General features: G+C 43.9%; 3 protein-coding genes across 3 annotated transcripts in view; 1 reads left to right on the plus strand and 2 right to left on the minus strand.

Annotated features, from left to right (window-relative positions):
• GALNT8 (polypeptide N-acetylgalactosaminyltransferase 8) overlaps positions 1-2,628 on the minus strand; it is a 26,282-nt gene extending 23,654 nt beyond the window's left edge. The window contains exon 1 of the mRNA XM_070947289.1: positions 2,415-2,628. Within this exon, the coding sequence (XP_070803390.1) occupies positions 2,415-2,628 (214 nt within the window). The remainder of the gene's footprint in view (positions 1-2,414) is intronic.
• Positions 2,629-16,356: 13,728 nt separating this feature from the next.
• Positions 16,357-38,445, minus strand: NDUFA9 (NADH:ubiquinone oxidoreductase subunit A9). The gene is made up of 11 exons (XM_070946694.1): positions 38,355-38,445; positions 34,420-34,584; positions 31,185-31,282; positions 30,319-30,410; positions 29,332-29,473; positions 28,070-28,172; positions 26,349-26,416; positions 25,220-25,296; positions 20,287-20,382; positions 18,748-18,814; positions 16,357-17,293 (listed from the first exon to the last, which is right to left on the minus strand). The coding sequence occupies exons 1-11, from the start codon at positions 38,407-38,409 to the stop codon at positions 17,120-17,122; spliced, it is 1,137 nt and encodes a 378-aa protein (XP_070802795.1). The 5' UTR covers positions 38,410-38,445; the 3' UTR covers positions 16,357-17,119.
• A 5,986-nt stretch (positions 38,446-44,431) lies between these two features.
• AKAP3 (A-kinase anchoring protein 3) lies at positions 44,432-55,755 on the plus strand. The gene is made up of 5 exons (XM_070947673.1): positions 44,432-44,447; positions 46,393-46,436; positions 47,304-47,411; positions 52,316-54,397; positions 55,600-55,755. The coding sequence occupies exons 1-5, from the start codon at positions 44,432-44,434 to the stop codon at positions 55,753-55,755; spliced, it is 2,406 nt and encodes an 801-aa protein (XP_070803774.1).
• The last annotated feature ends 5,550 nt before the right edge of the window (positions 55,756-61,305 follow it).

Here is a 61,305-nt window from a genome sequence, read left to right on the forward strand (position 1 = left end):
CCTCTCCTCCCCTGCTCTCCTCTCCTTCCTTGCTTTCCCCTACCTCCCTTCCCGTTCTCCCCTCCCCAGCTCTCTCTTCCCCTCTCCTGCTCTCTCCTGCTCTCTCCTCTCTCCTGCTTTCTCCTCTCCTCCCCTCCCCTCCCCTCTCCTTTACCCTCCTCTCCTCTGCCCTCCTGTGGTCTCCTCCACCCTCCCGTCCCCTGCTTCCTCCCACTTCCCTCCCTTCCTCTCCTCTCTTCTCTTTCCTCCCTCTCCTCTCCCCTCCTCTTTTATTTATTTTATTTTATTTTATTTATTTTGTTGAGTACATATTAGATAATATATATAAGTAGAAGCATGAATTGAATACACAAAATGAACACAATTAAAGGGAACATTAGGACAGGGACTGTAGGCACGCTGGTGCTCTTATGCACGCCCCTTACAGATCTCTTAGGAATGGGGTGAGGTCGATAGGAGACAGTTTTAGGATAAAGTTTTGGGGGTTTTGGGATGAGACCACAGAGTCAGGTAGAGCATTCCAGGCATTGGCCACTCTGTTGCTGAAGTCGTATTTTCTGCAATCGAGTTTGGAGCGGTTCACTTTAAGTTTGCATCTATTGTGTGCTCCTGTATTGTTGTGGTTGAAGCTGAAGTAGACACTGACAGGTAGGACATTGTAGCAGATGATTTTATGAGCTAATTTTCTTCCCTCTCCTCTCCCCAAACTTCCCCTCGGCTCCCCTTCCCTCCCTCTTTTCCTTCCTCTCTTGCACAAGAGGTCTGGTAACATCTTAGCTTCCCATGTTTATAAAAACATCTTAAAATATTCAGCAAAATCAGGAGAGGGAATTGATCCCAGCAGTTACTGGGTGCGTGAGCTACCTTCGGCTTTGTTCTCAGTTGCTATTCGGAGAATCCTTCTACTTCTCTTCTCTTGCCTTGCCTTCCTCTGCTTTTCATAAGCTCCTTGAAGAAACAGTTTTACTTAGCATTATAGGAGTATTTCGTAAATGACATGCACCCAGCATCCCTGAAAATTTAATAGCTGACGATATTTCTACTTGATAACTTGCATTAAGAAGCATTTGGTACTGGAAAAAGGAAGAAACCCCTCTGGAAGAAGAAATAATAAGGAAGATTTTGACGTGTGAAGAAATGGACAGGATGACACTAGAACTCAAAAACAAGAATGAGACAGAATACTATAAAATCTGGAATAATCTGGTATTATTGGTTGGAAAGGAGAAAAGGAGTTGAAACAAAAAAGATTTAGGGTTTGTAGAATGAATACTGGGTAGTATTAATAAATGTATATAGTAAACAAATAGTAAACAGATAGTAAATGAAGATAAGGGATATGTATATAAGAACAAAGTAGCAATGTATGTTAAATAGTAATTATATTTATTGTTATGGAAAGAATATGTATAGATATGTTAAGACCAGGATGGTCACACTGTGGCCAATGTTTTTAATGTTTATTCAATAAAAAACTTTTTAATAAAAAAAAAAAGAGGAGCATTTGGTACATGGCATGCAGCAATGTTTAGTTACAGTTCTAAATTGTTGGACTTCAAAGCTAGAGTTCACATTCATGATTGAAACTGCAAAAATTGCAGTGATGAAATATAACACTTGTCAAATAATTGTTTAAACCCCACAATATGACCAATAGTAATAGCGGTTTGAATGGAGAGCCAGAGGCTAGCTATGTAATCTACTTCATAATTATTTATTTATCAAATTTATTGGCCGTCCATCGTACTGCAGGGCAATTTATATATTAGTTATATAACTAATATTAGGCAAAATTGTTTCTTTCTCACCTGTTTTGTTTTGAATTACTTCTCCCGGAAAAGGCCAGAAAACAATACTCAAGGAAAATGACAAGTTTTGAAATTCAGAACAATGAAATCCGATACAATACAGGTAGTCCTTATGGCCACAATTGAGCCCTCACTTAGCACAATTGTTGCTAAGTGAGACATTTATTGAGTTCATTTTATGACCTTTCTTGCCACGTTAAGTGAATTATTTCAGGTGGCACGTTAGGAACCTGGCTGTTAAGTGAATCTGGCCTTCCCCGATGACTTCACTTGCCAGAAGGTCACAAAAGAAGATCACGTGACCTCAGGACGCTGCGATTGTCATAAATATCAAGCATCCGAATTTTATTCATGTGACCGCGGCCACAAGTGTTTAAAAACGGTCATAAACCACTTTCTCCCCGTGCCCGTTGTAACTTTGGATTGTCACAAAATGAACCGTTGTAAGTTAGAGGACCACCTGCAATACGCTCCGAGAGGTTTCTACGGCATTGTTATAATAAAGATAGAATAACAGAGTTGGAAGGGACCTTTGGAGGTCTTCTAGTCCAACCTCCTGCTTAGACAGGAAAGCCTCACTAGAAAATGGCGCCTTTCCTTACTTACATAGATTGAGGAACAGGGCCTCGATTTTTTCAAGATGTCCGACGAAGTCGTTCTCCTTCGCGGAATCCAAAGCTCGTTGCTCTCGATGTCCGCCGGGTTCCCTCCTTAGGCTCTGCATTTCGTGTTTCACGTGCATCACAAACAAGATATTCACAGCAAAGAACAGGATAAACAACGTAGGAAGGAAACCTGGCCACTTCCGTCCTAGCACCATTGCGGAAGCTCTATAATTCCCACCGAGGTATCTTCTCCAGATGATCAGGAAAAGAAGAGATTCCACCACCACCACCACTCTGGACAGGAAGAAGATTTTCCTGGATATCTAAGAAGCCTGTCGTGACAGTTTATAGTCCGTAGAAGCAGAGGGCGGGGCTGAGCTGGTGTCCCTTACATTTGTGTGCCTTCTCACACAAAAGTACAGGCAACAAAACTTCCCAGCCCATTATTTGGCTTGATCTGTTGAATTTCTATAATCACCTCCTTCACCTGCCTGTCTCCGGGAGGCTCCGACACAATTCAATTGCAAAAACAAACGAACAATTAACAACCAGGTGGTGAAAAGTTACAAACATAGAACAAGGGTTCGGGGAAAATCTCACACACCGTGTAACCATTTCGCGGGCTTCAGGTCTCTGTGGGATTCCCAGAGCCGGAGCAATTTTACATAGCTTGCAGAAGGAACGCACACTGCGTGTTTTATGTCCGTCCTCGGATTTTTCATAATTCCGAAGTGAATGTCACAAATGCACATGTTTGCAAAGTGGGCTCTTCTGAATTTTAAGCTGACTGGAGTTGTTCAGTTCCAACCCACCATTCAGCCTTGGAAAAGGCATTCCTTCATTCTCTTATTCTCAACACAGGACTGAAATGACCAAGACCTTCTTACAGTAGTGGCCAAAATTGTGGAAATCTTTTGGGAAAAGTGTACTTTCTAAAAAGTATTCACTTAACAACCATGTTACTCACTTAACAGCTGATTCACTTCACTAAATGGGACAAAATCCACTTAACAACCATCTTGTTTAGCAACTGAAACGCTGAGGTTGTAAATCAAGGACTACACATACAGTAGTGGCCAAAATTGGGGAAACCTTTTAGGAAAAGTGTATTTTCTAAAACTAGCTAATAACACCACTTTTTTTGGGAGTAGTACCATAAAATTATATATCAACGGATATATTTGTAAAATATACTCCCTTTCTATGTGTATTTTAATTGGTCTCTGACCGCAATAAAAAGCTTACTTACTATATCAATGGAAAGATAATTTAATCAAGAATGTAATACAATCACTTTTATGAAGGGTTTGCTATTAGAATAGCAGTTACAGTATAAAGAAGAAAAAGTGAAACACGTAGGAAAAACGAGATATACAAAAATGATCCCCATGTCAGTTAATACTTCGTTGGGTAACCTTTAGCATGAATGACGGCCTTACAACGTCTTCCCATGGAGTGAACCAAGTCTTTTAGTTCTGCAGTTGTTCTAATGTGAAACCAAGATTGAATGATGGCTTCTATTAACTGGGTTTTATTGCTGGGTCGCTTCTGACTAAGAAGTTTCTTTAGTCAGCTCCATAGATTTTTAATTGGGTGAAGGTCTGGGCTATTCCCAGGCCATTCCAGCAGTGGAATAGGATTATCTTGAAACTCCAAAAAAAAAGTGGTGTTATTAGCTATCAAATCTCAAAAATACGCTTTTCCCAAAAGGTTTCCACAATTTTGGCCACTACTGTAGATCTTGGGTCATATCAAGCTGGATGGTAACATCACCTAGCTAAGTTTCCTTCTCTGAAATTCAGGTGGACGTGCTGCCTCATTCATCTTCTCTGCTAAATATGGGATGTTTCTCCAGGACTAAAACTAGAACCATCTACTTCACGTTCTATTCAGAATAACAGAGTTGCTCAGGCAGGAGATCTTATATAATTCTGGACGAATGGCTGTCCAATCTCTTCTTGAAAGCCTTCAGTGATGGAGCATTGACAACTTCTGAAGGCAAGCCATTCTGCTGATTTACTGTTCTCACTGTCAGGAAATTTGTCCTTAAGTTCTAGGTTAGATCTCTCTTTGATACAGTAGTGGCCACAATTGTTGGGAAAAAGTGTATTTTTGAGTTTTGATGGCGAATAACACCACTTTTTTTTTGGTTTTGGGGTCTCTGCAGCGCTCGTGCGGGGCAGCAGGGGGCTTCTGTGTGAGCTGCTCGTGTACGGACGGGGGGTGGGGTCATGCAGGGGGCCACACACGCATGTGCAGGGGGTGGGGCATATATGGGGGGCATGTGCACATTGCATTTTGGGGGTACGGGCATGCTTTGGGCACTCAGTCCAGAAAAGGTTAACCATTACTGCCAGGGGTGGGTTCTAAATTTTTTTTACTACCGGTTCTTTGGGTGTGGCTTATTTTGTAGGCGTGGCTTAGTGTGTGTGGGGGTAATGTGACTGGGTGGGCATGGCAAACTTTTTTTTTTTTATTTTATTTTTAAAAGCATTTTTTCTACAACCTTAAGAGGTTGCAGAAAAAAGTGCTTTGAAAAGCCTCTGCCGATCAGGCAACTCAGCTGGGATCGTCAGAGGCTTTTCAAAGCATTTTTTTTTACCACCTCTTCGGCTGAAGAGGTTGTAGAAAAAATGCTTTGAAAAGCCTCTGACAATCCCAGCTGAGCTGTGGGATCATCAGCGGCTTTTTTTTTTTTTTTTACTTTTATAAAAGCATTTTTTGGGCCGAAGAGGTTGTAGAAAAAATGCTTTTAAAAGTTAAAAAGAAAAAAAAGCCTCTGATGATGTGGGCGGGGTAAGCGAGCGGCGACTGGGCCGGGGACCAGTTAGGGGGCGTGGCCAGCCAATGTTATTACCAATTCTTGGAACTACTACAAATTTTTACTACCGGTTCTTGCGAACCGGTGTGAACCGGGAGCAACCCACCACTGATCACTGCTCTATGCCATGTCAGACAAAGGTTATTTAATATCTTCTTAAAAACCTCCACTGTCAGGAAATTTCTCCTTAGTTCTAGGTTGCTTCTCTCCTTGATTAGTTTCCACCCATTAACTCCTTATCGCGTCTTCAGGTGCTTTAAAGAATAGATTGACCCCCACTCTTTTTTGTGGCAGCCACTCAAACATGGGAAGACTGCTGTCATGTCACTCCTAGATGATGGACACTTCAGCAACCCCCATTCCAAGGGGATCAGGAGTATAATCTGGGAGAGAAGAAAAGATGGGAACACAAGAAGGCAGTATTTTCCCCCTTCCCTTTGTAGAGAAGCTCCAAAGAAACTCCAAGAGAAATTAACAATAACTGACTTCAGGACTTAAGAGGAGCCTGGCAAGAGATGCCAGATGTTGCAAACAGTTTGGAAGAAGGGGGAGCGGGACAGTTCAAAGTAAAGTGGTCAAGGAAGTAGGAAAAGAGTCATGGCCATACTCAGAACAGATAAATCATACAGGTGGAGTAGGAACAAAGAGATTCAGTAACACACCTAGTTTTTTGGGGGAGAGGGGGAATGGTGGTATGTGACACACCCAGTTCTGGAGGTAATTGAGATGGTAGATTCGAGGTTAATCATAATTATAGGAATTAAGGTATAACAGGAAGAACAAGGAAGGAACAGGAAGAGGAATTAAGATGCAAGAGGAAGTGGAAAACAATACTAGAAATAGTATTGATAAAAATGTAAGAAATTCATACTTACGTTAGCACCAGGTTTTGTGTGTATATGTAGATAGATAGATAGATAGATAGATAGATAGATAGATAGATATAGATAGATAGATAGATATTGTGTTTCTCCGAAAATAAGACCCTGTTTTATATTTTTTTAATGCCGAAATAAGCGCTTGGCCTTATTTTCGGGGAGGCCTTATTATTTTGGGGCACGTTGAGCAAGACTCTTGCCATCTTACTTGATTTCCAGTTCTGTCTCCCTAACAGAGGAATTAAATATTTTTGGGGAGGGCTTATTTTCAGGGGGGGGGGTTATTTTAGCGCATGTGCTCAAAAGCCCGATTGGGCTTATTATCAGATGATGTCTTATTTTCAGGGAAATAGGGTAGATAGACAGACAGACAGACAGACAGACAGACAGACAGACGGATATGGATGTATAGATAGATGATAGATAGATAGATAGATGGATGGATGGATGGATGGATGGATGGATAGATAGATAGATAGATAGAATAATAGATAGATAGAATGATGGGTGGGTGGGTGGGTGGGTAGGATGGATGGATGGATGGATAGATAGATGATAGACAGATGATAGATAGATGAATGATAGATGATAGATGATAGAAGATAGATAGATGTAGATGTAAATGTAGATATATAGATATACGGTAGATATATAGATATAGATACAGATACAGATATAGATACAGATACAGATACAGAAGAGGTTGTAAAAAAATGCTTTTAAAAGGCTCTGCCGATCAGGCAACTCAGCTGGGATCGTCAGAGTCTTTTAAAAGCATTTTTTCTACAACCTCTTTGGCCGAAGAGGTTGTAGAAAAAATGCTTTCAAAAGCCTCTGATGATCACAGCTGAGCCACGCGATCATCAGAGGCTTTTTTTTTAACTTTTAAAAGCATTTTTTCGGCCAAAGAGGTTGTAGAAAAATGTTTTTTTTTTTAAAAAAAAGCCTCTGATCATTGAAAAGCTCAGCTGGGCATGGGGGGGGGGGCGCGGGCAGGGATTTTTGCTACTGGTTCTCCGAACCACTCGCTGCCATCGCTACCGGATTTCACCCTTGCACTCTACACTCTACTCTACTCTACTCTACTCTACTCTACTCTACTCTACTCTACTCTACTCTACTCTACTCTAGGCTTAGCCTTTTTACTGCATCTCCACGTTGCTCTTTGAGGTTCTCCTTAAGGTGACCTGGCCCCTACCCAGGAAGGATGACGCCCGATATGCAGGACAAATTGTGATAGTTTAACCAGGCATTTTGCAGATCAAAGCAATCGCATTTGCTCAGAACTGGAAGCCAACTGGGACGTATCCAAGGGAACGGCTGGGGTGACTTCTGACTGATGCTATTACCTGGGACATATTTGAGCACCGGGAAGTCCTTGGAAACATGTCCTTTGTGAGTCATCTTTGCCGCATGTGAGCTTCATACGGCCCCACCTGGCCAGCATCACTCTACAGGGAGACGATGCCTGACTAGATCCAAGTGGTAATAATGCCTCCGTGAGAGGTGAATGCTAATGGACATTGAACCATGGTTGTCTGCTCCTTGAATGAGGACTTTACTTTACTTTACTTTTATTTGATTTATATACCGCCCTACTCCCGAAGGACTCAGGGCGGTGAACAGCCAACAATAAAATACATACATACAAAATTTAAAAAGCAGAAATAAAATCGAATTAAATTGTTTGGCCCAGACAGATTAAAAAAACCCCAATCAATTTAAAACAAATTAAACTTTGAATATTAAAAATATTTAAAAATATTTAAAAATTATTTAAAAAGAGGGAGAAAGTTAGGCCAGGCCTGCCTGGTGGAATAAAAAGGTCTTAAGAGCGCAGCGGAAGGGGCGCAGATCTGGAATCCTCCGTATCTCCGGGGGGAGCTCGTTCCAGATAGTAGGTGCCCCCACAGAGAAGGCTCTCCCCCTGGGGGCTGCCAGTCGACAATGTTTGGCTGATGGCACCTGGAGGAGCCCCTCTCTATGAAAGCATACCGGCTGGTGGGAGGTTATTGGTGGTAGTAGGCGGTCCCGCAAGTACCCAGGTCCTGAGCCATGGAGCACTTTAAAGGTGGTGACCAAAACCTTGAAGCGCACCCGGAAGACCACTGGGAGCCAGTGCAGCTCGCGCAGGAGGGGTGTTACATGGGAACGCCATGTCGCTCCCATTACCACCCGTGCGGCTGCACTCTGCGCCAGTTGAAGCCTCCAGGTGCTCCTCAAGGGGAGCCCCATGTAGAGAGCGTTACAATAGTCCAGGCAGGAGGTCACGAGGGCATGAGTGACCGTGCGTACGGAGTCCCGATCCAGAAAGGGAGGCAACTGGCGGATCAGGCGAACCTGATGAAAAATCCTCCATTTGGGTTGCTTTGTTAGATGATCCATTTGTTTTGTCTGTAGAGATACTCAATTCTCCAGATCAGTGGTGAAATCCTCCGTGGGTTACTACCAGTTTGCTGACCGCTGCGCATGCCTGTGCAGTTCATGCCAAACGCATGCTATGCGCGCGCGCATCCACAATGCGCCCCAAACATGCGCTTCACGCAGAAAAAGGAGCCATTTGAAGGTAAGTAGAACAGTGAGGGAACAGCTGTGCCGCGCGATTTAGATTCGCTAGAAAGCAGGATTTCCTGTTTTCTAGCGAATATAAATCGTGCGGCACAGCTGATCCTCGGAAATACCGGTTCGGTATTTTTTTTTACTATCGGTTCACCCGAACTGGTGCGAACCGGTAGCATTTCACTCCTGCTGATGATCATGGTTGTCCCAAAGGTGGGTTTTTTTTTTCTTCCAAAAAACAACTGGCCTTTCTTATTTTTTTCACCCTTTCTTTCTCTGAAAACGTTTCGCTAAGTTAGAACTGTAGAAGCTTCTTGGATGAGAAGAGAAACGTTTTCAAAGACAGAAAAACAAACAAACCAAAAAGCAACTGGATTTTCTTGTTTTTTCTTTGGAAGACATTTTGCTTCTCATCCAAGAAACTTCTTTAGCTCTGACAGGATATATCCTATCAGAGGATAAACCGTCCAGGTCATACACATATAAAGCAGGAGATAGCCAAAATGACAGTCCAGGGATAATCCAGTAACAAAGTCTTCTTACCAGTCGTCCTAGTCATTCACAATAAATAGTTCTTCTGGATTTGCAAACAGTAGCATACAGAGATATCAGAGAGCAAGAACAGCAAAGAGAACAAACCATGTTTCTAGCTCCCTCTTAAGGACATTGGCTACAGAGCTAACCAATCAGGATACAGTATGATGCAATACAGCAGTCTTAAAGCTATTATTGAAGGTTTATATATTGCCAACCCAACAAGTGATTTCTTAACTTTCGGGCCAAAATTTATATATATTTTTAAATGTTTTTTAATATTTGTATTCTATGTTTATCTTGGCTGTACACCACCCTGAGTCCTCAGGGAGAAGGGCGGTATATAAATTGGAAATTAAATTAAATTAAAGTTAGGTAATAGTCATGTCCTAACAGTGGGGAATGGAAGGATTTATACTCCTTGTAGACAGCTGCTCATTTGCATCCTTTTAGAGGGTCTTTGAAGCCACTTGGAGGTTTATCTGTGTCCTCAGGGTCACCTGAGTGGTGCAAATGGTTCCTGTAGTCTGCAATTTTTTCCTCTGGGAATCCATTCCTACTCCCACACCATTCCAAGGGTGTTCATCCCAATTTGTACAGCTAAAAGTCTGTCGAGATTCTCAGTCATCCAGGTCATGGTTTTCCCAAAGGTGCTTTTTTCAGGAGGCAATTGGACTTCCTTGTTTATTTATTTATTTATTTTTTCCTTTTGAAGACTGTCAGGGGTGAAGAAAGCTTCTTGGAGGAGAAGCGAACCGTCTTCAAAAGACAAAAACAACCAAGTCCAGTTGCCTCCTGAAAAAAAAAAGCAGCTTTGGGATAGAACCGAGACCAATCAATGGAATAGCTTGCCTCCGATAGCTGTGAGTGCTCCATCATGGAAGGTTTTGAAGAAAAAAGGAGCCTTGATAGCACAGTGGTCTAAGCACCCTGTTATTAACACAGCTGCCTGCAATTACTGCAGGTTCGAATCTCTCCAAGGCTCAAGGTTGACTCAGCCTTCCATCCTTTCTAAGGTAGGTGAAATGAGGACCCAGTTTGTGGGGGCAATAAGCTGACTTTGTATAAATATACAAAAGTATGAAGGCTATTGCTTAACGCCTTGTAAGCCGCCCTGAGTCTCCGGAGAAGGGCGGCATATAAATCAAATTTTTTTAAAAAAAGGTTTTGAAGACTGAATAACCACGTGGGAAGCGCCTGACTTTTGATCACGTGACCAGCGAGGATGCTGCAACGGTTATTAAGTGTGAAAAATGGTCATGAGTGCTGTTGTAAGTTACAACAGTCATTCAACAAATAGATGTGGGTTGAAGACAACCTGTAAAATACCAACGAGCCAAGCATTTACGCTCGAGCGGCTTAAAAACACATGCAGGTAAATCCTCAACTTTCAACAGTTCGTTTAGTGACCATTCAAAGCAGTGGTCCCCTATTGAAGCTCTTATGCTTGGCCCAGTTGCAGCCCAATCGCTGATATTTCAGCGATTGGATGACATTGAAAGACAACAGAGTCTGGCGCTTGGTGCGGGGAGTATGTTCTCCGTTTTCTCTCGGTATTACTCCCCGAATGCACCCCCCCTCCCAAATATCTCTCTACACTATCCTTTGTTAAATACAGGTTGGCCTTTCTAAAGGCACGTTTTAAGGTATAGAAATTTAAACAAACAAACAAATAAATAAATAAATAAATAAATGTGATCCCCTTGAATGTCCTAGATAGCAAGTGCTCGTGTGTGTGTGTGTGTGTGTGTGTGTGTGTGTGTGTGTGTGTGTGAAATCCACCCACTGTTCATGTGACGGCCGATCTCCGGAATCGTTGGCTCACATCGTATTTACATGCCCCCATTATCGGGAGGTAAGATCAGATCTTATCTCTCCCGTTTGCCAAAGATTTCCTGGATTATCTGAAAATCTCAGTCTTCGCTTCCTACTCCAAGATACGGATTCTAAGATTACACTAAAAGTAGCAAAAATTTTTTTGCTGCAGTCTTGGGATGTAAGAGCCGGGGGAAGGGATGGGCTGGACCCATTGACTGAGGTCAGCTTTACTGATCGTCAGCGGTTGAGTTAGCTGGTGGTTGTATAAAGTGCCGATGTGTGGATTTTATGTAAATTGCAATATAGTATTTTCTACCTACGTACAATTTTAATCGACTGTAGTCCATATAGATTGGAGCTAAAAATTTAAAACACATGAACTGTGAGTTTGACGGAATGGTTCCCACCACTGATCTTGTTGTCGTATTCCACTTCAGTCTGGCCGTGTGCCAGCTATGTGTCTTGGATGTTTTGGTTTTTCGGTCTATGACCGCAATAAAGTATGCTGCTGCAGTGGTCAAATACAAATGTTTGTTACTACCGGTTTTGTGCCCATCCCTTGATGAGCATGGTGTGGCTTGGTAGGCATGGCAGGGGAAGGATACTGCAATATCCCCATTCCCTCCCCACTCGTGGGGGAAGGATATGCAAAATCTCCATTCCCACCCCAGGACATCCTGGCTGATGTGTCCGTTCAGCAGATGTTGTTTACCACAATCCCAACACCTCCTCACCAGCTTTACTCAGTGTCAAAGGAGGGGGGGAAACACATGTTACCCAGGAGTGCTATTCAGCAGGTTCTGGAGAACCTGTAGCAGAAATTTTGAGTAGTTAGGAGAACCGGCAAATACTACCTCTGGCTGGCCCCAGAGTGGGGTGGGAACGGAGATTTTGCAATATCCTTCCCCCAGGAGTGGGAAGGGAATGGGGATTTTGCAGCATCCTTCCCCTGCCACGCCCACAGAACTGGTAGTAAAAAAATTTGAATTCCACGCTACATCCTACAAATCAGGCTTGAGAGGAGCAGGTTAAAACAGTACAAGCGGTACAGTACTCGACCTACGACCGCCATTGAGCCCAACAGTTCTGTGGTTCAGCGAGACACTCGTTAAGTGAATTGTGCCCCATCTTACGACCTTTTCCTGCCCCAGTTGTGAATCACTGTGGTCGTTGAGTTAGTGCCAGACTTTGTTAAAAGAAATGATGATCTAAAATGGGTGCGAGCCCTAAAATCAAAGGTAGACAAATGCGTTTCAGATGGCATAGAATTTTCTTGGCTTAGATGTTATTAGCTAGTTTTAGAAAATACACTTTTCCTAAAAGATTTCCACAATTTTGGCCACTACTGTACGTGTAGTCCTTGACTTACAACTTCAACGTTTCAATTGCTAAACAAGACGGTTGTTAAGTGCATTTTGTCCCATTTTAGCGAAGTGAATCCCCTCAGTTGTTAAGTGAGTAACATGGTTATTAAGTGAGTAACATGGTTGTTAAGTGAATCTGGTTTCCCCATTGACTTGGCTTGTCAGAAGATCACTAAAGTGAATCACATGACCCCGGGACATTGCAACCGTCATAAATATGAACCAGTTGCCAAGTGTCTGAATTTTTTTAAAAAATAAATTTTGTCAATTTTCTATTAATTACATTTCTCAGTGCTTAATAAACATTGTGTTGTCTGGGTATTTAATTTGCTTAGCAATTCTGATTATATTCTTAATTTCAACCCATTTATCCATCCGCTGAAGCTTTAAGAACGGTTTGCAATCGGGGACTTTCGCAACTAATGTTTATTTTTACGCTCTGCGTCTGTCTAACAGGCTTTGGCAGTTACAATTCCCCATCCCGAGCACCGAGCATTACCTACCCTGCTGCCTCGTAAAACTTAAATTTTTAAGACCAAGCCTGGGAAGATTAAGAGATGACTGAACGTTTCTGTAAAATACATATTGATGTAATCAACTCTGACTTTCCCCTCTTGGAGGGAAAGACGGGTCAAAGGGCACATAAGGAGCAGAGCCCGGAGAAATAATGCAGGTTATAGGGAATCGTACATCCTGTTCTAAAATGTTCGAGACCAGCAAACGAATAGCCAAGCCAAGCAGAAATCAACAAGTCAAAAGAGAAGCACCAGGAAATCAACAAGAGGCCAACCCCACAATCGTTCCAAAGTTGGGTGAATCTAGGACAAAACTAGGCCACAGATTAGACCACGGTTAAGCAGGATAATCCAAAGATTCAGCTATACAGTAGTGGCCAAAATTGTGGAAACCTTTTGGGAAACGTCTACTTTCTAAAACTGGCCAATAACGCCACTTTTTTTGGGGAGTAGTGTTAGGATATGGTTTGAGCCTAACAAGTTGTCCAGGCAATGTATGTGTTTTGTGACTTTAATATGAATATGTATTGTGTGACTTTAAAGTTTTACTGCTGATTCATTGTAATGCTGAGTCATGCTGTAATTAGATAATCACTACTTGTAAACGTATTTAAGAAAGGTACTGTAAAGTATTCAGTTGATGATATGCTACCATAGTGTGTAGAGCTGCTATCATTGTGCCATCATCGTTGGATGGATCTGCTACCATCGTGGTTTGTGAACCAGAGTGAGTTTGTTATTCTAACCAACTACTGTTTGTGTGGTAAGAAGATTTTTCTATCACTGGACTGATTTAACTGGCAAAGACTTGGATTGATTTAAAGACTATGAGATTGTTTTTTCACTATAAACTTTTGACAAACCAGTTTGCACATCTCTTATTCATTGCTCTCAGCAACGTTTCTCTGTGCTCTACACTCTGCTGGTTGGTAACACAACAACAATATCCTTAACAAGTAGTACCATAAAATTATATATCAATGGAAAGATAATATAATCAAGAATGTAATGCAATAACTTTTATGAAGGATTTGCTATTAGAATAGCAGTTACAGTAGAAAGAAGAAAAGTGAAACACATAGGAAAAACAAGATATACAAAAAATGTTCACCGTAGAAAAAATGAGATATACAAAAATGATCACCATGTCAGTGAATACTTAGTTGGGTAACCTTTAGCATGAATGACGGCCTTACAACGTCTTCCCATGGAGTGAACCAAGTCTTTGAGTTCTGCAGCTCTTATAATGTGAAACCAAGATTGAATGATTGCTTCTATTAACTGGGTTTAATTGCTGGCTCGCTTCTGACTAACAAGTTTCTTTAGTCGGCTCCATAGATTTTCAATTGGGTGAAGGTCTGGGCTATTCCCAGGCCATTCCAGCAGTGGAATAGGATTATTTTGCATCTCCAAAGAAGTGTGGTGTTATTAGTCATCAAACCTCACAAATACACTTTTCCCAAAAGGTTTCCACAATTTTGGCCACTACTGTAGGTAGTCCTCGACTTGCAACAGTTCATTTAGTGACCATTCAAAGTTACAACCGCACTGAAAAAAGTAAACTTATGACCATTTTTCACACTTGCGTCCATTGCAGCCATCTCCGTGATCGTGGGATCAAAATTCAGACGCTTGGTAACCGGCTCATCTTTATGACAGCTGCAGTGTCCTGGGGTCTGACGAGCAAAGTCAATGGGGAAGCCAGATTCGCTTAACGATCGTGTTACTTAGTTAATAACAAAGAGCTGAGGTGGTGCAGTGGTTAGAGTGCAGCACTGCAGGCTACTTCAGCTGACTGTTAGTTGCAGTTCGGCAGTTCAAATCTCACCGGCTCAAGGTTGACTCAGCCTTCCATCCTTCCGAGGTAGGTAAAATGAGGACCCAGATTGTTGGGGGCGATAGGCTGACTCTGTAAACCACTTATAGAGAGGGCTGTAAAAGCACTATGAAGTGGTATATAAGTGCTATTGCTATTAGTGCCTGCAGTGATTCCCTTAACAACTCTGGCAAGAAAGGTCATAAGATGGGGCAAAACTCGCTTAACCAATGTCTCACTTAGCAATAGAAATGCTGGGCTCAATTGTGGTTGTAAGTCCAGGACTACCTGTGTAGTAGTAGTAGTAGTAGTAGTAGTAGTAGTAGTAGTAATAATAATAATAATAATAATAATAATAATAATAATAATAATAATAATAATAATAATAATATTGCAATACCTGGTGATGCACGGATTGAAGATAAGCAGCAAGAAAAAATCACAAAGTACCGGGACTTACAAATTGAAGTTGAGCGACTGTGGAAAAAGAAATCGTATGTTGTCCCGATTGTAATTGGAGCCCTCGGAGCAATACCCAAAGGGCTACACCGCTATTTAGAAATTCTAAATTTGCCGGACTTGAACATTTTGACTCTACAAAAAACCACCTTACTTGGATCAGCTTACATTCTCCGACGATACCTTAACAGTTCCTAGGTCCTTGGTTAGGACTCGAGCTGCTGAGCTATTAACCAGCCTCAAAGGCTGTGAATCTCACTAAAGATTAACCAATAAATAATAATAATAATAATAATAATAATAATAATAATAATAATAATAATAATAATAATAATAATAATAATATAACTACCTATCTGCCTGTAGCAAAGAACTGGTGGGATCATAAGCCTGAAAAAGTGGTCGAAAACGAGCATGCAAAACTACTGTGGGACTTCCGAATACAGACTGACAAAGTTTTGGAACACAATACCCCAGATATCACGATTGTGGAGAAGAAAAAAGTGTGGATCGTCGACATTGCCATACCTGGTGACAGCAGAATCGACGAGAAACGACTTGAAAAAGTCAGCAGATATCAAGACTTGAGAATCGAACTGCAGAGACTCTGGCATATACCAGTGCAAGTGGTTCCAGTGGTACTCGGCACACTGGGTGCTGTGCCGAAAGAGACCTAGGCAAGCACTTAAAAACAATTGGCGCTGACAAGATCAGCATTGGTCAGCTACAGAAGGCCACCTTACTGGGATCTGCTCGCATAATCCGCCGATACATCACTCAGTCCTAAACGCTTGGGAAGTGTTGGACTAGTGATTTGAGATACGAAATCCAGCATGGTTATCTCATTTGCTGTGTATATTGTCATTTTTGTGTAAATAATAATAATAATAATAAATTGTCCCGATTGTAATTGGAGCCCTTGGAGCAATACCCAAAGGGCTACCCCGCTATTTAGAAATTCTAAATTTGCCGGACTTGAACATTTTGACTCTACAAAAAACCACCTTACTCGGAACAGCTTACATCCTCCGACGATACCTTAACAGTTCCTAGGTCCTTGGTTAGGACTCGAGCTGCTGAGCTATTAACCAGCCTCAAAGGCTGTGAATCTCACTAAAGATTAACCAATAAATGATAATGATAATAATAATAATAATAATAATAATAATAATAATAATACCATGTCCAAGAATTTTATAAGATACATCAGCAAATTAAAGCTTCCTGCAATAACACCAGCGGAACTGCAAAAAACTGCGCTACTCGGAACATTGTACATCTTAAGAAGGTACTTGGTTGATACCTAGGACGCTGGTATCAACCATTAGCACCGGTCAGTGGTATTTGTGATCCATTTTTGAATGTTCAGTTGACTGAGTTTCATGTTTAATGAATAAAACAGAATAATAATAGTCAGAAGCTGGCCACCGGGTTTTCGATTTCATAATACGAGTTGAGCTTTTCCAGTTGGGTCACTGGTGCTGTTTTCCATGCCTGGTTACAAGCAGCGCTTTTAACAGCATCACAATTTAAGGTTTTAACCATCTTGCTGGTGTTTCACCTTATTTAGTAATATTTTCTAAGGTCCTTTAGAGTTACTACACCCCCCACCCCCCAGATCTTTCTATTATCCCTGTTCTCTACTTGAGAGGGGAGATCTGGTGTCGGAGCTACTCAGCTGCTGAGCTACTTCAGTTGTAACGTAACTTCTTCCCTGGACTATATTTGGTTAGGCCAAGAACCCGCTGGCAAATATTCAAACAACTACCATACATGAAAGTTAACAATCGCGATGGCCTCTCGTGATCGTAAAACAAAGCAAGGATGATAGGAAAATAACGTGGATGTGATTTATCTAAGATTTTAACGTGCTTTGTACAGAAGTCTTCAAATCAATGAAGCCAACGTAATTTCAGCCCGGAAGTCTTGAGACACTCTGATGTTACATATGAGTAACTGGGGTGGCCGGTTTTGCATCTTCAAGTTCAGCATCCACCCAGAAGGATTGGCGATGACGCCGTAGAACTTCTATAGCCTTCATCTCTAGCGGAGTTGGGTTGATGCCCAAGTCTTCCAAGCCAGGGAGATCAGGAAACTTCTTATCAGAGATGTGAAACTTGAAACAGGTAAGAAAAAACAATCTACAGTTATTTCGTTTTCATTTTTTCATTTTATTAGATTTATATACCGCCCTACTCCCAAAGGACTCAGGGAGGTGAACAGCCAGAAAAATAAAACACACAAACTACAAAATTTAAAAGACAATATAAAAAACCCATTAAATAATTTGGCCCAAAACAATTTAAAACACCCCTAATGTTTTAAAACCAATTTTAAAAGTTACAATTAAAAGGGAAGTTAGGCCAGGCCAGCGTGTTGAAATAAATAGGTCTTGAGGGCACGGCGGAAGGTGCGTAAATCCGGGATGCGTTTAAGTTATGCGTTTAAACTCTGCAATGATTAGGTAAGGTGATCGTAGCAACCAAGGTAGATTAAGGGAGGGGAAAAGGCCATTTGCTTAAAATGTCTCATGCTTACGGTATTTAAAAAAGTCCCCCCCCCCAAATCTGCTATTGAAAAGATTCCATATTCATTAGAAAATTGGTCATTTTTGTTCTTTAGCGCGTGAAGCAATGTGGTGTTTTTTTTTTTACATTTAAAAGAGTATGATGGGAAGAAAAATGTACTGGTTTCTGACTCATCTATTATTCAATTGCTTTTTGTATAAGGGGGCGAGAGATAAGTACCTTAGAATAGAATAAGAAGGGACCTTGGAGGTCTTCTAGTCCAACCCCCTGCTTAGGCAGGAAACCCTATAACACTTCAGACAAATGGTTATCCAACCTCTTCTTAAAAACTTCCAGTGTTGGAGCATTTACAACTTCTGGAGGCAAGTTGTTCCACTGATTCATTGTTCTAACTGTCAGGAAATTTCTCCTTTAGTTCTAGGTTGCTTCTCTCCTTGATTAGTTTCCACCCGTTGCTTCTTGTTCTACCCTCAGATCCTTTGGAGCATAGGATCACTCCCTCTTCTTTGTGGCAGCCGCTGACAGGTCCTCAATGGAAGGCAGGTTGGTAGCCATTGTTTTTTCTGCAGTTCTAATTATCCTCTGAAGTCTGTGTCTGTCTTGTTGGGTTGCAGAACCAAACCAGACAGTTATACAGGTGCAGATAAGATCCATGGCCTTTTTAAAACTTAGGATTTCTATGAATTTCCCAAGACAAGAATGATAGGGCAAGTTCCTTTATCTTGAGATTTTCAATTGCTTTTGTTCCTTGTTCCTTTTCTTAGAAGTATTTCCTACACTATTTCAAAATGAGGGTTATTTATTGCAATGCAGACCCAGGGAATTGCCACATCCTGATGAAGGACATACCATAATAACCTTGTGTAAATGTTGTTAAGATCAATATCTCTTTTCTGGCCCTTAAAAAAAACCCACAAACACCTGCCCAGGTTATCGTGCTCTGTGTTTTGATACGACATACTTTGCTGTACTCATTATTGTGTTATCTGTTTATCAACAAGAAGAAAAATGAAACTGAAAAAGTATGAATGATGGCACTCACCCGATCAACTTTGTCTCTTGTTATCGACGGCTCAAATGGATTCATCTCAAAAAATCTCGCAATCAAACTGCAATTAAGAGGAAGAGCAACATCAAAATAAATTCAAGTTCTTTATTTGAATGCTTGGACTATTTAAATTGGAAAATCTTTGGTTTGCACTTCAGGGTTTCAATATATCAAATTTCTCTGCTGACTGAAGAGAACACAGCTCTTTGTAGCTAAACACTGCAACATTGCAACCTAAATACAGGTAGTCCTCAATTTATGACCACAATTGAGCCCAGAATGGACTGGCCTGCGGTGCCTCTGCCAAAGAAAATGGCGCTCGGGAGGGTTGTGTGTGGCCTCCAGAGCTCCGTTTTCGCTGGCAGAGGGTTGCAGGAGGCTGTTGCAGCTGAAAAACGGAGCTCGGAAGCCCGTTTTCGCTGGCAGAGCGCTTGGGCCATCACCTGCGCCCCAACACGAGTGACGCTGAGCGTCACAGCCTCTTTTGAGTTCTATGGCTTTATGTATCAGGTCAAAGTCACCCGACCCTTAACCGGAAAGGATAGCGACTCACGAGGCAACTGACATCGACAAATTGTAGCTTATGCGTCGAGTACCAAACAAACGAGTACCGGGACAAAATTTTCTCATCAAAATTCATCGAGTACCAAATTCAACGAGTTTCAAAGCAGCCAAATACAAAGGTACCACTGTACTGTAATGTCTTAAAAAAAGTCGCCACAGAGCAACTGCAACCTGTAGCAAGATATGTGGTAGGAGGAGAAGGTGTCTTAATGCTGTACCCCCACCCCGCCAATTCTTTTTTCCCCTGTTCTCATGACGCTTTGGGTCTACTGCAAGCCGAACTAGAATTCTTTCTTTCCTTCTTTCCTTCTTTCCTTCTTTCCTTCTTTCTTTCTTTCTTTCTTTCTTTCTTTCTTTCTTTCTTTCTTTCTTTCTTTCTTTCTTTCTCCTCTTTCTTTTTCTTTCCTTTCTTTCTCTTTTTGTTCTCTCTCTCTCTTTTACACACACACACGTGATTCAACATCCTTAAGGTTCAGCCCAGGGGTGAAATGCTCCCGGTTCGGACCGGATCGCCTGATCCGGTAGCGATGGAGGCAGGTGGTTCGGAGAACTGGTAGCAAAAATCCCTGCCCCCTCCCCCAATTGCTCAGCTGAGCCGCGCAATCATCAGAGGCTTTTTTTTTATATTTTTAAAAGCAGTTTTTCTACAACCTCTTTGGCAGAAAAAAATGCTTTTAAAAGTAAAAAAAAAAAAAAAGCCTCTGATGATCGCGTGGCTCAGCTGGGATCATCAGAGGCTTTAAAAGCAATTTTTTTACAATTTCTTCAGCCGAAGAGGTTGTAGAAAAAAGGGTTTTAAAACTAAAAAAAAAAAAAAAAAAAAAAAAAAAAGTTGGCCACGCCCACTCAGTCATATTACCCACCACCACCAAGCCACGCCCACAGAACCGGTAGTAACAAATTTTACATTTCACTACTGGTTCAGCCTATGAAGAAACCCACCGCCGACCAAATAACTATCGGACTTACTGGTAGATGGGACTAGGCAGGGGGTACAAGAAGAAGGGTCTGTGCATGACCGAGTACAGGTACTTGACCATGTCATACAAGAGGTATCTGTGAGGGCTGCAAGAGAAAAAAAGAAGAATAATTTATAATAGACATGAGATGAGAAATAGGCTGTATAAAAATGAGTTAAGAACATTTGAACGGTACAAGTAATCCTCCAGTTACAACGGTTCATTTAGTGACCGTTCAAAGTTACAACGGCACTGAAAATATGACTTGGGACCATTTTTTCATTTACGGCTGTTCCAGTTATCAAGTCACGTGATCCAAATTCAGAGGCTTGGCACCTGACTTACATTTATGGCGGTTGCCACGTCACACGATCACCATTGGCGACTTCCTGACAAGCAAAGTCAATGGGGGGGGGAGCCAGGTTCACTTAACAACCGTGTGACTAACTTAACAGCGGCAGGGATTCATTTAGCAACGGTGGCACGAACGGGCGTAAAATGGAGCAAAGTTCGCTTAACTTTTGTTTTCGGTTTCAGCTGAGTTTTCACTCAGCAACATAAATTTTGGGGCTCAATTGTGGTCGTAAGTTGAGGACTGCCTGTGTTTTGCATCTAAACTGGGATGTTATGATTGATGAATATAAAGACAGCTACTTTTCTTTGCCTCCCAGCTACAAAAGTACCAATCTTGTGTCTGTGGAGGTTGTCATCTTATCCAGGTCAAATGTGCTTTTTTCAAGTAGCATCTCCTCCTCCTTCTTCTCCTCCTCCTCCTCCTCCTCCCTCCTCCTCCTCCCTCCTCTTTCTCCTCCTTCCCCTTCTCTTCTTTTCTTCCTTCTCCTCTTCTTCCTCCTTCGTCTTCTTCCTCCTCCTCCTCCTCTGGAAAACTGTCCAGTTGCCTTTTGAAAAAGCACCTTTGAGACTATTAATGGGTAGAAGATAGAATAGATAGAATTTTTTATTGGCCAAGTGTGATTGGACCCCCACGGAATTTGTCTTTGGTGCATATGCTCCACACGCACATTAACAAAAGAAAATAACAACCTGCTATCCGAAAGGTGCTTTTTTTTTCTTTTTTACAAAAGGCAACTGGATTTTCTTGGGCTGATTTTTTTTTTTTTGCCTTGAATACATTTCACTCCTCGTCCAAGAAGCTTCTTCAGTTCATGAAGAAGCAAACCAACTTTTTGGAAGGCTCGGGGTCCCTCCAGTCGAGATAAACAACGGGGGAGAGCCAAAGCAACAGCCAAAGCTGACCTTGTAAGACTTGAATACAGCAAGTCAAAATTAACCCTTTTATTTCTATTTTATTTAAAATAACTTTTTAAGGTCACGGCAATGATTAAGTGCACGAGAGTGGAATGTGGAAGAACTGGGCCTGCATTTTAAAGCTTTTTTCCCAGTATGAAAGCTATGCGATTTTTCAAGTCAACAGCCAATTTATCGGACCTCTGAATCTCTGTCAATCAAAATGTCAAACTGTGTAAAAGGTAAACCAATAAAAAAGGAGGAGCCCGTTTTGTCTTGCCCGACTATCGCTACCTTGCCAGCAGATCGGGATGAGATGCTCACTGTGTCTATTTCCAACCAGGGTGGATTTGATTTAAATGCGATGGGAATTTTTTTTCAAATTTTTTCAATGGGAGAAAAGTGGACGAGGTAATTAATGTCTCTGGACCAAAAGAATGTTCTAACCCAGGAGTCAGCAACCCGCTGCTCTGGAGCCGCATGTGGCTCTTTCATTCCTTTGCTGCGGCTCCTTGTCACCAGTCGGCTCCACAATTGATAGGGCTGTGATGGCGAACCTATGGCACAGGTGGCACGTGGAGCCATATCTGAGGGCACATGAGTGTTGCCCTAGCTCAGCTCCAGCACACGTGTGCCCGCTGGCCAGCTTCCCAGGCCCACCGGAAGTTGGGAAATAGGCTGCTTCCGGCCTCCGGAGGGCCTCCGGGGGGGGGGGGGGTTGAGGAAGGCCGTTTTTGCCCTCCCCAGGCTCCTAGAAAGCCTCTTAAGCCTGGGGGGAGTGAAAAATGGGCCCACTGTGCCATCGCGTGCCAAAAGTGGGGGGAGTGCGGAGGGAGTACGTGCATGTGCGTGGGAGGGCGGGGCACAGGTGGGCATTGAATTATGGTTGTGGGCACGCATGCGCACGATTCCCCCACTCTCCCTCCGCTTTTGGCACGTGACAGCAAAAAGGTTAGCCATCACTGTGATAGGGCTTTCAGTTAGGACAGGTAGAGGAAAAAGGATGCCACGCTAGGAGGAGACTCTATGGTGGGGGGAACCAGACTTACGGTCAGCATGGGAAAAAGGTTGTTATGCTAGGAAGAGACTCTATGGTGGGGGAACCAGACTTCCAGTCGGTAGAGGAAAAAGGACGCCAAGCTAGGAGAAAACTCTTATGGTGGGGGAACCGGACTTCCGGTCAGTCCCAGAATTGAGTGGGGAGCTTCCGGTTAGGACCTTTGTGGCTCTTTTGAGTGTTTAAGGTTGCCGACCCCTGTTCTAACCATTCTTAAATAAATAAAAATAGGTTGGACAAATAGAGAAAAGCAAAATTACCAAAAAAAACCCCAAAACAAGATATACAAGGTAGAAATTTCTTGATCTACAATCGTAAGTTGGAAAAAAAATTCTTGAAATTGTGGCAGGTCAGAAATTGATTATAATATTGTAGGAGACTTGGGCTAGCGTGGTAGTAAAAAATCAGGAGTGTGAAAGCATCTATCCCAACAATGAACTATTATCTGATGCAATCAGACTTTCCAAATCACAATTAGTATCAGTTCCAAGGTATTCTTCATTAAAGGTGGAGGAGCCTGAGTGGCGCAGCAGACTAATGCTACTGTTAAAAGGTAGTATTTAGCTTCCAGCTGCCTGCAATTACTGCGAGTTCGAATCTCACCAGGCTCAAGGTTGACTCAGCCTTCCATCCTTTCTAAGGTAGGTAAAATGAGGACCCGGTTTGTGGGGGCAATAAGCTGACTTTGTATAAAATATACAAAAGTATGAAGGCTATTGCTTAATGCCTTGTAAGACGCCCTGAGTCTCTGGAGAAGGGCGGCATATAAATCATATATATATATATATATATATATATATATATATATATATATATGTATGTATGTATGTATGTATGTATGTATGCATGCATGTATGTATATGTATATGTATATGTATATATAAAAGGTGCTAATCGTTCCCGACTCTAGGGGGCGGTGCTCATCTCCGTTTCAAAGCCGAAGAGCCAGCGCTGTCCGAAGACGTCTCCGTGGTCATGTGGCCGGCATGACTAAATGCCAAAGGCGCACGGAACGCTGTTACCTTCCCACCAAAGGTGGTCCCTATTTTTTCTACTTGCATTTTTTACGTGCTTTCGAACTGCTAGGTTGGCAGAAGCTGGGACAAGTCACGGGAGCTCACCCCATTATGCGGCACTAAGGATTCGAACTGCTGAACTGCCGACCTTTCGATTGACAAGCTCAGCGTCTTAGCCACTGAGCCACCGCGTCCCTCTTTTCTTCATTACCTTTGAACTAATACTAATTTCATTAAGAAATTCAGTCTTAATGCAGGTTGCCTCTGTGAGCCCTCTTTCAAACCGAAGGGCACAGATGACCTTGAGGGCAAACCGATCAACCTCCAAGTGGCCTCAATGACTCTCAGAAAGAGTGCTAACAGACCAGAGGACTGCGAGAAATGTACCTCCTTCCATCCTCCACCATTTGGTCAGAACCGAAGAAGCTTCTTGGGTGAGAAGCGAAAGGTCTTCAAGGAAAAACAAAGGAAGTCCAGTGGCTTCTTGAAAAAGCACCTTTGAGTCATTCTGTCCTGATTTTACGGTTGGTTTTAAAATTTGATATGGATTTTAATTGAAAAGTTTTAAATTACGGGCCAAATTTATTTAATTATTTTAAATCTATCTATTTTTAACTTTTGTGTATAAATGTTTTTTATCTTGGCTGCTCACCGCCCTGAGCCCGAAAGGAGAAGGGCGGTATAGAAATCTGAAAAGTAAAATAAAATAAATAAAATAAATTCTAAAGGCGGCTAGAGAGGAGGCGGGAGCAAACTCAGCAGTCAGCTTTGCTGATTGGCCACGCCACCCCAAGTGGTCAACCATGCTCTCACATGGGTATCATGGGTACAGCATCCCAACTGGAATGTATTTACCTTAGATGAACCATGACTGCTTGAGACAACGCCCACACTGAAGGTCCTTTCCTGAATGAAAAGGGGAAATTTGCCCTCCCCAGGCTCCAGAGGCTTTCCTCAAGCCTCCAGGAGGGCGAAAACAGCCTCCCCAGGCTCCAGAGAGCCTTCCCAAACTTCCGGTAGGCCTGTTTTTTGCTCTCCCTGAGCCTCTGTGCGCGCTCTGCACTTACCTGCATCCAAAATGGGGCCGCGTGGGGACTCCTGGGAGGGATGGGGGGGAGCAGCCAGGAGTGGGATTTGGGGGGGTTCTCTGAACTGCACAAAATCTTAGCTAGAGGTTCTCCTGAACCCCTGCAAACTCCCAGCAGCCCCACCCCTGGTAATAGTGGACATAGGGCACAAATTCTCTGTGTGATGTTTTGATGGTTTTTGTTTTTTTTTAAAAAGAAGAACCTGGTGGCTCTGCAGACTGATAGCATTGTGATTAACACCAGCTGTCTGCAATTACTGTAAGTTCGAATCTCACCAGGCTCAAGGTCGACTCAGCCTTCCATCCTTTCTAAGGTAGGCTAAATAAGGATCCAGTTTGTGGGGGCAATAAGCTGACTTTGTATAAAATATACAAAAGTATGAAGGCTATTGCTTAACGCATTGTAAGCCGCCCTGAATCTCCGGAGAACGGTGGCATATAAATCAAAATTAAAAAAAAAAAAAGAACAAATACTTTAAAGACAGAAAATATATTATACTTATTTAGATGAGAGAAGTAAAAATAGGATACATACCCAACCAATGCATATGTTTTTCCTTTAGAATCAGGGTCCTTGATAGCATTAATGATTGCCCGGGCTACATCAACCACCTAACCGATAATATTCAACAGGGAAAAAAAAATATTGATGTGGTTAATTACAATTTATTGAAGTTAAGCAAACTATGCAGGTAGTCCTCGACTTACAGCCACAATTGAGCCCAGCATTTCTGCTGTTAAGTGAGTTGCACCCCGTTGGTGACTTTTTTCGCCACAGTTGTTAAGTGAATGACTGCAGCTGTTAAGTGACTCACACTTCCGTTAAGACAGGAGTCTACAACCTTAAGCACTCAAAGAGCCATTTGGACCCGTTTCCCACAGAAAAGAAAACACCGGGAGCCACAAAACCCTTCCTGTGCCTGACTATTTCTTGAGCGGCCACAAAACTAGCATATGTAGTTGAATTAAACGTTCTGTTTTCTTCTGAAATGTCGGCGGGTGTCACACATTGACGGTTCTGACACATATATATATTTTTTTAATTTGATTTATATGCCGCCCTTCTCCGGAGACTCAGGGCGGCTTACAATGCGTTAAGCAATAGCCTTCATCCTTTTGTATATTTATACAAAGTCAGCTTATTGCCCCCACAACTGGGTCCTCAATTTAACTACCTTAGAAAGGATGGAAGGCTGAGTCAACCATGAGCCTGGCAAGATTCGAATTTACTTTAATTGCAGACAGCTGGTGTTAAATTACAGTGCTTTAGTCTGCAGACCTATCCAGGCTCTGTATTTTGAGTGACAGGGAGCCGCAGCAGAGGGATGAAAGAGCCACATGCGGCTCCAGAGCCGCAGGTTGCTGACCCCTGCATTAAGCGATTGTGGTTTCCCCTCCTGACTTTGCTTGTCGGAAGCTCAGCTGGGAAGGTCACAAAAAGGGAATCACGTGACTTCAGGACACTGCGACCGTCATAAATACATGCCAGCTGTCAGGCGTCCAAATTTTGATTATGTGACTGTGGGGATGCTGCCAACGGTTGTATGTGTGAAAAAATTGTCATCAGTCCCGTTTGTTTCAGTGCCGTTGTAACTTTGGTCACTAAACAAACGGCTGTAATTCAAGGACTACCCAGACGTGAAATATATTTAATCGGTACTTACATAAACAGGCTGCTTCACAGTTTTCTTGCCAAAGCCAATCATAGGCACTCCGCCAAAACGTCGCATCTCTATATGAAGACAGGTAAGTCTGTGGTTTAAGATTTGGCAACAAAGCAAATCCTTCAAAATCCAAACCCAGCTGCTGTGGCCTAGAGGTGGAGCTCTTGCCCTCACAATCAGGAGGTTGTGAGTTCGATCCTAGGTAGAGGCCGATGTAGGGTCTCCAGCTTGGGCAGGGGGTTGGACTAGATGACCTGCAAGGTCCCTTCCAACTCTGTTAATCTAAATCTAAAGATACCGTGAGGCTCAATTGGGCTAAAATGATTCCCTGAACTAACACCCCACCCCCGCAAAAAAAACCCTTTATTCAGTCTATATATAGCTTGGTTTGGCTATAATTCATATGAAAGTGTGTCATTTGAAATCACAAGTTAAAACCGTGATGGCGAACCTATGGCACCGCATGCCAGAGGTGGCATGCTTAGCTATATCAGTGGGCACGCGAGTCCCACCGGAAGTTGGCAAATGGGCCGTTTTCGCCCTCCCCAGACTCCTAGAGAGGCTCTGGAGGCTGAGGACAGCAAACTATGGGCCTTCCGGTCCCCCCGGAAGTTGGCAAACGGGCCGTTTCTGGCCTCCGGGGTGGGCGGGGAAAAGCCGTTTTTGCCCTCCCTTGACTCCTAGGAAGGCTCTGGAGCCAGGTGAGAGAGAAAAACAGGCCTACCGGGCCATCGTGTGCCAGGAGCGGGGGAGAGCATGGGGGGGGTCGCACGTGCATGCGTGGTGGCAGGGTGCACAGAATTATGGGTGAGGGCACACACGCGCACGAAGCGCCCCCTCCTGGCACGCGATGGCAAAAAAGGTTAGCCATCACTGAGTTAAAACATGATCAAGCAATGTAGTAGTTTTTTAATATTTCCTTTCTAATACTAGGATTTTAAGCGCTCCTAAATTTATGCCCAGGAGGAAGAGCAAGATTAAGCAGCTCGACTTAAGCTGACTCTTATCAATCTCAGTAAGTGTTAGCCTCTACAGGAAGTCCTTGACTTATGACCAAAATTGAGGCCTGAATTTCAGTTGCTAAGCGAGACATTTTTTAAAGGTGAGTTTTGCCCCATTTTAGGTCTTTTCTTCCAACAGTTGTTACCTGAATCACTGCAGTTGTTACGTTAGTCATTAAGTGAATCTGGCTTCCCCATTGACTTTGCTTGCCAGAAGGTCTCAAAAGGGGATCAAGTGACACCGGGACACTGCAACCGGGTATTTATTTATCCCAACCCTGTATTAGACAGGGAGGCTGTGTAGTACCAGAGGGAGCCCCCTTGTGGAGTACTATGAAGCCGTTACCATGGCAACTCCACTGTGCTGTACAGTAGAAGCCATTTTAAGGCACAACAGGCTGTTGTTATCTTAACAGAACTTGAATCCAAAATGCACACTATCACTGTCAAAAGTACTGTGATTTGACACTATAGATATAATTCATTCCTTTCCTTTTCATTTCAGCGACCCAGGCATTCCAGAGTTATGCTGGAACACACACACACACACACACACACACCAAGGGGTGTTAGGGGTGTCTTACCCCCACAGTATTTTTTTCCAGAGAGTAAGTCATCTGTGTACCAAGTTTGGTTGAAATTGCTCAAGGCATTCCAGAGTTATGCTGGAACATACACACATATACAGCCATTTTTATATAGAGAGATAAATATACTTACCTGCGTAAGAGTTTAAAAACCTATCTTCTCTCCCGTATATATCAGAAGGCTTCATAATGATGGCATCTGGAAATTCCTCCCTGACAACTTTTTCTCCTTCTGCCTATGATCAAAGCCATTGAAAGATTGTCACACTTCTCATACAGATGCAAGTGAGATGCAATTTCAACAGCCAAATCTTACCAAGAGCTCGTCCCAATTACATTTGATCATTTCAATATCCTGGCCACGATACGAAGCTGAACGTAGGTCAGCAATGAGGACAATCTTTAAGGGAAAACTGGCATCTGGTTTAGCCAAAGTCTGGCAAGCCATCAAAAATAAAAATGATTAAAATGAAAATGATAGAAGATGGATTTTTTTTCCCCCAGACATGGACTTGTCTGAAAGGATGTGCAAACATACCTGACCAAACCAAGTTTGGAAAATTGTAAGTGGAGAATTCTGTTAATTACAGTAGTGGTCAAAATTGTCGAAACCTTTTGGGAAAAGTGTATTTTCTAAAACTAGCTAATAACTCCACTTTTTTTGGGAAGTAGAACTATGAAATTATATATCAATGGAAAGATCATTTAATCAAGAATATAATGCAATAACATTTATGAAGGGTTTGCTATTAGAATAGCAGTTACAGTATAAAGAAGAAAAGTAAAAAACGTAGAAAAAATGAGATATACAAAAATTATCTCACCATAGAAAAAACGAGATATACAAAAATTTATCACCATAGAAAAAACGAGATTTACAAAAATTATCATCATGTCAGTTCATACTTAGTTGGGTAACCTTTAGCATGAATGAAGGCCTTACAACGTCTTCCCATGGAGTGAACCAAGGCTTTTAGTTCTGCAGCTGTTCTAATGTGAAACCAAGATGGAATGATGGCTTCTATTAACTGGGTTTTATTGCTGGGTCGCTTCTGACTAACAAGTATCTTTAGTCGGCTCCATAGATTTTCAATTGGGTGAAGGTCTGGGCTATTCCCAGGCCATTCCAGCAGTGGAATAGGATTATCTTGAAACTCCAAAAAAAAAGGGGTGTTATTAGCCATCAAACCTCAAAAATACACTTTTCCCAAAAGGTTTCCAAAATTTTGGTCATTACTATAATCCATGAAGACTTAATGAAGAGCAGTAGCTTTCAAAGAGGTTGGATAAATTCATGGAGGACAGGGTTATGGTTTTCCCCACAACCCTTGAAATATAATTACAAAGCAGGAGGACTTAAAAATAAAAAAATAGCAACATCGCTAAACAACTTACTTTAGTCCTAAGGTATTTTGAAGGACTTTTACTGTCTGAGTTTAAGTGAGAAAAGTGAATAAATTTTTCTACTCCGGCCTCTTTTGAGAGGCGAGCAATATCTCTCGGAATGGAAACGAACACGTCTTCATACTTGAAGTTTCTAAAACAGGACCGAAAGCAAGAATTAGTATCACTCATATTCGTGGAAAAAAATTATTTTTTTTCACATCATAATCAGGATACTGTTGCACACAGAACTTAGAGAACATTTATTTATGCCTATTATGGGTAGTCCTCCACTTACCACAGTTCATTTAGTGACCGAAGATACAGCAATGCTAAAAAAAGTGACTTATGGCCAGAGGTGGGATTCAGCCGGTTCTGTCCGAACTGGTAGTGGCGATTGCAGGAGGCTCCGCCCACCCGCCCAACATAATGCGCGAGCGAACAGCATGTACAGAAGGCCTTGCGCATACGCAGAGGAGGTGGGTGCTCTCAGATTTGTGAATCGGTAGGGAAGGTAAGTGAATCCCACCTCTACTTACGGCCGTTTTTCACTCTTACGACTGTTGCAGCATTCACATGGTCATGTGATCAAAAGTCAGACGCTTGGCAACTGGGGCATATTTATGACGGTTGTGGTGTCCCAGGGTTGTGTGATCACTTTTCTGTGACCTTCTGACAAGCAAAGTCAATGGGGAAGCCAGATTCGCTTAACAACTGTGCTACTAATTTAGGTTCTAAAATGGAGCAAAATCTATTTAACAGCTTTCTCCCTTAGCAACAGAAATTTGAGGCTCAATTGTGGTCGTAGGTCGAGGACTACCTGCATTAGATTTATTTCTCTCCTTTATTTTGTCCAACTCGTGGCAGTGGGCGTAAGCTCCTGCCTGTTTTCCCCCACAACAACCCTGTGGGGTTGAACTGAGGGAGGATACCACTCTGGTACCTCTCTGGTACTATGACGGTCAATCCTCAATTTATTTCAGCAGGGGGAAAATTTACCTTGTTTCCCAATCTTTTCCAACGAGGTTGATTACCACATGGCTGTTTTCGAGAGCTCTTCGGGTAGAATCTCTGTCGCGCGAGTCCCATTCCTGGTAACCACAAAAAACACAAACTAAGTTAAATGATGTCCACAAAACTTTCACAAAGTATGCCCAGTAGTTCGTGGCCCATGTAACAGCAATAGCACCTAGACTTATATACCGCTTCATAGTACTTTCCAGCTCTAAGCCATTTACAGAGTCGGCATATTGCCCCTCAACAATCTGGGTCCTCGTTTTACCGACTTCGGAAGGATGGAAGGCTGAGTCAACCTTGAGCTGGTGAGAATCAAACTGTTGGCAGTTGGCAGAATTAACCTGCAATACTGCACTCTAACCACTGCGCCACCACAGCTCTTAACATGTTTGTCTAACAAGATCATACAGGTAGTCCTCAACTTGAAATAGTTTTATTTACTGACCATTCAAAGTTACATTATTGAAGTGACTTATGACCGTTTTTCACACTTATGACCGTTGCAGCATCCACGTGGTCATGTGAACAAAATTTGGATGCTTAGCAACTGCCAGACTTACTTAACAACCTTGTTGCTATCTTAACAACTGCAGCGATTCACTTAGCAGCTGTGGTAAGAAAGGTCGTAAAATGGGGGGCAAAGCTCACTTAACAAATGTCTCGCTTAGCAACGGAAATTTTCAGCTCAATTGCGGTCGCAGGTCGAGGACTACCTGTATTACGCTCTTCCCAGCACGAACCAAGTTGTGAGTTAAAAGAATCACAGGAAAGGCGAAGTGCGAGCTAAAATATTTCCACTTGGGGTTTTTTTTGCCTTTGTAAGGATTTGAGGTAAACTCGCACCATACCAGAAAAATCAGCTGTCCCAAGTCACCCATCGGCCGAAGGTACAGGAGATCGTACTCATCACAGCGATACGGGATGACGACTTGTGAACCGATACGGCCTAGAATAAGAAATAAGTTTATCTGGAATGCTGTAATTACAGGATGTTAAACATTAGCATTAAGCCATAAACAGTTTTTACACGTCAGTTTGCAAAAGTGGCGATCATCCAGGCATTAAGACCTTCTGGGTTTCTAGAAGCCTTGTGCCCCACGGTCTAGAGCAGCGGCCCCCAACTTTTTGGGTACCAGGAACCGGTTCCATGGACAGAGGTTTTTCTGTGGACCAGAGGGAGCGTGGTTTCATGTGCTGCCTGCATCCCGCAGATGAGGCTTCGCTTATTCACACAACCCGGTTTCTGGCATGCTGAGGCCCGATGTCGGTTCACGAACCTGGGGTTGGAGACCTCCTGATCGAGAGACAGTTTGGTCTATAATGAAGGCAGTGGGCTAGAAAGTGGGAGATGGTGAGTTCTAGTCCCACCTCAGCCATGAAAGCCAGCTGGGTGACTTTGAGCCAGTCATACACTCTGAGGGAGGAGGAGGAAGGATTATAGCAACAGCACTTATTAGACTTATATACCGCTTCATAGTGCTTTTACAGCCCTCTCTAAGCGGTTTAGAGTCAGCCTATTGCCCCCAACAATCTGGGTCCTCATTTTACCAACCTCAGAAGGATGGAAGGCTGAGTCAACCTTGAGCCTGGTGAGATTTGATCTGTCAAACTGCTGGCAGCCAGTGATCATCAGAAGTAGCCTGCAGTACTGCACTCTAATCACTGCACCGTGGCTCTTAACTATTATCAGGTATGTTTGCCGCCTTGAGTTATTTGTAACTGGGATACAAATAAATAAATAAACCAAAACATTTATATTTCCCCTACGCTGGGGAAAAAAAATGCTCCAGTTTTCTAACCTACTTTTATTTCATGGGTTCAAGCAGAGATGGAGACCCTGCTTTTGAGGCAAAAGTCACTTAGCTTACTGAGACCCCAACCCTCTAATCTCGTAGCCTTTGCCTGTCCTTAATCTTAAAGTGCCAATATAAGCCGTACGAAATATTTAAATTGACATAAACCTTCCATGCTATGAATGGAAGAGATTAACACCACCTAATGGTGGGTTTGTGTTGAGAAAACATGTTGCTTTTAAGAATTAGGAAGAAAGCATCTCACCTTACATGTTAGCCACAAATAATTATTTTTTTTTAATCTAGATGTTTGTTAATCAAACGTTATAAAGTAACTAAGCTAACAAAATCCATGATGCACAGAAAAAAAAAGATTTAGAAAATCCAAAGACATATATTAAAAAGTTACCATACGTAAAAAATTAGGAAGAAAGCAGGGGTGAAATCCAGCAGGTTCTGATAGGTTCTGGAGAACCGGTAGCGGAAATTTTGTGCAGTTCGGAGAACCGGTAGCGGAAATTTTGAGTAGTGCAGAGCACCGGCAAATACCACCTCTGGCTGGCCCCAAACCAGCATTTTGCTGTCTATTGTGAGACTTAAGGACAGCAAAATGCTGGTTTGATGTCTGATAAAGCCTAGAAACTAGTGAATGAGATTTCACTGAACTATGGCTGTATAAAGATCTTGATTTACGTAGGAAAAAACCTGGTTGAGAGAAAAATACACATAAAGGCCTACGAAAAGAGAAGTGTGTGTGTGTGTGTGTGTGTGTGTACATATATATTTATATACATACACACACATTTTAATGTTACATTTTACTCTCTCTAGAAAACAATGCGAAAGCCTTGCAACTTCTGTTTTATTGGAAATAAGAAAAAATAAAAGGAGCATTTCTGGAAAAAAGCCACATTTTAATGGGCAGAATGAGTGTGGTTCCTTTTACATAACTCGTGCAATATGGATTTTATTTTTGAAGAGGGCAACTCTCGTTCATTGTCAATGGAGATTCAGTGGAAAAAGTACCTTTGGGACAGCCATGACCTGGATGACTGAGAATCTCCATAGACTTTTAGCTATGTACTTTGGGATAAACATCCTTCAAATGGTGAGGGAGTATGAATGGATTTCCAGAAAAATGGCAGACTACAGGAACCATTTGCGCTTCAGTTTGAGATGCAGACAACACACTCATCCTCAATAGCCTTCACCTGGATTCAACAGTGAAGGGACCCTGGGCAGAAAATCCAGCTCCACCACACAATCCTTCCAGCAGTTCCCACACCCATTTGCACTACTCAGGTGATCCTGAGGACACAGACAAACCTCCAGGTGGCCTCAAGGACTCTCTAAAAGGATGCAAATGACCAGCTGTCTGCAAGGAATATAAATCCTTCCATTCCCCCACCATCCAGTCAGAGCGGAAGAAGCTTCTTGGATAAGAAGCAAAATGCCTTCAAAGAAAAACAAGAAAGTCCAGTTGCCTCTTGAAAATGCACCTTTGGGACAACTCTCATTCACCAAACGTGGGAAAAAGAAAGGGATATTTCCTGTCTTTAATCAAATGTTCTTAACATGAGGCATCTTGAAAACCACTGGCCGGTTGTAACTTGCTTTGGGCATTCCTGCCCAGCATAACCAGCCTGAGAAAATAATTAGAGGATTTTTTTTTGCACTTATAATATTTTTTATTTTATTCAGAACAAAGTTAAAATACAAAATACAAACTCAAAAAAAAAAAAAAGAGGAAAAAGAACACAAAGCAGTAAACATTAAAAATGATGTAACAAAAAAAAAAAAATCACATACCCATACAAAATTATTGAGCTATACTTGGGGAAATGATTTTTCCATTCAAAATTTATTCAGAATCTGCAGTATTATCGATAATCTATTTTATTGTAACAATGGCATGCAGGTATCAAAAAATATCTTTTTTGTTAAGATCCATGAAAAAAGCAAGCGAATTTAAAGAAATTTAAATTCAATGTTAAATTAACACTTTTTCTAAAACCCTTTGCTAATTCATGACAGCCACATTTGAAAATAGCTTCATTCTCTTTTAAATGCCCTAAATACTAAATTATATTAACTTCATATTTTTGTTACTTATGCCTATATATGATCATTTTATGAAAAATCATTCTGACTGCTCATTTTAAAGAAATTTTAAGATAAATTTGTAGCATTTACCTTCACAATTGGTGTATTGATTATTGGATATGTTAAGTCGGATGAGCTATAAACAACATTCATTTAATAAATGAAGTCTATCCTTCTCGTATATTACCTAGCTGATTAACAAGATATCGGCCCATGAATCCTGTGGCCCCAAAGACTGTGGCAACAATACCACTGACCGAGGAACGTCCACTGCGTCCATGCGGCATCACCGTATAATGAATTGAGCGATCTTGTTGAAGCAGCGACAACACCCCTGGAGAAATGCCATAGCCTAAAACACAAGGACATTGAACATAATACATATAAATGCGCACTCATCTCCAAGATTTCACCCATCTCATTGCTGAGGTTAAGTCCCTGATTTACAGCCACCATTGGACCTCAAATTTCCACTGCTAAGTGAGCTTTGTCCCATTTTGCAGCCTTTTGTTCTGACCCAGCTACGGACCCCAAAGAACACATCACACACAAAGTCTGTACAAAACTTAAATTTACTAAAATAACTCAGTCTTTTCCAAACAAAGGCTGTTAATAAACTTCCTTAACAGCCTACAAGCATTCTAAGATAAGATAATCACAGTCTTACTAGAATTGGAAGAAAGCCCAGAAACAATTTTGCAGAAAATCCAGACGCGAAGGAGAGTGAACTAAAGTTGTTCCCTACAGCTTGCTGCAAACGGTGTTCCTCCTAAAATAGGCTAAGGGAGTGGCCAATTAGCCCCAAGCCTTACTCTCAAGGAGACCTTCTCCTAAGGAGCCACTCCTGCCTTTTGCCAGCTCTGCACGCCCGTGCATCGAGAACAGGCTCCTCCTCTTCTTCCTCTTCACTTATGGGAGCTTCTGAAGGCCCTGGCTGAATCCCCGCCTCTGGCACCACATCTTCTCCAGCCTCCTCATTGTCTGACTCGAATGCCAGCTGCACAGGCTGCTGGCACAGCACCACACCAGCCTCCTTGCTGTCTGAATCAGCTACAATCCGCACAGGCCGTTGACGGGCCACACCACCTTTCTTGCCACATGTGTTAAGTGAATCACTGCAGTTGTTCAGTTAGCTAAATGGTTGTGAAGTGAATCTGGTTTCAACCATTGACTTTACTTGTCGGAGGGTCGCAAAAGGCGATCACATGACCCCGGGACACTGCAACCGTCACAAGTCAGTTGCCAAGCGACTGAATTCTGATCCGGTGACAATGGGGATGATGCAACGGTGGGGCACGTGAAAAACTGTCATAAATCACTAAATTAGGTCGGTAAATGAACTGTTGTAAAACGAGGACTCCCTGAATATGTTCCCCTTTATACTGACTATAACGACAAATCTATTCTAGGCAACCTCATCTCCTTGTGAGCTTTAGCTTTCCTGATATCAACTGAGAAAATTAGTTGAGCCCTCTTTTTGGTGATGTGTCCCTCGGTCACCTTCTTTCTTTGGTCCTTCCTGATTTTCAGATCCTGAAGTAGCTTTTCTGCTACTTTTGCTGGCAAATAACAGAATTACAGAGTTGGAAGGGACCTTGGAGGTCATCTAGTCCAGCGGCCCCCAAACTTTTGGGCATCAGAGACCGGTTCCGTGGACGTAGGTTTGGATGCTGCCTGCCTCCCGCTGATGGGGTTTCACTTGTTTGCACAGACCTGTTTCTGGCATGTCATAAACTGGTGTCAGTTCACGAACCGGGGATTGGAGTCCCCTAGTCTAGAGACAGTTTGGTCTATAATGAAGGCACCAGGCTAGAAAGTGGGAGATAGTGAGTTCTAGTCCCACCTCAGCCATCAAAGCCAGCTGGGTGACTTTGAGCCAGTCATACACTCTGGGGGGAAGAGGAGGAAGGATTATAGCAATAGCAATAGCACTTAGATTTATATACCGCTTCATAGTGCTTTTACAGCCCTCTCTAAGCGGTTTAGAGTCAGCCTATTGACCCCAACAATCTGGGTCCTCATTTTACCAACCTCAGAATGATGGAAGGCTTGAGTCAACCTTGAGCCTGGTGAGATTTGAACTGCCAAACTGCTGGCAGCCGGTGATCAGCAGAAGTAGCCTGCAGTACTGGACTCTAATCACTGCGCCACTGCGGCTCTTAACTATTATCAGGTATGTTTGCCGCCTTGAGTTATTTGTAACTGGGATACAAATAAATAAATAAACCAAAACATTTCTATTTTCCCTACTGGGGAAAAAATGCTCCAGTTTTCTAACCTACTTTTATTTCATGGGTTCAAGCAGAGATGGAGACCCTGCTCTTGAGACAGAAGTCACTTAGCTTACAGAGTGAGCCCAACCCTCTGATCTCATAGCCTTTGCCTGTCCTTAATCTTAAAGTGCCAATATAAGCCATACGAAACATTTAAATTGACATAAACCTTCCATGCTATGAATGGAAGAGTTTAACACCACCTAATGGTGGGTTTGTGTTGAGAAAACATGTTGCTTTAAGAATTAGGAAGAAAGCAGGGGCGAAATCCAGTAGGTTCTGACCAGTTCTGGAGAACTGGTAGCGGAAATTTTGAGTAGTGTGGAGAACCAGCAAATATCACCTCTGGCTGGTATTTGGGGTGGGAATGGAGAGTAGGGTGGGAATGGGGATTTTGCAATATCCTTCCCCCAGGAGTGGGGTGGGAATGGAGATTTTACAGTATCCTTCCCCTGCCATGCCGATCAAACCACGCCCACAGAACTGGTAGTAAAAAATTTGAAAAATATCTCGCCTTACATGTTAGCCACAAATAATTATTTTTTTTAATCTAAATGTTTGTTAATCAAACGTCATAAGGTAACTAAATTGACAAAATCCACATTTCAATTGTTATGTTACCTGGAGTTTTCCAAAGTTTGACTTTTATTTCATGGGTTAGAACAGAATTGGAGATGGTCCATGGACCATGTGTGTGTATGTATGTGTGCATGTGTGTTTGTGGGTGTGTTGCAACAGACCCCTGATCTAATCCAACCCTCTGCTCAGCCAGGAAATTGCTTTGTGTCCTGGCACCTACTCTGGGGGTCACAGGCAGTCCTCAACTTAACAGCAGCTCGTTTAGCGACCGTTCAAAGTTAAAAACAGGCACTGAAAAATGTGACTTGCGGCCGTTTTTCACACTTACGGCCGCCGCAGCATCCCCCACGATCAAAATTTCAGCTGTCTGGCCACGGTCTCCTATTTATGACCGTCCCGGGAGTTACGTGATTTCTCCTTTGGAGACAAGCAAAGTCAAAAAAGGGGAAAGCCGGATTCGCTAAACAACTGGGCGACTTAACGTATCAACTGCAGCGATTCCCTTAGCAACTGTGGGTGTGTGTGAAGGTGGCAAAACGGAGGCACAACTCACTTAGCCAATGTTTTGCTTAACAACCGAAATTTGGGGGAGGGAGGGGAGAGAGAGAGAGAGAGAAAGAAAGAAAAGGGAGGGAGGGAGGGAGGGAGGGAGGGAGGGAGGGAGAGAGAGAGAGAGAGAGAGAGAGAGAAAGAAAGAAAGAAAGAAAGAAAGAAAGAAAGAAAGAAAGAAAGAAAGAAAGAAAGAAAGAAAGAAAGAAAACGTTACACAGGTTTGCTTAAAAATAAATTCCATACATTTAGATACGACTGCCACCTTAATTGATTAATTTTTATCACCCCATTAAAAAAGAGCCCTGAAATTTTTCATCATTGTTTCTCTGCTGGAGATTTCAATCTAATTCAAGTTTGTTTCGGTCGTAAGTCGAGGACTTACTGGCCTGTGGCTGAGTGGTTAGTCCTCGACTTACGACCAACCCATCTTTCCCCCCCCCCCCCCCAATTTTCTTTTTTTTTTTTTTTTTGCATGGCAGTGAAGGAGAATTGGCGGTTTCGAAGCGCCTTCCCCCCGGGGAAGCCCCGGAGAGCCGCTTTCTCGCCTGAACGGCTGAAGCGAGCGCACTCCGGGAAAGGGCAGCCTCGGGCGTCCTCCCGGTGACCTTCCCAGCCAGCGTCGCCGGGCCTGCGACGAAGCCCCGCCGCTCTCTTTCGCGGGCTGAGCCCCAGGAACGGCGGCCGGGCGCCCCTCAGTCGCCCTCCGACCCCGACTTACGCTTCCCGGGGGAGGAAAGCGCCGCTCGAGGAAGGACGCGAACGAAAGCCGCCATCTTCCCCGGCCTTTTGCGCAGAGCCCCGCCCCCCGCGCTACGGCGGCCTCCGAAGACCAAACCGCGCGCGAGTGGCGACGTCCGCCTGCAGAGCGCGCTCTCGCGGCGAAAGGCGGTAGGCGGGGCCTAAGGCGCGGGAATGGAGGCGAAGCTAGACGGGCGACTCAGCCATGACTTAACGGCTGTTCGGTTGCTAAGGGCGTCGCCGCAGTTGTTAAGGGAGCCATGCGGTCGTAAAGCGAATCTGGCTTCTCCCGTTGATTTTATCACTTAAAAAGACTTTCTGATAAATACACAAGTAATACAAAAATAAATACAAATAATACAAAATACAAATAATACAAAAATATATACAAATACAAATAATATAAATAATACAAAATACAAATAAATACAAATAATGCAAAAATAAATACAAATACAAATAATATAAATAATACAAAATACAAATAAATACAAATAATGCAAATACAAATAATACAAAATACAAATAATACAAAAATAAAGACAAATACAAATAATACAAATGCAAATAATACAAAAATAAATACAAATACAAATAATACAAATACAAATAATGCAAAAATAAATACAAATACAAATAATGCAAATACAAATAATACAAAATACAAATAATGCAAAAATAAATATAAATACAAATAATACAAAAATAAATACAAATACAAATAATACAAAAATAAATACAAATACAAATAATACAAAATGCAAATAATACAAAAATAAATACAAATACAAATAATACAAATAATACAAATACAAATAATGCAAAAATAAACACAAATACCAACAATGCAAATACAAATACAAATAATACAAAAATAAATACAAATAATACAATTAGAAATACAAATACAAATGTTGATTACACGAGCCCAGAATAGTTCAACTGTCATAAATGCAGGTTAGTTGCCAAGCATGAGGAATTTTGATCATGTGACCATGGAAATGCTGCCAGCAGTCATAAGTGTGAAAAATGATCGCAAGTCACATTTTTTTTCAGTGCTATTGTAACTTCGAATGGTCACTAAACAAACGGTTGTTAAGTCGAGGACTACCTGTATTAAGAAAGATGCAAATTCTACAGGGAAGGGGATGATATAATTGGTGAATTTGCCGCTTGTGCAATGTTATTTTAGGATCACTATTATTTCATTTTCACATCTAATTTATGTCTTACTGTTTGATTTGTTGCTTTCTGACACATCACATACACCGAATGTATGTATCATTTGTTTCTGCACCATGTAAAAAGATTTGACCTCCCCCTAATAAATCTTTTTTTGCTTTGCCTGAATTATTTTGTGATTCACATTTTTGTGTGGGCAAAAAAGCCCCTTTGGAAAGGTAAAATTGTTTTCTCTCTCAGATTTACCAATTAGGCCTTTAGCTCCAGGCAAACTCGGGGTGCCTGTGTTTAAAGATTGATAATACACATTTAATTGTTCTTAAATAAATTCCTATTAGAATCTTGTATATGAGAAAAGAGCAGTGATTCTTTTTTGACAGCTTAAAACAAAAAAATTCCGTTTTGACGAGATAAATCAGAAGGCATTATTTTTACGTTTAAACAGCAGAGTTTTGACTGAATTCTGCCCAGAAGGTGAGAAAAATTCTAAAAATTGTTTTAAACGGGGAATTGGAATTTCAAATGGAAGCGTCAGATGAGATTACACAAAAACTCCCAACAAGTGAGTAAAAGTCTCTAGAGATTCTCAGTCATCCAGGTCATGGTTGTCCTAGAGGTGCTTTTTTCAGGAGGCAACTGGACTTTCTTGTTTTTTATTTGAAGACGTTTTGCTTCTCATTCAAGAAGCTTCTTCAACTCTGACAGAATAGTGGGGAATGGAAGGATTTATATTCCTTGCAGACAGCTGGTCATTGCATCCTTTTAGAGGGTCTTGGTCATTTGCATCCTTTAGAGCAGGGGTCAGCAACCTGCGGCTCTGGAGCTGCATGTGGCTCTTTCATCCCTCTGCTGCGGCTCCCTGTTGCTGATGGCTCCACAATTGATAGGGCTTTTGGTTAGGACAGGTAGAGGAAAAAGGATGCTGAGCTAGGAGGCGACTCTATGGTGGGGGAACCGGACTTCCAGTCGGCTCCAGGATTGAACGGGGGCTTCCGGTTAGGACCTTTGTGCAGGGGTGAAATGTAAAATTTGTTACTACTGGTTCTGTGGGCGTGGCTTGGTGGTGGTGGTGGTAATGTGACTGGGTGGACGTGGCCAACTTTTTTTTTTTTTTTAAACTTTTCAAAGCATTTTTTCTAATCCTTTGAAAAGCCTCTGCCGATCAGGCAACTCAGCTGGGATCGTCAGAGAGGCTTTTTAAAAAATACCTCTCTGCCAATCAGGCAACTCAGCTGGGATCCTCAGAGACTTTTCAAAGCATTTTTTTAACCACCTCTTCTGCCAAGAGGTTGCAGAAAAAAATGCTTTGAAAAGCCTCTGAGGATCCCAGCTGAGCTGCGCGATCATCAGAGGCTTTTTTTTTAACTTTTAAAAGCATTTTTTCGTCGGAAGAGGTTATAGAAAAAATGCTTTTAAAAGTAAAAAAAAAAAAAGCCTCTGATGATTGTGCGGCTCAGCTGGGCATGGGGAGGGGGGCGCAGGGATTTTTGCTACCGGTTCTCCGAACCACCCGCCACCATCGCTACTGGATCGGGCAATCTGGTCCAAACCAGGAGCATTTCACCCCTGCCTTTGTGGCTCTTTGAGTGTTTAAGGTTGCTGACTCCTCTTTAGAGGGTCTTTTAGAGTACTTGGAGGTTTATCTGTGTCCTCAGAGTTACCTGAGTTGTTGTACTTGTTGTACCTGTACCTGGTTCCTGTACTCTGCAATTTTTCCTCTGGAAATCCATTCTTACTCCCACACCATTCAGGGTTGTTCATCCCAAATTGTATAGCTAAAAGTCTGTAGAGATTCTCTGTTGCACTTGTTGGGACTCCCAACAAGTGCAACAGGAAACCTAAAGATTTCTGAAGTCTTCTGAAAGACTACTGAAAGATGTAAAGATTTTGCAATACTTAAGATGGAAGAATGATTGATGCAAATGATGGAACTTGTTGGGAAGGCCAACCTGATTTCATTGATTAGAGAAATGACAATATCTATGTCTAATGCTATCTGGAAACTCCTTAAGGACTTTTTGTGGAAAGCAGAAAAGATGAATTTATGAATTATAGTTTTGATGATTAGAAGGGATATATTATAGAAAGAAAAGTGACATGTTATAAGTTTAGAGAAAGAGGTAAATTTATAATTGTGTATACAATTATACACAATTGCGTATACAATTATACACAATTATGTATACAATTATAAATAGTACAGGGGTTTAGTGCACCCTGTTATTAACACAGCTGCCTGCAATTTCTGCTGGTTCGAATCTCTCCAAGGCTCAAGGTTGACTCAGCCTTCCATCCTTTCTAAGGTAGGTGAAATGAGGACCCAGTTTGTGGGGGCAATAAGCTGACTTTGTATAAAATATACAAAAGAATGAAGGCTATTGCTTAAAGCATTGTAAGCCGCCCTGAGTCTCCGGAGAAGGGCGGCATATAAATCAAATTAATAAATAATAATAATAATAAATAATAATAATAATAAATTGTTGAATATTGTTCAAATTGTTGAATTATTTAACAATTGTTAAATAATTGTTGTGAAGAAGTCGCTTCTAAGAGTAGACAATTGAAACTAATACTATCTAGTCTACATTTAGTACTGAAATCATACAATAGCTTGCACAATCAGCAAAACCTTTGATCTATGAAAAAACACTGCTACAAAAGCATTATTCAAGGAAGCTGGAAAATATTTTTAATTAATCATTGAAATCCTCCAACAATATAGGAGCAGAAAGTCATCTAGGAATCAATAAAATAGTCATCCGTACTGGGAGCTTCCTCTGTTTCCATAGATTTAATAATACAATATCAGTAGTATCTGGAGACATCAGAATAGAAGAAAAAGAATTGGAGAAAGTCACACACACACAAAACTGAAAATAGAAGTAGAATAACTGCGGCAAAGGAAAGCAAAGGTGGTACCAATAAGAATAGGTATCTTGGATGTAATCCCAAAATATCTGGAACACAACTTGAACTCCATCGGCATTGACAAAATCCCCATTGGTCAATTGCAAAAGGCAGCTTTACTTGGAACAGCTTACATCCTGCAACGAGACCTCTGACATCACGAAACATCCACCTCTGCCTATCTCAAGTCCTTTGGAAGGACTTTATAGGTGGATAAAAATGCCAAATCCAGTCTAAACATCAGAAAATCTGAACACTGACAAAATTTCCATCTGTTAAATTAGAAAAAGCCACGCTACTTCGATCTTCATATATACTGTGTCGATACATCCTAGGTTCTGGGGAAGAACGTGCTGTGAATGAGAGCCAACATCAGCTAAAGAAAAAAGAAAAGAAAAGCTGTGATTTCAGGTTGTATATATAATAATAAATATAATTAAATTTCAATTTTGCAGGGATATATATACCTATATATATATATAATCTCTATTATCTATCTCTATATCACTCCATCTATCTCTCTATCATCTATCTCTTGTCTATTATCTGTCTATCTAATTTCTCTTTCTATCTCTCCATTTATTTCTCTATCATTTATGTATTATCTGTCTATCTATTTATCTATCTATCTATCATCTATCTATCTATCTATCTATCTATCTATCTATCTATCTATCTATTTCTATCTCTCTATATCCCTCTCCATCCATCCATCCATCCACCTACCCACCCATCTATCATCTATTGATCCATCCATCCATCCATCCATCCATCCATCCATCCATCCATCTATCATCTATTGATCCATCCATCGATCCATCCATCAATCCATCGACCCATCCATCTATCAGCCATCTCTCTCTCTAATCTATCATCTATCTATCTATCTATCTATCTATCTATCTATCTATCTATCATCTATCTCATCTCTATCTATCTATCTATCTATCTATCTATCTATCTATCTATCTCTCTCTCTCTCTCTCTCTCTTTCTCTATCTATCTATATATCATCTATCTATCTATTTCTATCTCTATATCTCTCTACATCCATCCATCTACCTACCCACCCATCTATCATCTCTCTCTCTCTCTAATCTATCTATCTATCTATCTATCTATCTATCTATCTATCTATCTACCTACCTACCTACCTACCTACCTACCTATCTATCATCTATCTATCTATCCTACCTACCTACCCATCCATATCTCTCTCTCTCCCTCCCTTTCTCCCTCTCTCATCAAAAAGTTCTCCAAAAGGCTACTGCCCACCATCTGGAAAATAATTGATGAAGGAGCCATGTCCATCCTGGATCTATTGCAACGTTCAGCCACACTTCAGTTTACAGGAAGAAATATCCAGTATCCAGTATCATCTTTAAACAAAGAAGAAGCATCGCTGACCCTAATTTAATCCCCCTAAAACCCGACCATAAATGCACCAGGGACTGATCCTCAACATTTTTGTCATTGCACCAGTTTCCTCCCAAGCTTTGACTAACTGCTGAGCCTCCTTCTGATGGTGTTGATGATTGCCATGGAAACAGCAGAGTGACCTGGGCATTGTGACTCCAAGGTCCATTCTGACAAGGAGAGGATGAGAGAGGAGGCCACAGTGTGGGGAGCCTTTGAGGAACATCCTGGAAGTTTGGCCTAAAAGCCTGCTTTTGGGGAACTCTTTGTGAGTCCTCACATTGATGTTCTAAAGGTAGGCCACGTTTCTCCGTTCTATGATCACCGCAGGCCAAGACGCGTAAGCTCCAGAGACCAAACTGTCTCTACCTTAAGGGATGGGCCACCAAAGGAAGTCTAAATCTTGTAAACCTTTAGGATCTGATTGGGGTGGTGTTTTTTTTTATTGTCCTCTTATTTTTGGGGAGTCTTGGTTTTAATATGTCCTTGTTTTTGGTACGCAGGGAGGGAAGGACAGTAGACCTTCCTTACCAGCCTCCTCAGCAGGAAGTGATGGAAATTGTAGCAGGTGAGAACATCCCTCAGACCATCAGTTGGTACCCTACTTCCAGATTCAGATGATTGTCTCCCCAAGTACACATTTCTCTCAAGCCGCCTTGTTTAATTAATCAATTACCCTGTTTCCCTGAAAATAAGACATCTCTTGATAATAAGCCCAATCGGGCTTTTGAGTGCATGTGCTAAAATAAGTCCGCCCCCAAAAATAAGCCCTCCCAAAAATTTAAATTCATGCCCAGCCGGTCCCCGCCATTTCCTCTGGTTAGGGTTAGGGAAACAGAGCTGGAAATCGGGTAAGACTGCATGAGGAGCCCCGCCTTGCTCCATGCGCCCTAAAATAATAAGACCTCCCCGAAAATAAGACCAAGTGCTTATTTCGGGGTTCAAAAAAATATAAGACAGGGTCTTATTTTCGGGGAAACACGGTATTAATTCTTAGAGGGTCTATTGTTGCTGACGCAGCAAAACTGCACTAAATGTGCATGTTAAAGCAGCTAGGATTCACTTATTTTGCTAACCCTTAATGCCCTTCCCTTTTTTACATTCTGCTTGGTGATGATGCTATCCATTCATACTGAATAATAGATTTGGTAGGGATCTTGGAGGTCTGCTCAAACAGGAGGCCCTATACCAGGGGTGTCCAACTCAAGGCCCGGGAGCTGGAGCTGGCTTAGATCCAGCCCCGTGGGGCCACCCTGGATACAGCAAAGGACTGGCCCATGTTGCCTCTGCCAATGAAAATGGAGTTCTTGCAATGCCCTCCCGAGCTCCATTTTCACTGGCAGAAGGTTTCAGGAGGCCATCGCAGCCCAAAACAGAGCTTGGGAGCCCATTTTTGCTGGCAGAGCATTTGGGCCACCACAGGCGCCCCCCAAAGTGAGTGACGTCAAGATGGCCACGCCCACCCTCGCCATGCCCATCCCACTCCCCACCCCTGAGGTCAAACATAACCCATTCCTGATGGCTGTCCAATCTCTTCTTAATGCTCAGCGGTTAAGACCCTGGTCTTGTCGGCTGGAAAGCCAGCAGCCCAGGTTCGAGACCCGAGCGCCATGTGACAGGGTGAGCTCCCACCTTTGCCTCAACTCCTGCCAACCTAGCAGTACAAAAGCATACAAATGTGAGTAGATAAATAGGTACCACTTCAGTGGGAAGATAACAGTGTTTCATGATATCATGTTGGCCACATGACCACAGAAATGTCTTCTGACAGCGCTGGCTCAATGGCCTTGAAAGAGAGATGAGTCGGCAACAATTAGGGGAGTAAAATCCACAGGGATTCCTTTACCTTTACCTCCGTGTCATACACCGGTTGTAGGCCTTGTTTTAATTGTGATGCTTCTGACACAAATAAACAAACAACAGAACCTGTGGGGCCTCCTTGGATAATTTCTGGAGAACATGCAAGAGAATGAGTCCCCCAAGGTGCTTTTTCAAGAGGCAACTGGACTTCCTTGTTTTTCTTTGAAGAGGTTTCACTTCTCATCCAAGAAGGTTCTTCAGTTCTGGAGAAATCAGAAGTTAGAACTGAAGAAGCTTCTTGGATGGGAAGCAGTGGTGGGAGTCAAGTAATTTAACAGCCGGTTCTCTGCCCTAATGATTTATTCCAACAACCAGTTTGCCAAACTGCTCAGAAAGTTAACAACCGGTTCTCCCGAAGTGGTGCGAACTGGCTGAATCCCACCACTGATAGGAAGCAAAACCTCTTCAAAGAAAAACAAGGAAATCCAGTTGCCTCTTGAAAAAGCACCTTTGGGACAACCAAGATCTGAATGACCGAGAATCCCAGGAGGCTTTACAGTTGTGACGCCGAACATTTCAAGGCTTCGTAGTGGAGAAAACCCCAAAGGCAGCTTAGCTATCTCGCATTTCGTGGCAGCAGAGAAGGAAACATATAGCTTGCCCCAAAGTTGGATTTCTCTGCTAAAACTGTATCACCTTCTGTGCTCCTGCAGAAGCAGAAGACACCGGCAGCCCCACTCGTGGCCGTAAAAAACTGGTAAGTGCCAAAGCTTTTTTTTTTCTTTTTCCCCTTCAATATTTTTTTTTAGTTTCCCCTTCAATTGTTGTTGTTGTGCAGCATGGGAAAAGAAAGTGCCTAGCTCAACACAGTCAAGGCAGTGGTGGGATTCAAAATTGTTTACTACCGGTTCTGTGGGCATGGCTTGGTGGGCGTGGCATGGCTTGGTGGGCGTGACTTGGTAGCCATGGCAGGGGAAGGTTACTGCAAAATCCCCATTTTCTCCTGATCAGCTGCGACTCGGGAGGCAGAGAATAGATGGGGGCGGGACAGTGGTGGGTTCCTCCCGGTTCAGTCCAGTTCGGCCGAGCCGGTGGCAGTGACGATATGACATCACCAAACCGGTTCTCCCCCCCCGCCCTCCCACCCCCCACCCCCCCCACGTTATTCTTACCTTTTATTTGGTCCCACCCCCAATCTATTGCTGCCTCCTGAGTCCCAGCTGATGACTAGAGGGAAAAAATCTGTTTAAACTCTTGCCGCGTGGCTTCAAAGCTGATCAGTGTTAAAAGCAAACAAATGAGTCGGGTCGTAAGTGCGAGGACTGGTCGTAAGTGCGAGGACCTTCCAGAAATGACTCTGACCAGCTAGCCACACCCACCTAGTCACATGACCTCCAAGCCACACCCACAAAATAAGCCACGCCCACAGAACCGGTAGTAAAAAAATTTTAGAACCCACCCCTTGGGGCGGGGCCAGTCAGAGGTGGTATTTACCGGTTCTCCAAATTACTCAAAATTTCCGCTACCCGGTTCTTCAGAACTGGTCAGAACCTGCTGAATCCAATCTCTGGATCAAGGTGAAACAGCCAGTCTTCACGTTAGCTGTCATTTCTTCTCCCCTCAGATGTCAGAGAACATTGACTGGTTACAGAGTCAGAGTGGATTGTGTAAAGTTGAGCGTTACACAGCCAGTGAGGAGAAGGAGGAGGAGAAGGAGCAACAGAACTGGACGGTAAGGACACAGCTTGTGTTCTGCCAGCAGGCTTGGTGGCACAACAGATTGGGAGGTCCAGGAAGACATAACAGCTTGTTCCGCTGGCTACAAATAAATTCTTCAGTCAGTAGGGTCTAGAGCAGGGGTGTCAAACTCGATTTCATTGAGGGCCGCATCAGGGTTGCATTTGTTCTCAGGGGCCCAGGGTGGGCATGGCCAACTCGACATCACTTGTGTCAGAGGCACCTGTGGTGGCCCGAGTTCTCTGCCAGCGAAAATGGGCTCCCAAGCTCTGTTTTCAGCTGCAACAGCCTCCTGCAACCCTCTGGCAGCGAAAACTGAGTCGGGAGTGCCGTCCACGGCTCTTGCGAGCTCCATTTTCAGCTGCGACAGCCTCCTGCAACCCTCTGCCAGCGAAAACTGAGTCGGGAGTGCCGTCCACGGCTCTTGCGAGCTCCATTTTCAGCTGTGACAGCCTCCTGCAACCCTCTGCCAGCGAAAACTGAGTCGGGAGTGCCGTCCACGGCTCTTGCGAGCTCCATTTTCAGCTGCGACAGCCTCCTGCAACCCTCTGCCAGCGAAAACTGAGTCGGGAGTGCCGTCCACGGCTCTTGCGAGCTCCATTTGCAGCTGTGACAGCCTCCTGCAACCCTCTGCCAGCGAAAATTGAGTCGGGAGTGCCGTCCACGGCTCTTGCGAGCTCCATTTTCAGCTGCGACAGCCTCCTGCAACCCTCTGCCAGCGAAAACTGAGTCGGGAGTGCCGTCCACGGCTCTTGCGAGCTCCATTTGCAGCTGCGACAGCCTCCTGCAACCCTCTGCCAGCGAAAACTGAGTCAGGAGTGCCATCCACGGCTCTTGCAAGCTCCATTTTCAGCTGCGACAGCCTCCTGCAACCCTCTGCCAGCGAAAACGGAGCTCAGGAGGGCCTCACGCAGCCCTCCCAAGCTCCATTTTTACTGGCAGAGGCACCGTGGGCCGGTCCTTCACTGTTTCCAGGGTGGCCCCACGGGTCAGATCTAAGCACCCTGTGGGCCAGTTCCAGCCTCCGAGGCCTTGAGTTTGACACCCCGATCTAGAGTGAAAGAAACGATGTGCCTGGGACTGGATTTTTAAATATCTACTAGGTTGGCCACAGTTTTCATATTTGGGATTTGACAAGGTATCTTGGCACGTTGCACAGCATAACATTATTTTTTTCTGTTCAGAAATATTTTCCTGCCTCTTGTTTTCAGATGAAGGCCAGAAACCTCCTTTGTGGTTCTTGGGGTAGGATGAGGAATCTGGCTTGGGGAATATCAGCCCTGGGGAATGATCAGAAGTCAGTCTTGTCCACAAAGCCCTTAAATCTCATCAGGAATGTCCCTGCAGTCCTCAGGATGAAACTATCCAACCATTCATGATGTTGATACCGGGATGAGACTTGGGGAAGGGGTAATTTTGATAGGTTGCTCATCCCGCTATCTCATTTTCTTGAGCGCATCAAAGCAAGGTGTGATACTGTGCACCAGGTCCACAAGTGTAAGGCCCGGCCTCTTCCCCCTTATTCAAGAAAGTAAAGATTCTTGAAACTTGGCATTTCACAAGGAATCTTTTATTGAATAGAGGTGATAGCAGGGCGAAAAGAAAGCAGGCTCTGAAGGACTTTCAGGCCATACAGTTAGAGTAAAGCAGGGGTCTGCAACCTTAAATACTTAAAGAGCCATTTGGACCCGTTTCCCACAGAAAAGAAAACACCGAGAGCCACAAAAGCTGAGTGGGTGTGGCCAACTCGATATCACTTACTTCTACCAGTCACATGACCCCCCCCCCCAGCCATGCCTACCCAGCCGGTCATTAGGGCAGAAAACACTGGGAACCACAAAATCTTTTTGACATATCTCTCTCTCCCCTCTCTCCCTCCCACTCTCTCTGTATCTCTCTATGTCTCTCTCTCTCCCTCTCTCTCTGTATCTCTCTGTCTCTGCCCTGGCTACTTCTCCATCCCCCGCCATCGCCCTTACCTTCTCAGGCCGGGCGAGGAGTGACTGGGAGGGGAGGGCGAGGGGCGGGGCCAGCCAATGGTGGGATCACCTGACAGGGAGCCACAGCAGTGAGCCCAAAGAGCCGCATGCGGCTCCTGAGCCACAGGTTGCTGACCCCTGGAATAAAGGAATTAAAAACCCCTCCCAACAGTCCAGTGTGGATTCAGCCAATCCGCAGGTGCAAAGATGTTATTGTACCTGTCGCTCTGGAAAAAAGATAAGGGAACTTTCTCAGGGTCATCTTTACATGCCCCAAAAGGTGCGAAAATGCCAGCGCGTTTAGGCACCAGGCTAGAAGTTATAAATCAACAAATTGCAAGATATAGGATATATACCCTGTTTCCCCCAAAATAAGACATCCCCTGATAATAAGCCCAATCGGGCTTTTGAGCGCATGGCAATAAGGCCAAGCGCTTATTTCAGGGTTCAAAAAAATATAAGACAGGGACTTATTTTCGGGGAAACACGGTAGGAAAGAGAGTAATAAGTAAAGAAAGTAATTAAAAAAAAACCACTTCCCCTGAAGAATGGCAGATATACGGATCTGACATCCGTCGAACCATCGTTTGCTTGGAAAGCAGCAAACGGTGATTGATGGCATGATCTGTAAAAGCCGAAACAGGAGACCGGGGATCTAACCTGCTTGCTCTCTCAAATCTCATGGAACCGTAGTCACAGCTTGAGTCTGTTCAAAACTCCCCCTCTGCAACAGGGGTGAAATCTACTTACCTTCCTTACTGGTTCAGAAGTGCACGCGCCGTGTGCGCAGACCTTCTGTGCACGCGCAAAATCTTCTGCGCATGCTCAGAAGGTAAAAAACACATTACTTCCTGGTTAAAACCAGGAAGTAATGACACCCAGGTGGGTGGGCGGAGCTTCGTTCTGCCATCACTACCCGATCGCCAAACCACCGGCCAAGATCACTACCGGATCAGGCGATCCGGTCCGATCCCGGAGCATTTCACCCCTGCTCTACAAGCCTGTGGCATGGAATAGATTGCCATCTGGGATGTTTTGCAGAGGAAGAGAAAACAGAATGGCAGTGGAGGAGAGCGCTTGGGGATTGGGGAGTTGGGGGTGGGGGTGGGGAGACATGTTTGCATCTATCTAAAGTAACCAGTAAATACCAGAACATCTGACATTTTGAAAGAAGAAAGGGCATTTACAGAAAAGAGAGAGATTTCTAGGACATTTTTGATTGTGCTGAGATGTAGCTGGAAAGCTTTCTCAAGTGTGTTTTGGGTTATTGCTCTACAGTAGGACATTGCATAGCCAGCCGCTTCTTTCTTTCTTTCTTTCTTCCTTCCTTCCTTCCTTCCTTCCTTCCTTCCTTCCTTCCTTCCTTCCTTCCTTTCTTTTTCTTCTTCTTCTCCTTCTCCTTCTCTTTCCCTTCTCTTTCCTCCTCCTCCTCCTCTTCTCCCCCTTCCTCCTCCTCTTATTTCTTTCCCGTTCCCCCTCCTCCTCCCTCCTCCTCCTCCTCCTCCTCTTCTCCTCCTCCTCCTCCCCCCTTCCTCCTCTTCTCCCCCTCCTCTTCTTTCTTTCCTGCTCCCCCTCCCCTCCTCCTCTCTTCTTCTTCTTCTTCTTCTTCTTCTTCTTCTTCTTCTTCTTCTTCTTCTTCTTCTTCTTCTTCTTCTTCTTCTTCTTCTTCTTCTTCTTCTTCTTCTTCTCTTTCTCCTTCTCCTTCTCCTTCTCCTTCTCTTTCCCCTTCTCTTTCCTCCTCCTCCTCTTCTCCCCCTTCCTCCTCCTCTTATTTCTTTCCCCTCCTCCACCACCTTCCTCCTCCTTCTCCTCTTCTCCTCCTCCTCCCCTTCCTCCTCTTCTTTCTTTCCTGCTCCCCCTCCCCTCCGCCTCTCTTCTTCTTCTTCTTCTTCTTCTTCTTCTTCTTCTTCTTCTTCTTCTTCTTCTTCTTCTTCTTCTTCTTCTTCTTCTTCTTCTTCTTCTTCTTCTTCTTCTTCTTCTTCTTCTTCTTCTGGAGAGATAGGAGGAGAACCACCGCAAAACGGTGCCCCCCACTCCCAATCCCTCCAGCTGGCGCAACATGATACCATGGTCGATGGTATCAAAAGCCGCTGAGAGATCTAACAGGACCAGGATAGAGGAATAACCCCTACCCCGAGCCCTCCAGAGATCATCCACCAATGCGACCAATGCTGTTTCCTTCCTTCCTTCCTTCCTTCCTTCCTTCCTTCCTTCCTTCCTTCCTTCCTTCCTTCTTTCCAAGTTTGTGCTAGCTTTCTTGGCCCAAACCATTGTTGATAGGAGGCAGTGGTGAAATCCAAATTTTTTTATTACCGGTTCTGTGGGCGTGGCTTGATAGGCATGGCAGGGGAAGGATATTGCAAAATCTCCATTCCCACCCCTGTCCAGGGGAAGGATACTACAAAATCCCCATTCTCACCCCACTCCAGGGGAAGGATACTGCAAAATCTCCATTCCCACCCCACTCCAGGATAAGGCTACTACAAAATTCCCATTCCCTCCCCACTCTGGGGCCAGCCAGAGGTGGTATTTGCCGGTTCTCCAAAGTGCTCAAAATTTCCGCTTCCGGTTCTCCAGAACCTGTCAGAAGCTGCTGGTTTTCACCCCTGATAGGAGGTATGCAAGCAGCCGTTCCTTGCCTACTGTCCAAAATCAAAGAACAATTGTGTTCCCTAGTACCGCTAGTTGTACAGTATATTCAATTCTGTGTGTACTTAGAGCAGCAGTTTAAGATAGCTGCTAATTTTCCCAGACAAAGTGACATCCCTTGAAACTTTATCCAGGGTAGGCAATGAATGACTTCTCACCTACCAAACACTGGGTGCCACTTCCATACAAGGAGATGACGGGGAGGGATTTGTTATGAAAAAAAAAAGTCCTTTATTCCATTTCTTAGACTGACTCTGCTAAGCTTTTCCAGCAACCTTCCTCTGATCCCCTCAAGGTCCTGAGCAGACTCCGGCAAGATCTGGAGAAGTCTGACGTTGGCGTCCAGGATGTGTTGAACGCCAGTAACAATGCCAGAAGGGCGAGGACAAGAGACCCGTCCGACGGACGTCAAACCATGCCCAAGCGCAACGTCCGTTCTCCGGCGCCCTACAATACCTGCGACGAAGAATTCAGTCTGAATGTCAGCTCCAACAGGGTGTCTCCCAACTTCCACGTAAGCATGAAGGCCGGTTGTCAGAAGGAAGCCAAGGATGAAGAAAGCGAGGGGTCCTCTTCCCCGAACCCCAATCCCGACCCGGATGAAGTCTCTTTTTACTGCAACAGACTTTCCAACCTTGCCATCGCGATGGCACGCAAGGAGATGAACGACCGCTCGGAAAGCACCCCCACCTGCATACACAACACGCTGTATGCCGCTGCTGGAGACCACGGCCACCGATCCATTGGGGTGGGGACCGAGGATACCAAGCACATCGCTACCAGGACGTGCGAGTGCAGATACGAAGAAAGCCCCGCCACCAAGAAGAAAACCACCATTTACTACAAAGAGGAAAACACGGAAGTGCCCAATAAAAGCGAGCCTCAAAGGGACGAGGCCAGAGGCTTCCATCATCGGAAGCGCTTTGGGCCTGATGAATACAACAACTCGCTGAGCAAAGGGATCCTGGTTTACGCCAATAACGTGGTTTCGGACATGATGGTCTCCGTGATGAAGACGATGAAAGTCAAAGTCAACGATTCCAACATCGCGTGCGCCGTGTTGAAGAAGGTCCTGCTGAAGCACTCCAAGGAAGTGGTTTCCGACCTGATTGACTCCTGCATGAAGAACTTACACGATGTTACTGGGACTCTCATGACCGATTCTGACTTTGTTTCCGCCGTGAAGCGAAGCCTCTTCACGCAAGGCAGCCAAAAGGCCTCCGAGATTGTGCAAGCCATGCTGAACCGCCTGCACAACGCTCTGATTGTGCAAAAGCAGTTCAGCGAGAAAGCCAAATCTCAGAGCATGGCCTTTACTACCATCAAAACCGGCCAGGGCACCGACACCAAGACTCAGAACATGAGGTTCTCGGCGGCAAAAACGGAAACCATGAAAGATAAGGAAATGACCTGCGCGGAAACGGTCGGCAATCACATCATCAAAGAAGGTCTCAACATGTGGCATCAGAAGCAACATCAGGACACTACAGGGGCAATCCCAATGCCCGCCAAGCCTATGCCAACCCAAGAAGTTCCAGACCTTTCTAATCTTACCACCGATTCTTGGGCGAGAGACCTGATTGTGACCGCGTTATTGCTGATACAATATCATCTGGTGCAGCAGGAGAACGCCATGAAGGATGCAGTGGAAGGGGGCCGATCCAGCAAGGCAACTGGCAGCCTGGGCTTTTTGGCCCAAGATAAAGGCCTTGGCTCTTTAAAACTATCCGACACTTTGAAGCAATGTGAGGATGAGCAGTTAGGGATGAACGCAGAAAACGATATGTCAAGCGTGGTAGTCATGCTGATCCAGAAGCTCATCAACGAGACCGTCAACAAGTTAGGAGGAAATACAGGGACATTGATGCCCGATGAAGCAATCCAGAATGCTTTCAAGGCTCCTGAAGGCCTAGGCCTAGGTCCTCCAGGACAATGCGATATGGACCATTCTTACGAAGATGCTATAGCCGGACTCACCAAAATGATTCTGGACCAGTGCGATGCCAAGAAAGAAGGAGGGAGCGGACCTTTCGTTGACAAACTGGTCGATACGGTGACCAAGCTGTGTCTGATGATCGCCAAATACAGCAATCCTGAGTCGGGACTTGGAGAACTCGGAGATGGAGAGGAGATGGGTGGAGGTTTCTATTCAAAGAGCTCAGGAAATGCGGAAAGCAGAGCAGAATCCGGAGAAGACACGCCTACCGGACGTAAGGTGGTTGTAGCTAACCAGAGCGCTCCGGAAAACGTTCACAACAAGCAACTCCAAGCCATTCTCCAATGGGTGGCAGCCTCTCAGTTGAACGTCCCAATGTTGTACTTCATGGATGATGATGAAGAAACCCTGAACAAGGTACAATTGGAAGTGCCGGGAGGGTGTGGGAAATAGCGTGCGAGGAGAAGATAAAAATTGGATGGTTCTGTTCATGTTTGAAGCAGCAGAAACATTTTTTCTGTTCCTGTTTATAATCGTACACAGGTAGTCCATGAAAGCATGCACATACATCAACCGTCCAGTTAGCGAATCCAGAAAAAGGGATTCCTGGGACATTATTTTACCAAGAGTCATCTCATCATCTTCATTTAATGACCCCATAATCCCCTGCAGGGTGGAGTCTGGGCAACTGAATGGAGCTAGCAGAGTGTTTGAACTGCCGGATGCTCTTCCTGTCACCAATGCGGAGTTTTGTTCAGCAGATACATTCTCAGTGTGCCCAGAAAGAGAAATATCTGCCTCTACCTAGGATCGAACTCACAGCCTCCTGACTGTGAGGCGAGAGCTCCACCTCTAGGCCACCGGTCCACAGGGTATTATTTTAGCAAGAGTATAAAACTTTATTAAATAATCCACACTGGCATAGAAGTGGAACCAGTTCTGGATTTCCCGCACAAAAGCAAGCATAGTTAATCCACCCCTTTCCCTACCGGCCACCCACAGTCCAAAATGTCCGCTAATCTCTTCTGTTCATTTTGTTGTGGGAAACAGCCAGCCACACCGGGGACATCTGCTCGATGTGTCCTTAAGATGCCAGCAATGTCTCATGGAAGCTGATGGATGCTTGAATATCATTCTCCCACCCCTGCATTCTATCCACCCCCTCCCTTTTATTGTCAAGCTGCGAGCAGAGGACAAATGTAGGTGAAAGTGCAAATCAGTCTTGACTGCAAGTACCATGTTTCCCCGAAAATAAGACCCGGTCTTATTTTCTTTTGGGCTACAAAATAAGCACTAGGGCTTACTTTTGGTGGATGTCTTTTTTTTTTAGCTGTCCCACGCGCCCCGCACCAGTTTACCTCAGGGCTCCCACAGCCTGACTATCCACACCCTAACAACTGCCTCACCTCACGGCGACAGCTCCAACAGCCCCATCCAGCAAGACCCCGTGTGACTGCCAGCCCACTTCTTCTTCCGGCACCAGCATGGCGCTGGAGCCCTTAACAAATGTCTCACTTAACAACAGAAATGTTGGGTTCAATTGTGGTCGTAAATCAAGGACTACCTGTACCTCTTTGACAATTTCCCTTTTCCTCTAACCCTCTCGTCCTCCCCTGCAGCTCCAGCAACTCTCCACGGTGGCTGTGGAGAGAAACTACAGCGTGGGAGACGTCATGCAATCTGTGCTGAAGTATGAGAAGGAAAGGCAGCTAGGAGAAGCTCTGGGCAATTTTGTGCGGTTGCCAGTCCTGGATTGGCTGCTTCAGAACCTGTAAGCCCAGCATCTCTCGAGTTCTTCGGGACCGCAGGCCTCTCCTTACCCCGTTAGTTTTCCTCGATACAGCACTCATTGGTCAAAGATGATATGAGTTTTACTGATTCCCCCAACCCCTGCTGAGCAGTGAAATGAATAAAGGAAGGAAATACTTAGTGTCGGTGTGAAGTATTATTTCCAGACCTGTTGTTGTTGTTGTTGTTATTGTTATTATTGTGGTTCATCACACAATCACCCAGATGTTTAGAATGGATGTTGGCATTTTGGTCCACCTATCGAGTCCTTACCAAGGACCTGAGCTAGGGAGATGTAGATGCTTTGATGGTCTTAAAGGGATCGTCGCAGGATGTAAGCTGTTCCGAGGAGAGCTGCCTTTTGCAATTGACCGATGGGGATTTTGTCAATGCCGACAGCTTTCAAGTGCTACTCCAGCTGTTTTGAGATTGCAGCCAGGGCGCCTATTACAGATAATCCTCAATTTATTACCACGATTGATCCTGAGATGTATGTTGCTAAGCGAGACAGCTGTTAAGTGAATTTCATGACCCATTTTATGACCTTTCTTATTAAGTGAAGCACGGCAGTTTTTCAGTTAGTAACACGGTTGTTAAGTAAATGTGCCCCTGTGCATGGGTGCATGCCCCCACATGCATCCTGTCCCCTGCATGCGGCACCCCCCCCGCACCCCCCCCGCAGCGCTCTCCCACATGCACGCACAGCCCTCCCGCATGTGTCCCGCTCCCTGCGCATGCGTGGCAGAGACCCATAGACCAGCTGGCCAGTGGGAGGGTGCACATGTGTGGCAGAGCGGGACTGGGGCGACGGTTCGCATGCCCACAGAGAGGACACTGTGTGCCACCTCTGGCATGCATGCCATAGGTTCACCATCATGGACCTAGAGAAACTGATCAGATGGGCAGAAGAATGTGGAAGAAGGTGATCCCTCACAGTGGTGGGTTTCAAATTTTTTTACTACCAGTTCTGTGGGCGTGGCTTGGTGGGCGTGGCAGGGGAAGGTTACTGCAAAATCTCCATTCCCTTCCCACTCCAGGGGAAGGTTCCTGCAAAATCCCCATTTCCTCCCGATCAGCTGGGACCGGGAGGCAGAGAATAGATGGGGATGGGGCCAGTCAGAGGTGGTATTTACCGGTTTTCCGAACTACTCAAAATTTCCTCTACCGGTTCCCCAGAACTCATCAGAACCTGCTGAAACCCACCTCTGATCCCTCAGATAACTCAGTCTGGAGCATTGTGGGCCCTTAAAGGTACTAAAAATAACACCCCAAATTCAACTGGCATCCTGTGCAATTCCCAAATCAACAGAGTTACCTGCCCAGGCTGCCAAATTTTATACTAGCTGTATCTCTCTAACGTTTTCCAAGGGTATTCCATGTACGGCATGTACATAATCCAAATAAGTGTTGACTAGAATATCAATAATGGCCATAATTGGCACATTAGAGGTGAACTGTGTAAAATCCCCTCCTCCCCTCAAAACCTAAAACGACATATGGCAGTTCTTCCATGTTCTTTGTTGTTTCACACATATAGATAGAACCTTATCGTACTGAGGACTCTACGATCTGCCTCTACAATATACTCTGTAAGCTACCATGTTTTCCCGAAAATAAGACCCTGTCTTATATTTTTTTTGAACCCCAAAATAAGTGCTTGGCTTTATTTTCGGGGAGGTCTTATTATTTTGCGGTGCATGGAGCAAGACGTTGTTCCTGACTCTAGGGGGCGGTGCTCATCTCCGTTCAAAGCCGAAGAGCCAGCGCTGTCCGAAGACGTCTCTGTGGTCAGGTGGCCAGCATGACTCAACGCCAAAGGCACACAGAGTGCTGTTACCTTCCCACCAAAGGTGGTCCCTATTTTTCTACTTGCATTTTTTCTGTGCTTTCGAACTGCTAATGTTAAGCACTACAATCTCTTAACTCCATAAAAAGCTCAGTTTTGACCATGGCTTTTTTCACTTGTTCATACGTCGACAGCCCCATCTGAGTAGTGTTTAGTTGCGTTGTTTACATCAGAAGACAGGACTTGTTGAAAGACATTGGCGTGAGCTTCAGCCTCTCCTCATCCTCTGAAAATTGACTATTTTCCATAAGGAAATCAATCACCTCACTTAATAAATGATAAGTGTCCAGTTCTTGTTACATATTTCAGAGTTCGTAGATTTATTGGGTATACTTGTCCAAAAAAAATATTTGCCTGCTTTTTCTTGGGTTTTTCAGTTCATTAGGTGGGATTTGTAGGATAAATTCCTCTCAGAAATTAGAGAATGGCCTACAATTCAATACCAAAGATTGTTTGTTATGGTTCCACAGGCAGCAGAGCCTAACCTAAAAGGATTGGGGGTGCCACCCCTCTATATCCGGGGTAGTATTCACTTACCTTCGCTACCGGTTCGCAAATGTGAGTGCATACACCACCGACACGCATGCGCAGAGGGTAAAAAATGATGTTAGGACAGGTGGGCGGAGCCTCCTGAAGCCGCCGCTACCAGTTCGCGCGATCCGGATAGAACTGGCTGAATTGCACCACTGCTCTATATCCATGATGGTGAACCTATGGCACACGTGCCAAAGGTGGAATGCAGAGCCCTCCCTGTGGGCACGCACGCCACTGCCAGCTGCTCTTCCGGGTACTGTCGCGCACATGTATGTACATTTGCGTGCCGGAACTTGGAAGAGAGCAGTTGTCTGGCGTGCACACGCGTGATGGAACCCGGAAGAGCAGCTGGCCACCACGAGCATTCGCAGCGGACAGCTGTTCTATTCCAGGCTCTGGCACTATTGTGTGCATGCACACTCCAGTTTTGGCAGTCAGTGTCAAAAAGGTTAACCATCACTGCTCTATGTAGTTATGGAAATTAAAATATACAAACAATTGAATACAGCATACATGGGATTTGGTTGAGTACGATTGCTCTTTATGTGCTTAGTTATGACAAACAGGTTGCCCTTGACTTACAACAGTTTATCTAGGCACCATTCAAAGTTACAACCACACTGAAAAAAAAAGTGAGTTATGACCATTTTTTTACACTTACGATTTCTGTAGCAGCCCCATCATCATGTGATCAAAATTCAGATGCTTGGCAACTGGTTCATAGTTATGATGGTCGCAGTGTCCCAGGATTACATGATCCCTTTTTGTGACCTTCTGACCAGCAAAGTCCATGGGGAAGCCAGATTCACTTAACAACCATGTTTCTAACTTATGAACCACAGTGATTCCCTTAACAACTGTGGCAAAAAAGGTCGCAAAACAGGGCAAAACTCCCTTAACAAGTGTCTCGCCTAACAACAGAAATTTTGGGCTCAATTGTGGTCATAAGTCGAGGACTACCTGTCTACACTATGAAGCTCCAAAGACTGTTCTGCCCCAGCTACGGACCCCAAAGAACACAGCACACACAAAGTCTGTACAAAACTTAAATTTACTAAAATAACTCAGTCTTTTCCAAACAAAGGCTGTTAATAAACTTCCTTAACAGCCTACAAGAAACCAAAGATAAAATAATCACAATCTTACTAAGGTTGGCAGAAAGCTCAGAAGCAATTTGCAGAGAATCCAGACACGAAGGAGAATGAACTAAAGTTGTTCCCTACAAATTGCTTCAGTTGGCATTCCTCCTTAAATAGGCTAAGGGAGTGGCCAGTTAGCCCCAAGCCTTACTCTCGAGGAGACCTCCTCCTGAGGAGCCACTCCTGCCTTTTGGCAGCTCTGCGCGCCCGTGCATTGAGAAGAGGCTACTCCTCTTCGTCCTTTTCACTTAAAAGAGCTTCTGGAGGTTCTGAAGGCCCTGGCTGAATCCCCGCCTCTGGCACCACATCTTCTCCAGCCTCCTCATTGTCTGACTCGAGTGCCAGCTGCACAGGCTGCTGGCACAGCACCACACCAGCCTCCTCGCTGTCAGAATCAGCTACAATCTGCACAGGCTGCTGATGAGCCACAACACAGACAGCAATATGTTTGACAGAATAAGCAGGCAGAAATATACAAACACAGGTATTTTTTTTTCCCTTGGGAATTATTTTAATGGACTCCCCAGGTTCCCAAATCCAGACCTGGTGAACTAGCAGGAATGTTAGATAAATCCATCTTCATTTTAAGATATTTTTTGCTTCTAGTTTTTGTGGAGAGAGATCTTTTCGATCAGGATGATCCTTGCTTGGTGCATCTCCATTCTTCATAAGAAGTTATCTTCCATCCTAGCTATCAACTCTATATTAGCTCCTATTTCTCCTTGTGTCAGAAGCACTGAGGCACTGCTGGGTTGAAAGGATGAGCCGGTGACACCACTGTTGCTTGAGGGGGATGTCCAGTTGAGGATTCTTTTCTTGTCCTGGGCAGGAGCTGGAGGGAAGGATAAGAGCTCAACCCCATGCCATGATACCTCTCAAATCTGGAATAAGAGCTTGCTTGTTAATCTCCTGCCCAGCATCCCAATCATTCAAGCCACTGTGCTCCTTTTTCTATTTCTTCTGAAGGCACATAAAAATCAATTTGTCACCACAAATCTAATATCGGCAAACCCTCCTGAAAATTCCATCCAACATTTTTCTTCTCAAGCCCTAACTAACTCAAGCCCTAAGCTAAAATGGTTTGCTATTGCTTTCGGGACATCCCTATTACAGAATAACAGACTTGGAAGGGACCTTTCAGGTCCATGACGGCGAACCCATGGCACGCGTGCCACAGGTGGCACACGGAGCCATATCTGTGGGCACGCAAGTGTTGCCATAGCTCAGCTGCAGCGTCCATGCGTCTGCCAGCCAGCTGATTTTCAGGCCTTCCGAGCCCACCGGAAGTTGGGAAATGGGCTTTTTCCGGCCTCCGGAGGGCCCCCCGGGGTGGGAGAGGCCGTTTTCACCCTCCCCAGGCTCCAAGAAAGCCTCTGGAGCTCAGGGAAGGCAAAAAACAGGCCTACTGGGCCCACCGGTAACCTTTTTGCCGTTGCGTGCCAAAAGCAGGGGTCGTGTGCGCATGCGCGGGGGGAGGACGTGGGGGAGCATTGAATTATGGGTGTGGGCACATGCGCGTGCGATCCCCCACACTCCCCCCACTTTTGGCACGCAACGGCAAAAAGGTTAGCTATCACTGTTTTAGGTCATCTAGTCCAGGGGTGGGTTTCACTTTGCTACTGGTTCGCTCGCACGCGCGCCAATTCTGCGCATGCGTAGATTGTATTTTATGATGTCAGGCAGGTGGGCGGAGCCTCCCGCCACGGCTGCTACCGGTTCGCCTGAACTGGGGCAAACCGGTAGCAACCCACCACTGATCTAGTCCAACTCCCTGCTCAAGCCCCCTATACCATTTTTGACAAGTGGCTGTCAGAACCTTCTTTTTCCTTCATCTTTTATTAGATAATCATCTCCTTTTAACGACCCCATAATCCTTTGCGGGGTGGACTCTGGGCAGCTAAATGGAGCTAGCAGAGTGTTTTAATGGCCGGATGCCATTCCTGTCACCAATGCGGAGTTTTGTTCAGCAGATACATTCTCATTGTGCGCAGAGAGAGAAATATCTGCCTCTACCTAGG

The sequence above is a fragment of the Pituophis catenifer genome, unplaced genomic scaffold (assembly GCF_029215685.1).
Source record: "Pituophis catenifer annectens isolate HBS135680 unplaced genomic scaffold, rPitCat1.0.hap2 SCAF_7, whole genome shotgun sequence".
Taxonomy (NCBI): domain Eukaryota; kingdom Metazoa; phylum Chordata; class Lepidosauria; order Squamata; family Colubridae; genus Pituophis; species Pituophis catenifer.

What these genes read in the sequence shown, in the direction of transcription:
- AKAP3 (XM_070947673.1), top strand. An exon ending in AGGAGCAACAGAACTGGACG is followed by an intron (nt 47,412 to 52,315) that starts GTAAGGACACAG and finishes AAGCTTTTCCAG; the next exon opens with CAACCTTCCTCTGATCCCCT. An exon ending in ATGAAGAAACCCTGAACAAG is followed by an intron (nt 54,398 to 55,599) that starts GTACAATTGGAA and finishes CCTCCCCTGCAG; the next exon opens with CTCCAGCAACTCTCCACGGT.
- NDUFA9 (XM_070946694.1), bottom strand. Translation starts at nt 38,409, where the DNA reads ATGGCGGCTTTCGTTCGCGTCCTTCCTCGAGCGGCGCTTTCCTCCCCC. An exon ending in TGGGACAGCTGATTTTTCTG is followed by an intron (nt 30,411 to 31,184) that starts GTATGGTGCGAG and finishes TGTGGTTACCAG; the next exon opens with GAATGGGACTCGCGCGACAG. An exon ending in GGAAAAGATTGGGAAACAAG is followed by an intron (nt 29,474 to 30,318) that starts GTAAATTTTCCC and finishes GTCCTGTTTTAG; the next exon opens with AAACTTCAAGTATGAAGACG.